Raw genomic sequence first — 72089 nt, forward strand, 5'->3', positions numbered from 1 at the left:
TTGCCTCTGTAACTTGGGAAAGTCTGTCTTTCAGATGAGAAAAGGGTGCCTTTCGTGAATATAAAAGGATAAAGACTGCCATGTGATAGCTCTCAGTTGCTACTGAACGTAACAAAAGGGCCTTATTGTAATCCTTGCTTTGACTGATGTAGTCAGCTGTTTCTTTAAGCATACTTAAGTGGTATGAACACCATAGAGGGTAATTTACCTGAAATAAGTCTATTATGTTCAGCTAAGGTTACAGACTGATCAGATTTTTTTATGTCTCTTCAGTGGCCAAATGGAGCAAAGGGAGACACAGGCAGATATTCTGACACTTCACATCCATCACATCAGGATACATTCCTTTGCAGAGCAGCTGTAGTGATTCTTCTGCTGTGCAGTGTAGTGTCACAGTTTGGAGCAATGCAAAGCATTGGATCATCACAGTTACTTCTTTTTAGACCTGCATGAGAGCCTATAGTTTAAGCTCCATCTCCATCACAGCATTCGCCTAGAGGCAGTTTATGTTATAAGATAACAGAGAGAAAACCCCAATAATGTCACAGATGGTGACAGTGGGAAGGAAAAACTCCCACGTTTCCAAATGCAGAAACAGACAGGGCCGCAGGAATCATGTGTAACAAGACTTTATTTACAAACAAAAGTGGAAATAGTACACAAGGGAAAAAGCTTGAGATGAATAATAACTAATGATTAATGATTAAATGATTAAATTTGAAGAGTGTAAAGAGATGAGTGAAGAAGAAATGCTCAGTTTATCATGGGAAGCCCCAGCAGCCTAAACAAAAACAAAACAATAAAAGGATAGAGACAAGCATAAAAAGCAGACTATGGGAAGCTACTGGAGAGCTCAAAAAGAGTGAGGTAGACCAAAGCAACAAGGTTGACCAAAGGGATTTACAAGTTAGTTACTAGAAAAAGAAGAACTAGAAAAAGAAATTAAATTAACAACAGACCACAATATACAAAACCCGGTGGGAATCAAACTGAACTTAAATTAAAAGCCAAGATAAAAATGTGAAGGACTAACAGTATCTGGGCCGATGATCTAAGTGCTCTTTTGGGGTTATATACATTGAAGAGCTTTGTCAAATAGCTGAGTGAATATTATAATCAATATGAAAATGGACAGGCAAACCTGCTAAAACTGAAGTGATGTGCCCTTCTAATACATATTAAAAGACATGCAGCATCATTTTGGATTATCTGCAAGCGATGGAGAGACAGGTGCTCAAGACCCAAATGCAAAGAATTGCTTTAGTCCCACTGTCACCAAAGTGCTTGCAACAGGGGTCATATGATTATTGGGTTTTTTTTTCTGTATATACAGAAAAAAAAACCAATAATCATATGTATTATTGTAGGGTCTAGCTTACAATATAAAACACCTTGAGGCAACTGCTGTTGTGATTTGACGCTATATAAATAAAAGTGAATTGAATTGAAATTCCATATAACTGATAAAAACTGGTGTCAGCATCTGTGGTACATCCTTCTCTAATTTAGGAGTACTATCTAAAAACACTTCATGATTTCTAACAGTGGGGGGACAATAAGAAACAAGAGGGTCAAAGATATCAGTTAACCCATCCAAAGGCATACAACTTTCAAAATGAAGGATAACAACATTTTGATTTAATGAGTATTTGATATAGTCAGCTGTTTCTTTAAGCATACTTTTCAAGACAGAAGTGAATTTGGATGTCATAAGGGGTGATCGTGGCTCAAGAGTTGGGCGTTCGCCTTGTAATCGGAAGGTTGCCGGTTCGAGCCCTGGCTCGGACAGTCCCGGTCGTTGTGTCCTTGGGCAAGACACTTCACCTACCGCCTACTGGTGTCAGCCAGAAGGGCCGATGGCGCTATATGGCAGCCTCGCTTCTGTCAGTCTGCCCCAGGGTAGCTGTGGCTACAACTGTAGCTTGCCTCCACCAGTGTGTGGATGACTGGGTGTGTAAAGCGCTTTGGGGTCCCTATAGCGGGACTAGTAAAAGCGCTATACAAATAGAGGCCATTTACCATTTTTACCATCAGCATAACCATGAAAGGGAATACTTTATTTCCTAAAAATTGGATCCATGACACTACAACAAATAGAGGCAGATGAAGTGGAGCATTCCCTGTGGCTACAGAAAAAGACCTCTTTGACAAATATAAGTTAAATAATGACAAAACTGTGCCTTTACAACCAATAACAATGTGTTTGTGTTTTGACAAAAGAATCCCGGGATTGACTATGTTAAAATGTTAAAACGTTTTTCCATTCTTTTGGACATAAAAGTTGGTTCAGATAATGGTATGTAGTTAAAAATAGATATTCTAATTAAGATGTTTCTTTTTGATAATATGTTGCACAACATAGCTAAAAACATTAAAAAGAACCCGGGGCTTGTGTCTATTCCAAGAAATCATGTTAGACAGAAAAGCAGATTTTCAGCATTAACAGTCCTCTGATATTCCGGTAACAGAGGAGATCATCTACTAATCAGAAGGTTAGTCCAAAGTATTCTTGGACAAGATACTGAACCCTGATTTGCCCCAGTTTAAATGTTTGATACAAGCCTCAGTGGGTGAATGAGGCATGTTGCATTCATTTAGTAATGGATTAATTGATTGCTGGTGTGTACAATGTTTTGGTCTCTATGGTGAAAATACTGCAGTGATCCCTTGTGCTAAGATCGGAATGACAGCTCTATAAAGTACATGGTACTGGAGTAATTGCAGGGTTTATCCCTAATGTGTATGGAACTACAGTTACTAACCATGTTTTGTGGAAAGGGTGACAATATAGGAAATGCACTGTGTTATTTCTTTGAAAACATGTTCATCTTCCCATGCCAGGCAGGTTTTGCACAGTCTCACTATCTTTACCCAGTTAGAGACAGCGCAACACTCAACCCTGCAGTTGTTGCTCCACTGCTGGAGGTGGTCCTTGACTTGGCAGCAGATAAAAAGTCATTTTTTACTTCCCCCGCAGTCTGAGATTAATTAAAATGCATGGTAGCTGCACCAGTTTCTCTTCATAATTTATCCATAACCCAAGACACTAAATAATAATAATAATCCTGCTTTAAAGAGGTGTAACTTTGAAAAATTCATGATAGATTAATGAAATGTCTGTTTGCATCTTATTTCAAAGCCCAAGGCGCTTTTGTGCACTTTGGCCGAACCCAGAATTCCCGATAATGAGAATTCATTTCAGCTTCTGCATTGGCATCAATTATGCGTTGTATGCATGTGGATTTACTAAATATGTTTGGGGGTTTTGTTCATGTGAGGTTGAGAGGGTGGGTGTCCTTGTTTGAAGTTGGGATTGACCCAACCATTAAAGCAACAAACATTCTCCATGTGGGCAATGTGATATTTAAATAAAAGAGAAGGCCACCCTCTTTAAATCTTTTTGGTCAAATAAAGGCCAACCGAGTGCTTGAGTTTAAAACAGTGAAATCAGAATCTCTCTGCACTTTTCTCCAGTCAGTTGAGATTATAGCCACTACAGGCCACAGTGCATAAACAGCTTAACTTTAATGTCTGGATAGGCTTTTGACAATAGTCCCTTTGTGTAGATAAACACAGGCTGCATATTCACAATAGTCTTTTGCCCAGGACTAATAATACAATCATATCAAGTGTCAAGGCTGCAGGTGACAGAAGCAGCAGCTGACAACAGACAAATAAAGCTTTTGGGCTTCTTTGCGTGTCAGCTCTGGTCATGAGTGGTAAGGGCAGAAAGTCTTTGCTCCAGCCACTGCAGTCTCAGCACTTTGAGTTGATGTAGCAGCGAAGAGTTGACGGGGAGGCCCACCCAAGCCCTGCTGGGCTGTTTGTTAGTGTAAGGCATCTGCTCTGTTTGTCAGAGAGATGCCCCTGGCACCGCACCCGCCTTCTCCACCAACACTATGCTGCAGCATGGCAGCAGGTCACCTCTGCTGGGCCCACAGCATCCAACTACACTGAATAAAAAGACAAGAGAACTTTACTGGCAAGGAAATATTTGCTATTACCCATTAAAGCCTATTTAATTTTCTATTTTTCAATATCTATCAGAAGAAAAAAAAATAAAAAAAATGGTAAGATGAAAATGAACAGTCCCAAAGGTCTACATGAATACAGGCAAATATATGCTCGCATGTGAAAGAAAATATTCCAGCTTAGTGACACATGTGCTTGCTGCTGTGTCACAAAATATTGTCATCTAAGATTTCACCATCAATAATTATAATTCAACTTTGTTTTATACAGAGAAAGAGTAATATAATGTAGTGAAGTAGATTCTGGGGTAGGATTTTACATGATGTCCACAAACGCACCACTGACATCCATACCTTCCCAGCCGATAATTAGCAGGCTTATAAGAAACAGCTGGGCTTCACTACCAGACGCAGGCATTTGGCAGTCTTGTCCATCCAAGGTGGCTGAGAGCATTAGGCAGCAAAGCGCTGCAGATCTCTCAAGGAAAGCTACTCAGTTTAGTATTGCCCTTTAGAGAGTGGTAAGTGGGACTCTAGTGTTCATCATAACGTGGCATATAGTAGGGTGGACTTTGACAACTGTTTCCCTCTTTTGTTGTTGGTTATTCTTTTATCATGCTGTGATTGTTTTAGGGTAGCATCGTGGTAGGGAGTCTGGTCATTTTAATCATCGTTTGTTAATAAAGTGTTTTATTTTATTATTATTTTTGTGTCCCGTTTGGATCTTTAGCCATCAGAATTGTTGTCTTAAGGCCAAGAAAGATGCCAAGCGGATTTATTTTACCAAGTGGATCATCATGGCCTTGCCATATTGGTCCATTTGATTGACCTTTTATTATAATTATGAATTTATTTTATTTTCAGTTGCTACAAACGGGACAGACATGACTGGGGGATAACACAGGGAGAAAGAATGAAAGAAAGAGAGGGAGAGAAAGAAAACCAAAGGGGAGAAGAGATGGTGAGAAGGGGGGGAAGAAAGAAGAGAGAAAAAAACCAAAAAACAAAAAACAAAAAACAAACAAAACACCTGGATCACCTGTATGGAGGAAAAAAAACAGAAGAGAAAGCAAACAACAAAGAGCAACATAATAAAAAAAAACAAAACAGCACCATCACAATAAACTAGCTAGCAGTAGATAACAGTAGATACTAAATAATAAACGATATTGTGCAGCACGCAAGATAGACAGCGCACAATGTGCTTTGAGGCAGCAACCAAGAAAGGTGAAGTTTGTGTCTGTGAACACCCGTGTGTACACCTGTGTGCATACCTGTGTGGATCAGCATGCTTGTATTCCAAAGGTTTCTCCATGTAACGATCTGCTAGGGAGTGTGGGGAGCCATAGCCCCGTCCACCAGGGTATGAAGCAGGTATGGAGGAGATCCAGGCCCCAGATATCCAGAGGCCCCAGAGTACAAGGACCCGAGGAGGACCACCAAAGGGGGGGGAACCGTGCCACCCTCCTGGGAAGAGCTGAGTAGAGCCCCAAAGGAGAGGTCACCCCACAGCTACGGAGCAGAGGCCAGAGGGGGTTGCAGTGGCGTGCCCGCGGGCTCTGCCGGCAGCCAGCTGTGCCAGAGAGGACCGAGCTTCAGGCCCAGAGGCCAGAGGCCTGAGGGCATCCCACCCCCCGGAAGGGGCCCAGCCGGGCCACAGGCACCAGGCCCTGCCAATCGGCCACCAGGAGTGAGCCGGTACATACATGAGCGCCCAGCCCCAGACGACAAGGACCACCAACACTCCGTCTGAGGGCATCAGCCACCGGCAGGGAGTGTGGTGAGGGGAGATAGGCCTCCGTACTTTAGAGGGCCTGAGATGTACCCAGAGAGGTTGAGTCTAAGACCCAAGCTGACATATAGACACAGACGAACAGGCGCACGCGGACACAAACGTGCCTTCCCACCCCATATACACAACGAAATACTCGGCACTCACCCAACGTGTAGACAGACACAAATAGACACTGCACAGACTGTCACACTCCCCAAACACACTCTATATCCCAGGTCCAGGTACCCCCGCCCCCATAGGGGCAAGCCGCACCTAGACCCAGGAGATGTAACCCTTCTCTCTGGGGTGGAGGCAAGCGGACCACCTCCTTATCTGCAGTAGAAGGGAGGCCCCGCATCCCAGACCCCAGTCTGACGGCTAGCACCTCCTCCCAGCCCCCCAGCCCTGACGGCTAACAGAACCGGGGTGAATGAAGACCTCAAACCTCCCTACGCCCACTCATATGTAGTGTTGCTGTGTGCTGTTCTAAAGTGCATTTAAAACTCAGGAGAGCATGGTACTAGCTTCCTCTCAGAGAGCAGCATGGCTCTTCCCGAAAACCCTTGGTGTCTAAATGCATTTAAAATTGAGGGTAGGGCGCCAGCGCCAGAGGTGGGTTGGAGTACACCGACCATCCTCTGGATGCTGTAAAACGTGCCCACCCCCAAGGCCCTATTGTATGTGTTATGTGAGAGTGTGAGTAATGTGGATGTCTAGGTTGCAGAATAAAATTGAGGCACAGGCGGCCAGAAGGGGACAGAGGGGGAGTGCCTCCCCTGCACCCTGGTGACATACCTGCACCCCAAGCCCTGAGTGGGTGTGGTAGAGCGGGAATAGGGAGGCAGCTGAGGATGGGGAGGGAAGAAAGGGAGGGGCAAGCGGCCCCTCCCTGGGGCCAGCTCCCCCGCTGACCCCAGTAGGCACCCCCACACTCTGGAACCCACCAGGGCAAGGGGGCCCAGGCCCATCCGGACTGGGGCCCGCAGCAGCAGCACCGCCCAGCCCCACAGAGTCCGGGGCAGCCCACCCGACTCCACCCCAGAGAAAACTGCACCCACCCCATCATCCAATCATCTCCCAAACTACACAAGACAATAGACACCGAGGTTGAGTTCATTCTCCACCTCTCCTATATCTCTCCCCCCACCAGCAGAGTGAGCTCCTGTAGTGAGGAGACCACCTGCAAAGATATAACAACCTCCCCACCAGTTAGAGAGCCCCCTAGTAGGGCCGATGCACCAGAGGTCCCCTGTACTGGGGCTGAGCCCCCCTGCACCCACCCGCCCACTGCTCCGGCGACACAACAGCCAGGACCCAAGCCCCCAAGGCCCGGCCAGCACCCCAGACCGGGGGGCGGAGCACCCCCAGACCCCCAAGCCTCCACGCCCGTCCCGGACCCTCCCAGGGGCAGCCAGGGTACCAGGCCAGTAACCAACGTCCGCCAGCACAGACCCTCCCCCATCTCCGCTGTACGCAGCGAGGAAAACAAGGAAACACCATCCAAGAGCCCCAGAGCTCCTAACCAGGTCATGGCCACATCCCCCAGGTTAGTCCCTCTAGGGAAAAGTGTTTTAATTAACTATTTTGCCGTCTCAACCCTGCTACCCTAGGTGCCTTCCTGATTTTATAGTTATATGTTTTTAGTAGTTCCTCTTAATAAATTTTGATTTGTAAACTTTCTTTGTCTCACCTCTGCCGTTAATAACGAGTCTGTGGGCTTTGGTAGCCAGTGCAATACGTACATTGGCTAGAGAAATCTTTCCTGGGGTGTAACGCCCGCCCCCAGGTGGCGTTGTCAATATCTTAGTTACCGTCCCCGGTTATTCCTCATCACAGCACCACAATCAAGAGAAGGGCTTGGAGAAGTACACCATATGACAAACACATAATTTATTGATACATTTTGCTACTGGTTCGTCTGTTCATTATTCCTTTAGTAGTCATTCACTCACAAAAACAAACACACTGCATTCGTAATGGTAGTCCAAACACCATTTGGTTAAGTTGGTGGCTTGAGAAGTACATTGACCAAATGTACAGTAATAAAACAAAAGACAACTGCTAGTTCAGGTTTAGTCATAGCTATACGCCTCTTCAGTGGATGCACCACACCTAGCAACCTTGGAAAAATTGTGTTGTTTTTTGTAACCAGTGTGGGTTGGTTTATGTACAGGCACTACCACAGTGGGGGAAAAGTCACATTTTTAAATACCAAAGAGATATACCAAGATCACTTCAAAGGACTTTTTTTTTTTTTTTTTATCTTTGAACATTTGTTTATGTTAACAGAAATCTAAAGATAATGAAAATTTTATCATCTGCATCATAATAATAATAATAATAATGGATTGCATTTATATAGCGCTAATTGTTTTTCCCCACTCGGTGACACACCTGCAGAGGGAACAAACTCTGGTGATAGGCAATTTTGTTTTGAAACATGTGAATATAGTGAAACCAGCAACCATAGTAAATTGGCTTTGAGGGGGCAGAGCAGGGGACACTGAGGGAAACCTGAAACTGCTGGCTAAGGATAAATGGAATTACCATAAAAGTATAATTCACATATGAAGAGTTGGACAACATCAGGCCACGACATGGTACACACCTACTGGCTGAAGAAGCTGACTGCATGCTATGAGGGTCTGGCAGTACAAATGAATCAGCTGCTAGTCGATGAGAGAAACCCAGAATGACTGAAGGCTGGACAGTCCTGATCCCCAAGGACCCTCAGAAGGGACTGGTCTGAGGCCAGGCATCATAGCGGCTAAGATGAACAGGCACAGGGCTAAGTACATGAGAAGGCATAGAAAGGAATTGGCAAGAATACCAGAAGAGCGAAACACCAGCTACTGGTAGACAAAGCAGTTGCCTGAGACTGCAAGACCAGGGTCACCAACCTCTGCACTGCCTGGATTGATTAAAGGAAACCCTATGACTTGATGCCCCACACCTGGATTCTGGAATGGCTAGAATTGTACAAGATAAACAGGACCCCAAGAGCCTTCATCAGAAACATAGTGGGGATGTGGCATACAACACTAGAGGCCAAATTCAAGCCCATAGCACAAGTCACCATCAGAGATGCTCTGTCCCCCCCTGCTGTTCTGCATAGGCCTGAACCCCCTCAGTGAAATCATTGACAAGACTGGCTACAGATACTGACTACGGAATGGAGCAGTTATCAGCCACCTCCTGTACATGGATGACATCAAGCTGTATCCCAAGAGTGAACGAGACATCGATTCACTGATCCACACCACCAGGATATACAGCAATGACATCGGAATGTCGTTTGGACTGGAGAAGTGTTGTCAGATGATAACAAAGAGAGGGAAGGTAGTCAGAACTTAGGGGATCAAACTACCAGAAGGGAGCATTTTAGACATCGAGAACAGCTACAACTACCTGGGGATCCCACAGGCAAATGGGAACCATGAAGAGGCTGCCAGGAAAGCTGCAACCACCAAGTACCTACAGAGTGTCAGGCAAGTCCAGAGGTGTCAGCTGAATGGTAAGAACAAGATCCGGGCTATCAACCCATGATCAGGTACCCCGCTGGGATAATAAGTTGGCCAAAGGAGGAGATAGAAGCCACTGACATCAAGACCAGGAAACTCCTGAAAATGCATGGAGGGTTTCACCCCAAGTCCAGCGCCCTGAGGCTGTATGCTAAGTGGAAGGAAGGAGGCCGGGGACTAGTGAGTAGTCGTGTCCAAATTCATGGGCTGCATCCTCCTGAGGATGCATTTGTAGACCGATTACGTCAGAGCGACGCGTCGAAGGCTGTCCAAATTCGTAGATTCCCCTGAATGCAGCCAAAAAACGCGTCCTCTTTTTCCTCGAATTTGAAGGATGGGTCGTATGTGTCCTTTGTGACCCACCGTACAAATGGTCTACAAATGTGTCCTCAGGAGGATACAGCCCATGAATATGGACATGACCAGTGTCAGCACCAAAGTCCAGGATGAGACGAACATCCAAGAATACATCAGGAAGATGGCCCCAACTGACCGCGTGCTCAGTGAATACCTCAGGCAGCAGAAACCCAAGAAAGAGGAGGAGGAAGCATCATGGAAGGACAAGCCCCTGCATGGTATGTACCACTTGCAGAGAGAGTAAGTGGCTGACATCCAGAAATCCTACCAGTGGCTGGACTGAAAGACAGCACAGAAGGACTAATCATGGCAGCACAGGAACATGCTCTGAGTACAAGATCCATAGAGGCTGGGGTCTATCACACCAGGCAAGATCCCAGGTGCAGGCTGTGCAAAGACGCCCCTGAGACATTGTCTGGCAACCGGACATAGTGGTGGTAGAAAAACAGAAGAAGACGGCCGTAGGGATCAATGTAGTGGTTCCGAATGACAGCAACATCAGGAAGAAGGAACACAAGAAACTGGACAAGTACCAAGGCTGTGGAGGGTGAATGTAACAGTGGGACCACTGGTAATCGGAGCACTAGGTGATCTCTGTCCAAAAGAGCGCAGTCCTAGGAACAGCTAAGATACTGCGCAGGACGCTCAAGCTTCCAGGTGGAGGACACAGGCTTGAAGGATAGACCATATACATACATACATACATACACACACACATATACAGTATATACAGTATATACTGTATATAAAGCTGACATTCAGTGTGTGTATTTATAGTGATTGCTCAGTGATAAATGAAAGTGACGGAATAGTATTATTTGGTCACAAGGCTCGAGCTCAGGCAATCCAGGAAGATATTGTCTCTCTCTCAGTAAATCACATCACGAGTTGATACAAGAATCCTGCACAGATGAGAATAAACAGGTAAAGCAGAAGCATGAGGGAAAACACTCCAAAGCAAAAAAGGACTGTTTCCTGATTAACAATCCAATATCAAATGAAGGTCTTCCTTCTCTTTAATTACTAGCCAGGATGATCAGAGGTGAGTTAATTATCACAGGTGTCCTGAACTGAAGTGCAGGTGAGGACTCCAGTGTTCAGATTTATCTTCTGAGAACTATGCAAATTAACTCATGTTTAGATATATGTAATTGTGTGAAAGAGAATAAGGAGAATGTTCAGCTTATTAAACTTTGTAGCAAGAGTTGTGATGTCTCAGGTGAGCTGACATCTGAGTTTTGGTTTTTGCCAAAGATGATGGTGCATGTTATGGCCAAATATAACTGTCATCTGTCCAAAGAACATTCAATTCAATTCATTTTGATTTATATAGAACCAGGTCACAACAGTAATCACCTTGAGGAGCTTTATATTGTAAGACAAAGACCTTACAATAATACAATGAAAATTTGTTCCAGAAGTTCTGTTATTTTTTCAAATGCAACTTTGCAAACCATGATACCAAAGGAGAGATTTTCTCAAGAAGCCATGTTTTTTTTTTTATTCTTTTTGCTATTGTAATATCATTAATTTAACATGGTAACAAGTAGTGTCAGAACTGTAGCTTTTGGGTTGTTGTTTTTTTTGGCCAGGATAGGAAGGGGTCCTATGGAAGGAATGTGAGTGTACTTTTTTTTCACTTGCCTTTCAAGCATATTAGACATAGTGAGTAATGTCAAGGAGATAATACACATCCCTCATGAGGCTCCAGGACTCGAGTTCAGGGAGTGTGATGTAGTGTCTTGGCCCTCAGTTCTAGCTTCCACAAAAAGCTGAAGACTAACTGATAGGTTAATGTTCATGTTTAGTTTTTTTTGAAGATGAAGTGAATTTCTGCTCTTGACAGATGGGAAAGCTATGAAAATAAAATTAATATTTGTTTATTACACCAAACTGATCCTTTAATAACTTACATGATGAGGCCAGCATTTCCTATGCCAAATACCTTAAAATTCTATATCAAGGAGTAGATGTCAGCATTACCATAACTGTAAACAGGTCACCAGGCATTTGGTGGATGTTAATATGTTTGCATTTCTTGCCTGAAGGAATTACCAATTGTCAAGGAAGCAAAGCATAACTGGCACATGGTCAGAAGACATAAAGGCTTATAATGTCAAGGTAAATGGCTGTTTAATGGTGTGGTATGATTCATTGCTAAGTCCTAGGAGGAAATGTTCCTTTCCCTTCCACAGGGGAGGTCACAGGTCAGGGTTGCCCTGGTGGGCTCCCCAGAGCAAAACAATGCTCAAAGACACATCAGTGAGGATTCTTACACTATAAATTAACAGAGCAAGCAGCATGTGCACCCACTAACTTCAGTCACACTGGTGATTGATTTGATGAAGAGCCGTGACAGGCTTTTCTACTACAGTGTAATTTAACACAAATATGCTGTCTTTTCATGTGCCGACTCTCTGCCAGGTGATGAAATGGATGAAGGGAGAAAACAGGCAGTTCAAACAAACAATAAAGAGCTGTCAGTGATGCAAATTGTTAGCAAGAGCTTCCAGACTCTTGATAAATGTGGCGTGATAAACCAAGGCTTTTAGAGTTTACGTGGTTGAGTATCCTCTTTGTAATTCTTATATTTTAAAGGTATAAATGTTTCTGGGGAAATTTCAGTGCTTAGATTTGGAAAGAAAATAACAGCCAATACATCTCAAAGCTTGAATAGGTTACATAGTTTATATATCAGACAAGCCTCAAACTGTGCTGTCATTTTGGAAAACAGTGATTTATCCTCTCTGTTGTCTCACAATAATTCTGTTTTTTTTTTTTTTTTAATTTACGGAAATATATGTTTGCATTACCTGTTTAGTCAGTGTAAAACAAAACTGGTGAGGGGCAGCCAAAGCTGATCTATATTCTCTTTGCTTGGATGAAGGGATTTAGGAGAAACATAAACATATGCTTCCCAAGTCAGAGTTTGACATGTGTAGGCAGGTACAGGGGGGACAGGCAGACAGGGAAGGGAATGGCTGAAATCACCAAGTAGCACATCAACAGTATCAGGTTTGAAACAGGAACACAACCCTGAGTGCAAACTTTCATGTTTCTTGTGGCCCAGACATGCACGTAGTTTTTCCTCTTCCAGCCACACTCAATCACAGAATGACTCTTGAGGAAGCAGACAGAAAGTCGGTGGAGCATGAACGACACTGAAGTTTTCTCAATCGACCAGCGAGAGGCTCAGGTTCAGGAAGCTTTGGTATGCCCCCCTCATACCCTGGTATGCCAGATGGACATGTGCTTTTTGACAAGCCCACCTTATTGTTCTGTCCTCAGAATATACAACCATAGTGTGGGTGAAATGCAACATTGGAGCCCTGTGGAGATCCACGTGACACACTCAGCTTATAATTACCTACTACTGACATGTACTGTCAGTATATAAAATCAGCCAGTCTGGAACTCGATCAGTCTCAGATTAGTGTTATCCTGTTGTTTGCCATTTCACAATAGCTTTTTCCTTTGCTCCTTAGCCTTTTGTGTCCAATCCATATTCAGGCTTAAAGTGGACATGAAACACTACACGTATAGCTAAAACTGACATAGATGTAACATCGTCAGTGAAAGTGCATTTAAGAAATAAGCGTTTTTAGAACATGTTTAGCGCCATCTTGTGCCAGTACACAGCGTCACAGCTAACAGCTAGAATTTCCCATTTTTGCGTAGCTAGTCCAGGGGTCAGCAACCTTTAACACCCAAAGAGCCATTTGGACCCGGTTTCCACGAAAAAGAAAACACTGGGAGCCGCAAATACTTTTTGACATCTAAAATGAAGATAACACTGTATATATTGTTTTTTTACCTTTATGCTTTTTGTGAACAACTAAGGTGTGTTGCTTATGAAATCCATGAAGTCCTACAGATAAAATAACATTTTATTTATGTAATTAACACATTTTGAACTCTTAAAGAAATATAACAAAAGGAAAGACACCCAGCTGAACTAAAATGATCCATGTAGCAACCAAAAACTGTTGTGAGCCGCCACCCTCATATTGCTTTTGGGCTTTTGGAGCCTTGACCTGACTTTTAAAAAATAACTGGAAAAAAAGCACCGTGTGTGAAAAGCGTGTTCATGCAAACATCGTCGGGTGTACCGTAGTACAATGGGACTTCTGCTCCTGAACCTCTGCGCACAGCGTCTGCAAATCAGGGCTGTATGAAGTCACTTCATCTTTACGCAGGACTGTAAGCTGTCATCTGTGAGGCGCGAGCGGTGGAAAATAGCTGCTGACATAATGTGGATCCGAAGATCCATAATTGGCCTACCTGGGGTTGAAAGTCTCGATAAATGCACGGCGTTTAGGCGGGTATACCGGCTTCCGCGAGTGTGACGCTTATTTTGAGCGATGAAAAAATAATAGAATGTAATTTTATTTCTATATTTCAATATCACAATAATCTTCCAATTTAGAACTACAAGTTGAAAAAAATAACTAACATAAATAAAATACACTTCAGCTAAATACTACTAATTTATTTTCCCAAACCACGCGGAGCCGCATTATAAGGCCTAAAGAGCCGCATGCGGCTCCGGAGCCGCAGGTTGCCGACCCCTGGGCTAGTCGAACAATGAAGAACCACTGAGTGGTTGGGAGACAGAGAGTGAAAGTGAAGAGTTTATCTTTAATTTCTTAATAGAAAACTGATTGTTGGAACCAGGGGCAGTGCATAAATCACCACCATAAACCTATTTTTAGTCTCCTTATGTTCCACTGAGTTATTAGGTCTGCTATTAGTTAGTTAGCATAAATTAATGTCAGTCTATTATTCAGTTTAAAACTCTAAATGTCTGATCATCGTATGCATATTTTTAAAAATCAACATCGCTATGTCACTATATCACTAACTACAAAATCCCAATACAACATGTTTTTCACCGAATTCAGAAAAAACTATACAAGTGTTATATGTATAGCTGTATTATGTAGGTGTATTACTATAGATATGTCTCTGTCTCCTTCATTCCCTGTATTTGTGTGTGTGTGTGTGTGTGTGTGTGTGTGTGTGTGTGTGTGTGTGTGTGTGTGTGTGCGTGCAAGTACATGCGTGAGCGCATTTGTGTGTCACCATGTGTTTACCAGGCCACCCTGGTAGCAGAGGTTTCATTATGCACATTTCATCCCAGTGATATCACAAACTCCTTGACCTTCTTGACCCTGCAATCTCCCACATAGGCTAAAAGGAAACTCTGCACAAAAATCCCACCAAGGCTGGAATAAAGTTTAAAGCAGGTTTGCTGGAGGCTAGAACATCTTATCATGTTGAATCTGTCTTTTATACCACATGTAATAACTCTGATATAAAACATGCTCTATAATACTTATTTTAATAAATGAATTAAATGAATAATATATTGCTTTTTCAGCTACTGTAATAAAATGCCCAAATATAGGAATAAATAGTAGTTACATTAATTATAATGTTTACAATTATATACTAATACAGATTTCTCATTATTCCTCTTCTTTTTCCTCCATTTCACTTCCGAGGACACAAAAACAAAGGAAAAATGCCCATCATGTGTTCTCGTCTGCAGTAAAATAGCTGTTAGTGGAAACTTATTTTCAGAATTTCACTAGTCTCAAATTCTACCCTGTGAAAAAACCTTCTCATTATATCATCCCACACATATGCTCCTCGTGCGGCGCTGTTTAAAAAATGCTTGAAAGAAAACAATCCCAGTGCAGAAAAGGCACTTTTTTGTTGTGACCAGTGTTTGATTTCAGCCCGACAGACGATCCTCCCGAGGAACGCAATTAATATTTAACTTGATAGGCTGGAGTGGCTAGCTTGGAGCAAACGGAGGACACACAACAAAAGAAGCAATTTAAACGTGCAAAACGAACCTATTGAAAACTGTGACTCATAAGTCATGTGTGAGCAATTGAAAGGGGCAGTGTGCTGCATAGCAGACCCAACATTCAATTAAAATGTGCAATTTTATCCTCGTCACAGATCCATTGCTCTTTGTGAAGCAACGCTGTTCATATTCAGTACTCATATTTAGTTCAAATAAAAGGCACATGCCTCCTCACTAGAAGGCATTCTCCAGCTGCCAGATTCAATCAGGGAACTTATACTGTTTGCAAATAAGTGTAACGTTTGTAATTCCCCTTTAATTGATTATACATCCTCCCTGACCCCTGACCTCTTCTTCCCTTTCAACTTATCTTGAGTGAAATCTAACCATCTTTTCCGAATTATTCTTGGAGGCTCTCCCCCAGAGAGTCTGACATTCTGTCCTCTCCGTGGCCAGTCATATCTACAAGCAAACAAACCAGTGAATACACAGTGCATTCCAGTCTTTAGGTTTCACCAAAGCAGAGCTGCAGAGAATGTACACAAAACAAAACCTGCCTGTCTGACCATATATATGTCTGTATATTATTGTAGGGTCTATCTTACAATATAAATACAAGTGATTTGGCATATACATATATATACACACACACACATACATATATATATATATATATATATATATATATATATATATGGAGATGCAAAAGTTTCTTCAAGTTAATCAAAACATAATAAATGAACATAAAGGTAGAGCTCATCCAGACATTTGTTTGAATTTGAAATCAAAATTAGAATTTACAATGAGCATCAGAATAGCTTTGACTTCACTATGCAGAGAAAGAATTTAACAAGGGGTGGGGGAGGTTACTGAAATGAGCAGATTAGAGGCTGTCATTGTCAATCTGAATTGTGCAACTACTTTGCAATCATTGTAACAGGTCAATATTTGCACTGGCTGATATATTCTTTTCTCCTCATCCTCTGTCTTGGTTAAACTGTCAAACGCTGACGTCTTTGTCAGGGACATTCCTGAATAGCGTCAAGCTTCTGCTTTACCAGCAGGCTGCATTAAAACCCGGCTGAGACATAATAATGGAAAACTTAAAAGTTGTCATCAGCTTCAGTTGGAATAATAATAATTAAAAAAAAATGTATTATGTTATCAACAGTGCTAAGTAGTTTTGCTTTTTTAGGCTTTCCACTGGTAGCATACATGGATGTATTTACACTACATGGAAAGTCCATTTCACCACCTTTCCAATAAATTATTCCATTCTCCAGGAGAGCTGTATATATTTTTACAATTGTTTTAAAATTCATAGGCTTTTACTGAAACACAGAAATTATGGCTCTGTGATGGATTCCTCCTTTATCTAATGTGACTCCCTAACGTGTCTGAGACCATAAACATTTTTGCAACATTTTCTTGGGCATTTCAACTGTCAGCTTCCAACCTTTCTTACTCAGGCCTCCCTGGTAGTTTTCTATTTTCGCAGCTCTAAAAATATCCTCAGGCCATCAGATTCTCAGTCATGCCGCCCCCTTGAAAGACTTGCTGGTAAGAGAGAGAGTTCCATGAAAATATGCCATCATATAGATTTGAACCAGGAGAAATCTGTGTGTGAGCGGGGATGGGATTTCGGAGACAGATATCTGACCATCAAAGAGACATTTTGAAGGGGCTGTCACCAAGAAGGAACACAATTCCACAGCAGATACTCAGGGGGTGGTATTAGTGTTAAAGGCAGCACGGGCAAGTCGTTCCTATTTGTCCTCTCAACTGGAACAACCAGGGATGAATAACACATGGGTTGGGAGTCGTTTGCACGAGTGAGGGAATGTTGCGGGGTCATGAAAGGGAATTAATGCTCCTTATCAAGAGCACGGTGACACTGTTGAAGGTTGAACTCTTTAATTCAATTTTAAATACCCACATTAGACAGGAGAATTACTCTGGCGATGGAAATAGAATAGTGTTTTTTAAAGAAAAGTCAAATTGAAACTTGGAGATGTTTCAATAGTTCTTGGACTCCGTAAACCGAACTGGAAGGTTCTGTTTTTTCTTTTTGCTCCACCTACATAAGCACAAGTTGGGTCTGGAGCTGAGGCGATCTGCATCGGGTAGCGAGGAATGTTTTGGAACACAGTGTCCCACAGATGCTCCCCAAAGAGCCGGATAAGCTCTCCTATCACAGAAGACATAAGCACCCACTTCAGTCTTCCTGTACTTGGAGCTGAGAATGCAAATGAGCGGGCTGTTCTCTGTAAATAAACAAGAGGCTGAATAAACCCTCCCAACCCAGCAATTCATTCAGGAAACTCACCTCAGCTGTCTAATGAGCTGGCTAATTTGTCTCAGATTCAGTTTTACAAGATGCAGCCGTGTTTGTGTTTATCTGATAGCACTTGTTTGGATAGGGAAGGGGGGGCTGCGGTGAGTGTAGAAGAGGTTGATCATCATTCTGCGCACCAGCTGGAGACCAGTAGGAGCTGGACAAACCTCTCTTCTATTCGTCGTCTCTTTCAGCACAGTTGCCCAACTGCAAGCCACATATCTGCCAGTTCTCTGCCGATGTGGAAGGCAGTCATTACGAGAACAAGCGATTCCTCTTTCAGCCCAGTTCATGGGTCAATTGCTCTCTCCCTTTCAATTTTGTGGCAGAGTTGGTGGGATTGAAGCTCTCCTCTAACCTGAGCTCCCCATTCCCACGCATTCTTTGAATCTATTGAATCCTCTGGAGCCTCACAGTTTGCACTTGTGCTTTTTCAGCATTGTGTTTTACTTTATTGATCCTAACGAGGCGGCGATTTGTGTCACTCGAACAGGCCGGGTGCCTGTTTGTCCAGATTTATGTGCCCTGCCCTCAGTGAAAATCCCTTCCCGGTAAAATCTTTACCACCCCTCGCTGTCATCTTATTGAATAACTGTCAACTGTCTTTTCATGACAGAGTTTCAGGCTTTACTCCTCTTTGCAGCTATAAAGGTCTCACACACAGCCTGACTACAGGCAGATATGTAAGTGTCTAAAAAGAGCAGGACTCTTTTTCTTTTCTTCATGGTGTACATGTAGTTAGTTGGACAAAGTATAACTGTGATTTAATGAGGGTGCAGGCTATTCTCTGGGTTTGTTGTCTCTCTCAGGAAAGGAAATCGCTAACAGTTTTACAGCCAGCATCTTTCAAACAACAGATGGTCCTCTCAATTCTTGTACGGTGAATTTTATGGTGTGTTATGCTCCATTTGTTTTGACAAAGACATTCTATGTAGTGTTTTTTTTCTTTTAAGACATGTCTCATGTGGTGTTTCATTAACCTCTCCACAATAATGTGTTTTTCTGGTGGTCCTTACCTATTAGAAACATTTGACAGGAATAAATGTTTACTGCTCATTTTGATAGTAGATTTTAATCCAGCTGTTGAAGTAAGCATTACACAATGCATGCAGATAAAGACTTTGTTTCTGGAAAAGATAAAAGTAAAAGCCACGGGTGGTCTTCCATTAAAAAGCTTCACAAATGTATTATTTATTTCTTACTGTTCTTCCAGTTAATGCAATAAAAGATCTGCATCCCATAACAGTGACAGACTTATTGGGAGCCATCTATCTATTTTGTTTAATGTCAGCACTTTAATGTCAGCCCCCCAGCACCATCAACATGTCGAAACTGGAGCTACTTGTAGATAAACAGGTTTTTAAACATGTGCCCAGTTTCAACAAATTAGCCATAATTGTGTTCTTTAGCTTGAGTGTATTAAAATGCCAGTTAATGGAATATGAAGATTATTAGTTATTATCTTTATTAGCTATTTAGTTAAATTTAGCTGAAGTTTTATTAAAGCTATTTGTTTAAAGTTATATTTTAAATGGAGAGAAATGGCCAAGTATATCAAATGTTATCTATTTTGAAGTTTAGTTGTTGCTTATGATGTAAACATGTATCACTGTAAAATGTAATATTGTGCTTAATTAAAAATATTAAATAGGCTGAACTCAATTTTTATCAATTTGTTATTAGAACTCGATTTAAATAAGTTACCAGTACTTTTTATGCAAAAACCGCTGGTAAACTCAATTTATTTGAGTTGTCTTAACTTAGAACAACTACATAAGCTGGAAGTTTTGCTTCTCAGTGCGGAAGGATGAAAGATGTGTTTTGAAAATGCCACTTCACTACCGTCCTCCTCCCTCTCGGATCAGTCCGCATGTTCATGGTGCCAGCATTTTTATGGAATATGTTGAGCAAACCTGGAGAAGCTTCAGCTCAATATATTATTGTCATTGCTGTGGATCGTTACCTGATACACTGACTTGGTGAGTAAATGTTTACTCATTCAAACTGATTTTGTGGCTTCTCTTAGTTTAGCACCAGGTTTATAGTCTTGCTAGCTAGTTAGTGTTAGCCTAGTGTTGCTGCTGCCGCTGGCCTCATGTTACTTAAAAATTAACACCACAGCCTTAAAAACCTTATATAATTCTGTTGATTGTTTGAAATAAAAAAAGTGAGATAAGAGCCCAGACAAAATTCTTCGGCCGGTGCAGCCGTTAAGGGTGTAGTGTGGTGTGGGGGGTATTTTCAATCCATAGCCATAACTAACTAACTATATACATCATGTTTAACCTGAGTAGCAAAAGACTGCAGGGGGATGGAAAACGATACTCCAGGAGTTAGCTGTGCTCGCGGACTCTATCAAGCCTTGACCTCCCGGTCAGCTATCCCGCTGGTGGATAGCAGAGCTCTCCGAAAACGTGGAAGCACTTTTGCAAATATGTGATATTTTGATAAATTAAGTAGATATTTGAGCATTACACAGCTACATTCTCACCTGAAAATATCTTAAAAGGTTATTTTGTGACCCAGAAAGGGTAGTCTGGGGAAAAGGAGGATCGCATTTGTCGGCAGTGGTTGTCGGAGCCTGTGTACTTGTAAGCGCGGCAATGGCGGAGGAGCGTGGCTAAAAAACTGGGTCACAAAATAAACTTTTAAGATATTTTCAGGCGAGAATGTAGCTGTGTAAAGTTCAAATATCTGTTCGATTTATCAAGACATCACATATTTGCAAAAATGCTTCGACGTTTTCGGAGACGTCCATTTTTTTCATGCTTTGTGGCAGCTTTTGAACATCTGTGGCATCTATATCTAATGTCAAGTCTAGACTTTATTTAACAACATAAGCAAACTATATGTTACAATGATTGCACCGCCATTAAGGATCAAATCAGTTTCAGTTTTTTCAGTTTTTTCTCCCTCTGCTTGCTTCTTACTGTCTTTGAGGCTCGGGACCAGCACTCCTGCTGTTGGACAGAAAGACATCAACTCAGTTGTAAGTATTTTGGTTTTCCAATATATTAGCAACTGTCAGTGACATTTATATTAATCAGGCTGAACTTTAATCATACTTTAGATCAGCCTGTTTTACTTATTGTTTTATTTGTGCTTTGGTTTGGGGAAGTTGTTTCTTTACTGATCTTTTCCTGTCTTCTGTTATTAGACTTGAGATATGACTGCACTATGCTGTTGCTGGTGACTCCAGTTAATTCTACAAGACGTGCTGTGTAAGTAAACAAACAACAACAGTTTGGTCTGCATTTCTTGAAAGATCACATCCCCCAAACTTAGTTTAGAGGGTCTACACTGTATTTAGTGAAGTCTGCAAGTTTTCTAACAGCAAAATTTGTTTTGTGCCCAAATCATTTTGCACATCATTAGAATGAAAGTTATTGGCCATGTTTGCATAGCCCTTTTTAAAATGATGCTTTCATGACATTATTGTGTGTTGGGTGGTGGTCAGGGCTATCCAGACTGACAATTGGGACATTGAATGTCACCTCTCCGGTGGGGAGGGAGCCTGAGATTGTCTAAATTGGAGTCTGTTTTATGCCAAATACAGAAAAAAATGTTTTAAGAAAGCAATTAAGTTCATGTTCCAAAAAATATGATTGTTTGCTTGCAGGACACCAGGAGAGATGAGTCGCCTGCAGGTTCAAACTCATTGCATCTCCAACCCACATCCACTGCCACTGTACTTAAGGGAAGTTAAAGACTTTCTTCTGCACTTACATTTGGATCACCTTGATCCATGATAGTCATTTAGGCAGTAATGCCTCGACTGGAAACAAGCCATCCTTAAAATAATACAACATTCCAGCTCATGTGTTGGAATGCAAAACAAATGTGTTGTTTAAATTAGAGACTGCACTTGTGACAGAACAATAAATATATTTTATTTTGATCATATAAGTTAGCGGTCCCCAACCCCCGGGCCACGGACCGGTACCGGTCCGTGAGTCAGTTGGTACCGGGCCACGAGAGTGAGATTCGGGTGTGAAATGTATGGTTTTCAGGGTTTTTATCGGTTTTTAGCGTTATTTTGTTATCGCTTTTTTTCGTTAACTCGGTTTTCCTTGGTCTTTTCACGTGTGTTATGAATAAGTCTTCTTTTTTTCGGTACCGGTACTAGTTTTATTTTGCTGTATTTATCCGCGACACCTTAAAGGCCGGTCCGTAAAAATATTGTCGGGCACAAACCGGTCCGTGGCGCAAAAAAGGTTGGGGACCGCTGATATAAGTAATGTAAGTACAAAACAAACTTGAGGTAGGCCTAAACTTATTTTCAGAATAATTACATCTGAGACTTTGTTTCATTGTAAGATTATAACAGTGATGGCAATATAATTGTTTGTTGTTCAGCAGAACAGTGTCCAGTATGTTGGTTGTTATACTTTTTTGCATTTGAAAATAAAAGTTGGGCTGATTTTAACATCATTACAAAAAGTGTTGTTAATTATTTTTAATCATATTCAGGTTACCACAAATTGTTTTTTCATTTAGTTGAACTTGAAATATTTGTCAGTAGGTAAACAATTAGTATTGTACAGTCAGAAATATCAAGTTATTCTTAATACTGCAGACTTGCAATGAATAAGTTGTCCTAACAGTCATTTTAAGTAAGCTTTACTTAGTTTTTTTGAGGCAACGAGTTTCCTTAGTTTTTTTCTAGGAACTAATGAGGTTGTGTGGTGTACTCAAAATGAATAAGTTGCCTTAACTTGGTCATCTTACATAAACTTGATCCAATTTTTTTGAGTTCTGGGAACAAATGAGCTTGTACAGACTACTCAAAATAAATAAGTTGTCCTAATTTAGTCATTTTTAGCTAAGCTTTACTCAATTTTTTTTGAGGCAATGAGTTTCCTTAGTTTTTTTGAGTTCTGGGAACTAATTACAATTTACAGTGTATTTGGGGATTTGGGGAACCTTGTACTTTAAATTAGCCTAATTATAAAAATAAGTTAAATATAATGATGTAAGTGCTTGGCATGTAACTGATCCATTACTAATATTTTGTTCCTTTTTAAAACAATTTATTTTGTTTCTGCTGTATTTAAAACAAGAGCAATTTATAAAATCTTTGTTAAAGATAAAACAGCACATATTTAAACCTAAAATTCCTGTGTTGTACCAAATGTGCCAAGTCTTTTTTTTTTTTTTTTTTTTTGATAGAATAGAATAGCATAATCCTTTAATTTTCCCACAAGGGTAAATTTGGGTGTAACAGCAGCAAGAAAGACACATATACAAACAAACAGTACACAAGACACAGAACAGAAACATACACAATTTTTACATATTTACATCAAGGACAATAGTTGGCTTAGAGCTCATGAAATCAAATCCCAGTCAATCACATTTTAAGCCTTAAGCTGTTGCTTTAATTCGGTGGTCTAATGTAACATATGCAATAACACCAGCCACAAAAATAACATTATTCATTATTCTTGTTTCACTGCTACCATTTAACTGCATGTCTTTAGTTACTCTCAGCAGCGGTGCATCAAACACTACTGCTGAGAGTAACTCATCAGTTCAGATTGGTTAAAAAAAGACTGGCAAAAATAAAATGCCTTTTAATGTTTGTTAAATCCCCCCAAAAGAACATAATATTATGTGAAAATAAAATCTTTTTTTCTACTCAAGTAAGCCCCATCTCTGGGAACTCTCTGCGTTTCTTGTTGTTAAAGAGTCCGCACACTTTGTGTGGTAGCTGCTTGTGCTAACAGACAGTGATACAGATATTAGGCTTCTTATGTACAAAGACTATCCACGAGGTCTTATTTTATTGGGACAAAGAAAACCGAAGCTGATCTCCAGAGTGCAGACGTGAATGTAGAATTTGAGCTCTGTATTGTTCAGATCTGTACGCCATTATTCATTCCACACATCGAGGTAAAGGAGATCCCAGAGGAGATGCAGACAGCTGAGTAGTACAATAATTTAGAGCATCTTTTCTCTTTTTCTTTTTCCCTCCCTGTATTTGGGAGTTAGGGTGTCAGAGCCTCTTTATTACCACATGTTGTTCCTGCTCCAGCCCCCACCTGACTCCCCTGCCCAGCACTGGCCCTCACTCCTGAAGGCATTTGTGTAAACACAGCTGCCTTGTTGACTTTAAAGCCTGCTTTGTAACAACCCCCACCCCCTTGCCACCCCTACCCCCACCCCATACACATCCACATCCACACACACTCACACTCACATACAGACACAGACCCATTCAAATCTTTGAAATATTGGATGCTGTGACCCACCTTCACCCCCACCCTCCCACACCAGTCTGTAGCACCACAAATGTAAACTCTAACAAAGCCATTAAAGTTGCATCATCTGTCTGAAAGGTAACAGGATCTCCTTGAGTCTCAGGTGCAACAGAGTCACAGTGTGATTTAGCATTAACAAACAAGCATGAGCAAACAGGTAGTTTATACACAGTGGAGAGTGGACATCCCTGAGAGCAAAGGGTTGTCGATGTTTGGTGACACTTTCACTTAACCAGGGAAGAACAAAGGCATGAAAATAAAGCTATGAAAGATACGTTTTAGCTCAAATGAAAAGGAAATGATTAAATGTTTTCATATTTCAGACCATAGGTTTAGATTTCAATTCAGTTCATTTCAGTTGTAATTATACAGCACCAAATCACATCTGCAGATCCACAGCAGCACTTTATGGTTGCAGAGCCACAATCCAGGAGGAAACACGGAGCGACTGCGAATACATGAGGAAGATGCCCACTTTTACTTACTGGTGTAAATAAATTAGCATATATTTACACCAGTAACTATTATAATATGTATTTTTAAATATGCCACTAAAGCATATAAACTACAGAAGTTATAATCTGTTTCTCATGTTTCCTCTTAAGCGGTCATTTACTTCAAATCACAAACAAATATCATCAGTAGCAAAACCACTGACCAGCAAGGCTCAGACAGCATTCCAGTATTCACACTTGCTGACCCAAAGCTAAACGGACACAGGAGTTTAAAATAACAGGCAATTTATTGTCTGTGAAGTTTGCACTTCAAAAGTACTAAAAGCCCTGAACTGCAAACAAAAAAAAGTTTATCTTTCCTCCCCTAAATGCATTTGCACACTGTAATGAATAAGCTGTAACTTGATGAGCTGTCACTAGAAAGTTTAATCACTGAACCAAAATTTTTTTCATGTACTTGCATAAACGTCTATAAAATGTTAAGTAATACATTAATTAAATTGACATATGGGGACTGGAAATAAACTCAGATTTGTGTTAATGAATTGTATTGGATTGTGATGTCTACACACTTCTATTATGAGGTGATTGGGAGAATAACTGTTGCTTGTCTTGTCTCTGAAGGCCATCGACAAAGTTATTAAAGCTATATATCGCAAAAACTTAAAACTAGCTGTTAGATAAAAACAAGCTATCCATCCTCTTTAAACACTTGTCCAATTCAGCGTTGCAAAGCTAACAGAGAGACAGACTATTGTTCAAACGTATGTTCCAACCTGCTGCCATTTTAGAGTCACCAATTAACCTAAAGGGCAGGTCCTGGGATTGTGGGACAAAACAGGAATACCCACAGAGAACCTAAATAAGATCCAAGGCCCCCACAGCCAGCCAGTGGTTCAAATCCAGAGCCTTCTTAAACTCTGCACCACTACGGCGTCCTAAAATATTCAAACTAAACTTGACAAGATAAAGAAATAACTGAGGCAATACTTATAAAACTAACCAAACTAAAATAGGAACTACAGTAGTATAGTATAGCAGGCTTATTTACAGTCATAGCCAAAGTGGTTGCGTTATGATAGATGTCCCGAACCTCTACAATAACATTCATGATAGAATTTAAAAAACAAACAAGATTAACAACCAATAAAAACTAGCCTAAAGCAAACACACCCGCTCTGGAAACTAAGTAAAGATTTGTTTAAAAAAAAAGGTAAAATAAATGCCTTCAAATGTTCATTAAATCCCCCCAAGAGAAGATAATAAAATCTGAACCTTTTTAACAAACTAACTGAAATAAATTGAGGACAAAAATTTAAATGAACTTTAAAAAAGAAACTTGTGAAAACTACAAAATGATTATGCTTCATAATGAATCTTTTTATAACCCTAATGTTGTGACATGTTTGAGTCTGTTATTTTCAGGCTTTAGCCTGTTCCAGGTACAGGTAGGGCAATGCAGACTGGACAGGCTGAAGGACATTACAGAGCCTTAAAAGCAAAGGTAGATGTTTTGTTGATATTTCTAACTTGCTAGAATGCGGAGGAATATCAGTAGGGGTTTAGTATCTTGCCCAAGGATAACTTGGCATGCAGACTGGCGCAGCCAGGGATCGAACCGCCAACCTTCCAATTAGTGGATGACCTCTACCTCCTGAGCTACAGATTTTCTTGTTTGTACACAAACTATCCAACTAATTACAAATTTCACTGCATGGACTCATTTTATTGGACTATGCTGGAGTGGAGGCAGCTCAAAGTCTGAACAATAAAAGTCAAACTATGCACGAGTCCCCCTAGAATTGACTATCTGGCAACTGTGTGAAATTACAAGGTGGTGACATCACTAAACAAATTAAAAGGCAATGCGTGGAGAAGCTGATGCAGCATGACAGAAGCATGCAAACCACCCATAGAAATCAGCTCCAATTTGATGTTTTATTAATTAATAATATCTCAGAAAGCCAAAGGCATTAAGCTGATTTTGGGAGGAAAGGCCAGGCATGCTGGATGTGATCAGAGTCTGGCTCTAGAAATGGGGACGTGTGCTTAAGTTCAAAAGATTCTGTATTCTTATACTTGGTTTGGCTGGAGCTCTGGTGATTAATATAGAAGCTAACCTGAGTAGGAGAGGCTATGTGTTGTGCTGATGGTCTCCTTCACTCCATAATCAGGTGGAAGGAATGTGTGAGATTGACTCTCCCATTGGCATCCTTTCACTGCAAGTGCATATCTATTTTTCAGTGCCCTGCTACTGTTTACAGATTACCTGGCCGGTTAAGAAATGCCTGCCGGTTTGTGTTTTTTGTTCATGTTTTCCCTTCTGGAAAGAAAGACCTCTCTGTGTGTAATATTCAAATGAAGAAAAGAAATTGCCATAGGGACACTGAAAAAATATCTATTTGATTTGGAATTGGGTCTGTAGCTGTGAATGTATGCCGCAGACAACAGTTTCTTTGCAGGCTGATATTTTATTCAGAGCCTCCGACACGCTGCAAAGACTTTTGGGAGAAATGATACATGTCTTTTTCACTGCAGTAGGCATGAATGTGCCATGTGGCTGCCTTGTAAATCATGACTCCTCTCTTGAGAGAAGTAAGCTTTCTCAATCTTATCAGGAAGTGCCATTCTCTAGCAATATTATTATTACTATTAATATGCCATGTTCACGGGCAGCATTTCTGTGTACACACATTCAAGATATACTATTTGTTTTTTCAGCTGCTATTGTATAATTGGCCCTCATCTTATATGACTGCTCCCACTTTAGTTTAAAAGAAACAGTTATGTGAAAATAAAAAGCAGTTAAAGAGAATATGAATATAGCTGTCACATGCCAGAGAACAAGATTAAAGGAGATTCTTGATAAAGTGCACAGTCTGCTTTTCAATGGTGACATTCCACAGTGTAGACCTGCAGGTAAGAGAGAAACAGGAGGGAAGAAAAAAAGAGCTTGTCACATGTAAAGCAGAACATAAGCCCGTCTGCGGTCTGTGTTCACACATGATCCATGACAGCTGCCAGAGCAGAAATTCTGTCTCAATCTGCTGCTGGAGATACTTTGTAGAATTCACACTGTTTGTGGTTCAATAAAAATAGCCTGGAGCCTTTGTGGAAAGGTGGAAGGGAACCAACAAGTCCTCAAACTCAACAGTCATATGAGTCAAAAGCCAGAGTTACGGATTCTGGCACATGAGATCCATTTTGTTTCAGTCCTCTGTTATGATGGGAATATATTTGGAAGCTGATAATTGGTGTTAACACTGGTGGACCCAGTTTACTCAATCACCATGTTGGCAGTGCTTTCACTTCGATTTCACTTGTCTTATATGTTAGCTAGCAAACAAATACCTTAGAAATGAGCAAATGGAAAGGACTTAATTATAGCAAACTATTCTATTAAGTCAAGATTCCACAGAGTTTCCATTTAAGCATTATGATGTGGAAGTTGGAAGTTTAAGGCTGATTTTATGGAACTGACTGGCATTTAAATAGACTTTTCTAGTGCTATTCACTGCTCAAAGCACTACACTACATTTGACCTTTTCATTATTTAGTTATTATATATTTTATTGCCTTTTATTCACACCTACAGTAATTTAGAACAATTGTTTAACCTAGCATGGCTGTCTTTGGCAGGCCCGAGAGGGCATTCAAACTGGTCTGAAGATCAGGAGATTCAAATCTAGACTCTTGCTGTTAAGTAAAAAGGATTCATCAAGTCTGAATTTATTTTGGATTTTCTCTACCTATACTTAGGGTCATAAGTATAGGTATGTATGTGTGGGTCATAAGCCTGTAGGCTCTTATATCACGCATGTCTATAAGACATTCTGGTAAGCAGTAGAACTGTGGATTAGTAGACAAGTTACATAAAATAGAGGAATCTAGTAGCAAGGGTCAGCAGTTTGGAACTACACCTACAGCGTTCCTTTGCATGTGGTTTTTGACTTCACAACTGCAAATCTGTGTTGAGCAATGCTTTCCCTGTCACCTTTTCTCTTCCCTGCATGCTCGCTCTCACACTTCCTCTCGTAATGTTCGCTGTAACACATGTAACATCACGTGTTGCTGTCAACTTGATTAATATTACTTCACCTCATGGAAGGTATGTGTTTGTCAGCATGAGCACTGACAGTGAGACTCAGAGCAGGGAAAGAAGAAACTACCATGAGCATTCTCACCATGAGGAATAGTAGGTTAAAATTTATTAAATGACTGCAAATAATAACCATCGATCAGCTAGTTGGTGTCAGCAAATAAATAAACATGCATGACTTTGGACTACGTGAAGACATCAGAGTTAATGGAGGAACCATACAGGCACAGGGAAAACAAATTCCGTACAGTCCAGGGCTTTTGAACTGATAAACGTCTCCCAATGAAGTGGCAGAGTTACCCACTGCATCACAGTGTTGCCTTGTAAGGTAACAGACAGTCAGTCCAATAATGACAGCCTGAAACTCATCAGCAGGAATGCCAGTGTGTAAATGTGAATTCAATTGCTGAAAAGAAAATGTTGAAAGAATGCTCAAACCACAGTGTATCTGTGAATAGATGTGCACAGCCCTGTGCAGAGAAGTTTAATGGGGCGGGTGCTCAAAGTTAAAAAGGGGCACAGAGATCCAGGCTGAATAACAACAACCCACATTCATCAAGAATCTAATATGGAATTGCATCTTTGTCATCAGGTGGGGACAATGCAAAGCAAACGTAGCTATGTTTTACCTGATGGGTACAATGTTGCTGTTGAGGGGTTACTGCTGCTCCTGCTGCTGATAGTGCTGGAGGGCAGGGCTGTGTTGATCTGAGACTGTAGACATTAAAAAGTCCACAGGATAGATGGTAGCTGATTAAACAAGTGTTATGAGATAACAATAAAATGCAAGGATTGGTGACAGTGCTTGGAACCATTAAGGCACTAGATTAAAAACACTGGAAATGAACTAGGCTCTGCCTGTGACTCACTCTTTCCTTCTCTTCCTCCTTAATCTCATCTATCACTCTCCACTGTCCATCTGAGAACAAGGCACAATTTGCTGTTGCATTAATCTATTATGTAATTATCCATACTTAAAATCACTTGCACCTAATCCATAATATTAGGTGCAATGACAGAAAATGTTTAATGAACCAAAACATTGCAATTGCGCTATATTGTGTTATACTTGAGTAATAATTAAAAATAAATCTATACACATAAAACACACACATACAGTTACATTTTATGCCAATATTTAAGTTTATTAAATATTTAAACTTTACAGAAACAATAATTTTCCTGCTGTAAAAGCAGCAATTTGTCACATTTGATTGTCTTTAAAATACAGCATGTTGTTTTTAATATCATGTTTCATAATCCATAATTATGTGGATATGCATATTAGATTGTTTGTAGTGAAATATAAGGCAGGGAAAAGTCCTGTAACTTTAGGTGAAATATGTTCCCTAAAACAGGGGACAGAGCTACAGACCCATGACACCCTTACCCAGTCAACCAGCAGTTAATGACCAAGCACCAGTGAACAAAAGGACAGGTAATGTTTGTCACTGTGGCGTACACAGCAGGCAACTTACCAACGTACACATGATAACCTAATATAGTGTACGCTGTACACCCTACTTACTGGTTTCAGTTGCATCAGTCTGCGTCTCCCAGTTAATTTGTGTGTTTCCCCTACAGCTCCGCACTGCCCAGGCAGCAAAGAATGCGTGTGCTCTTTGTGAGCTGGTTCTCAGCTCGTAACCAGTGCGCTCTGCCATCAAGGATGATCATGGTATGATAATGGTTATCATGTGACTGATGCAAGCCAGATTGATTTATTTAGCAAAATTGTGATTATAAATAAAAATACATTTAAAAAAGGGCACTTGGGGCATCCAAGAGGGAAGCGGCAGGTCAATGTTATCAGGGAACACTGTTAAATATTGTGTTAAGCTAGGAGGTGTATCCTGGGCACATATGCAGAGCACAGAATTGGCTGAGGAGAAACTTCAGCTTCTTGTAGCGAGAGTTTAATTGGCTCATCAACCTGCATGTGAGTCATTGGATTCCTAACTCAGCCCCCCCCCTCAACACACACACACACGCACACACACACACACACGCACACACACACACACACACACACACACACACACACACACTTCTGCACATGCCTGGATGTGAATATGGGATACTCTTTGTCCCTTGGAACTTTTCATCTTCACCCAAATTATACAGAAATACAGAAAATACACAAAAAACAGAAGAGATTCTAGATTTTCCATGGTGGCATCTGACTATTTAGATAAATGTAATTTGAGACAGCCAACACTAACATTTCCCCAAAACAATAGAGGAGAATGAAATTTGTATTTATTCTTTCCACAGTATGACCTGTGAGCTGTGACCTCAATGAACAAAAGCAGCCCCTCCTTAAAAATCCCAATTCAATCCCAAATGAGTTCCTCGTCCTTGTTTAATCAAATTAAATCTTGACAATTATTTTACTTAAATAAACATAAATGAGCTCCAGAGATGTCAGTAAGTGTATTTTGAAACTCAGGAAAGAGTCCCTCTCCTGTATTCCTATTTTTCATGCTTTGCCTGGCTAATGGTCCATTAATGTCATTTGGGGGGGTAAAAATAAATTATGGGAAAAAAATCCTGAGTTTATGATGTGAGAATGACTGCCATTTTTGTGTGTCTGTTTTTAACTCATCAAAGCTATTGTGATGAACACTGTTTACATGTGTGAAACTGATAATTACAGTCACTCGGATATGACAGATCTGTGTATAATGAAGAAACTCAACTGATTTAACCTTCTCATCTCAGTTTTGGAAACAAAACAATCAAGTGTGTTTCTTCTTTTTTTTTGTCAACTAGCTTTGGAAGGATTTAGAGTACTTTTTTAGCAGTAATAAAGTAGAAAAGTAGTCTCACTTTATGATGAAATAATAACATTTTGAAACCTCTATCTACATAAAAACCTCAACATCAACTGTTAAGATTTAAAAGCGTATGTATTACTGAAAGGTTATTGGATGAACAAGCTTGAGATATATGATATATCATTTCAAAGACAGGGGTTAATCTTTTGCAGAACTAGATTTATGGTGTACTTGTTGAATCATCTAAGTTGTAATATATAGTGTGACAAAAAACATTCCAAGTCCCTTTTTTCAATAAAAATTAAGATGCCTTTATTCTCATGTCTAAGCTAAAAAAAAGAAAAGGCAAACATCTGGGCTACGAATGAAATATTCCGCCAGTGATGCACTACCTACAGGAATCTTCAAAATCTGGAGCAAGTATGAGAGATCAAAGGGACGTCAGCCCACAACATTTTTCAAATTCATATCAAAAGCAATGCTCCACCAGTGATGGCATGCTTTTGTATCACTACTGCATCTATCATTTCCTGTTTCTGTTGTTATGCACAGTGGTATTTTTCTGTAGGTTAATCTGTGTAGTTTGATTAACTTTTCAAACTTTTATGTAACGTATTTCATAGAGTATGCTTCACATGCTGTGTTACAAGCACACTTTCTGTGGATCAACGGCATATTATATTCATAATATTAACAGACGGTGTCTGTGGAGATTTGCTAGCTTAGCATAGCCAGTAGCCTAGCTCTTAACAGCATGGCTTCTTCATCTGCCCCATTTCAATGTCTCAAATGTTTAATTAGTCCTTGGCCTCGTTTAGCAATAATGATACTTTTCAGAAATGTAGCATGTTTGAAATGTTTGGAAGTCAAGCTTAATAAATTAGAGACTTGACTTCACAATGTTAAATTTGTGTCCTTGATGCAACACAGCTGATTTAACCCTTTCATGCATGAATTATGAAAACCTCGATCAGGATTTTTTTCTTAAGTATTTTTATTCATCTTCAGGCATGGAAAAAAAAATTAACTTCATTTTTTATAACATGTACATTTCAAAGAGTTTTTTGCATGCCCACTTAGGTAGACAACCAATTAGGTGGACAACTGATGAGTATGGAGTGAAACATCAGTGCCCAATGTAGTGGTTTATGTGCCCACTATACCATCAACACTGACACAAATGCAAGAAAACAGCCTTTGAATAGCTGTCCACTGTAGTGACCACTATGTGTGAAAGGGTTAAATGGCTAAATAACCTCCTCAACATGTCTTGAAGTTCTCCAGAGGCCTGGCAATAAACTAATCATTTGATTCAGGTGTGTTGACCATGGATGATATCTAAAACCTGCAGGACACCAGCCCCTGAGGCCTGGATTTCCCCACCCCTGGCCCAGACTAATTCTAAAACAAAGTGTTTGTTAATTCACAGAAAATGTCCTTTTTTGTGTGTGTGGATCCATTTTCCTAACCCATCCAGTGGGCTGGATTGGATTGTCTTTGGGCTGATTCTGGGGGGTTGATAGATACTGAATACCCCTCTCTTTCTCTCTGTCTCCTGCTCTCGCATTCCTCCTCTGTCGGTTTGCGTGTATATGTGTGGCAGTTCTGCTTTGTCTTTCAGAGGCGGAGTTCTCTGCCCCGGTGAACTATAAAGCCTGAGTTAGGAATCCAATGACTCACATGCAGGTTGATGAGCCAATTAAACTCTCGCTACAAGAAGCTGAAGTTTCTCCTCAGCCAATTCTGTGCTCTGCATATGTGCCCAGGATACACCTCCTAGCTTAACATAATATTTAACAGTGTTCCCTGATGACATTCTATTGCTTGATCATTTCTTAAAAACATTTAAATATTAAATAACAGATTACAGAGCAGTGAGGAATAAATGTCATTTCAGTAGATGTCTTTCTGAAAGTGCTTTAACCTAGTTTAAGGATGTGATTTCACCACTGTTATCTTCTTCAATGACATGTGCCAATGGAATGCAGCTACCTAAACTCAACTCACACACTGATTACATTGTTAATACTGTTACATCCTCACTGTGTACAACCTTGGATACTGTAACTCCACTGAAAAGGAAAGTCTCAAATCAGAAATGCTTGACTCCCTGGTATATCTCACAATTATGCGCCTGAAAGGACAGAACCCGTTAAGTTGCAGAGGCAGCAGCATCTCACAAATTTAGAAGATCTTTGTTTAGCATGGAAAAAAATGTTTGTTGCTCTATAAAAACAGGTAGGTAGAAGATCTAACTCTTCACTATTTGAAAAAAAGATGAGAAAAGCTTCAGTTTTTTTTTTTTTTTTTTTGGTATTGTAGCTGACCTGTTCTAGTGGGGATGACAAAGAGTATGTTGAGCCAAGCAGTCCCTTAAACTTAAGTTGTAATAAATTCATAAATTTCTTCACAAATGAAGTATACATGTAACCATTAGAGAAAAAATATTCATAACCAAGTTTCAGAACTACTGTTAATTATTTAGACTGTCTCTCAGATTGACCATTCAGAGTTAACTTCAGTAATTACTTCCTCCAAACCAATAACATGCCTATTAGACCTTATTCCTACAAGACTGCTCAAATAGGGCCTACTATTATTTAATTCTTCAATCTTAATGTACAGGTTTTCAGGTAATTAAACTTAAAAAGCCATTACTTGGCCCAGCTGTCTTAGGCAATTACTGGTCAATGTCTAAACTTCCTTCAATTTCTAAAATTCTTGAAAGACTAGATATTAACTGATCATAAGCACTGGGGTGAGAATTCATCACAATACAGAATTAGCACTAGTGAAGTTTACGGCTGATCCTCTAATGGTTTCTGATGGTGGATTCATCTCAGTGCTTGTCCTCCTAGACTTTAGTGCCGGGTTTGCTATTGTTGATCATGATATTTTACTACAGAGATTCCAACACACCATAGCTATTAAAAGTATTGTGCTTCAATGGTTTGAATCATATCTATCTAATAGATTCAATATTTTTCAAATAAAGAGGAAGTCCTCTTCACACACTAAGATTAATTATGGAGTTGCACAGAGTTCAGTGCTGGACCCAATTTTATTTGTGTTATGAGGAATCCTGGAGTCATTTTTGAGCAGGATATGTCCTTCAATGCACACATTAAACAAATATGTAGAACTGTTTTTTTGTATTTGCACAATAATCTCTAAAATTAGAAAAAGTACTTCATGCATTTATTACATTTAGGCTGGACAGTACGATAAAAATCAAAAAGAACTGGTTCTAATCTTATGGTTTTTATGTCCTGTTTCAAGTTGTTTCAAGTACTCATTTTTTGCCCTTTCACTTCCAACATGTAATTTGTGAATGCACAGGGCTGCACTCTTGTGAAAGGGTTTGTTTTAACCCTAACCAAAAAAATGTTTGATTTCCAAAACCAAAGAATGACAGAGGACATAACTGCATTAAAGTGGTGACGATGTTAGCCTACATCTACCAGCAATTTGTAAGTGAAAATGTCATGATGTCTGTGAACTGAATCTTAAGAGAATATTAATAATACAGAAAGGTAAAGTTACTGGGAAATGTTTACTGGCAAAGAATGAAAATAACAGAAAAGGATTTGTTTTACAGCAGCCAAACAAAGAGAAATATTGTGTAAGGACCTGAAGCAAGCAGTTCAGGTGAGAAAAGCCATGAACATGCCTGCTCATGAGATCATCACAGAGGGGCCTCTCCTGTCTCATTGCCACAGCATCTATGAAGGAGAGCTGATGAGGCAGCCCAAGATGACCAAACATAGCACTGATTGGACATCTTGCATTCATTAATGTTCAGATGATGTTCTTGTCCTTAAGCCCAAGGAGATCCAATAACAAAGCTGAACTGTACAGGGTAAGGTAATCCCATTAATGACCATGGCTGCAGGCCACTGCTTCCATTCCCTGAGAAACACCTCTTTATTCCAGAGACATGTTATATAAAGGGCTCTGAGAGAGCTCGAGTAGAGTAGAAAAGCATTAAATAAGAACCAGCTAACCTACCATTGTACTGCCATGACAGTGGAGCTACTGAAAGGAACAAAGTTTTGCATGAGGACGTAGACATTGGCAGAAAGAGAGTTGTCTGTTTGAGGCTGTGTGAGTTTTTAATTATAACATAATGTTGTGAATGTGCCATCAGTGGATGAATAAAGTCTCATTTTACTTTTTCTTATTTTATCTCATCCATTCTTTTTCCTCTTGAATCTGTTTCTTTGCTCATGAATGCCATTTCCTTTTGTCTACTCTGTTTTTTTCTCATTTGATTTTCATTTCTTATCTTTTTATTAGTCTTTTCTGTTCCTTTTTATACCCTCGTCACTTGTATTTTCTTTACTTTTCTCCTCAGCTCGTTTCTTTTTTAATATTGCTTCTTTTTTCATCTCAACCTGTTCTTTGGTACTTTTCTTACCTTTCATATCTTTTCTGCCATTTTAATTGAACTGTTATCTTATCACGTGTTCTTTCCGATAACATCTCATTGAAAAAATATAGTTTTATTCTTTTCCAGTCCCTTTTTTCTTTGTATTATATTATGTTTTCATTGTTTTAATTTCAGTAATTGAGAGTTTCTTGAAAAGATTATTTGCTTAATTTCATTCTTTCTTCCCCTTTGTCCATATTTGCCACCAAAATTATATTTCAAAATCAAATACTACTCATTCATATTTTTGTGTATATATATATATATATATATATATATATATATATATTCTAAAACTTTTCTCTCTAAGTTTTTACTACACTGACTTTGTTCATAGATCAGTTTTGGCTTTTCTATTTTGTCTTTGTTAATCAAGTTCATCACAACAGTCCAGGGTTGCGAAAGCAGTTTGAGCAAATATACCACGGACCAAATAATAACTAAAACACTAAGGCAGCCTGATGATATAAAGTATGATCAAATAAATGAAAGTCTTAATTACTGAACATAGTTCTGAAACAAAGTTGTAAATTATTTTCTCTAAAACACTTTGTGTTTTCATTAGTTTGTCTCTACATAATAATATGAATACAGTTACACTGTTATAAATAAAACATGCTGGGTGCATCTGCAGGGTTAAAACCTTCTTAACTGTGAATTTAAAGATTCCCCTGCAGGCATGCTTAAAGATGTATAATGATAACTCTATGCTTCCTCCATCACTGACAAGTCTACATATAAATATGCAAACAGTTTTTTTTTCAATTCAAAGGTCATACAAGAGTCTTCTACTGTCAGTCTAAAATGACATCATCATATCTCAAAACAGTATGTGGAGTTCTTCACAACATTCACAACATTATATGATGTGTGCACATTAGAGTATTTTAGCACAAAGGTCATCCATACAATGACCAAGTACTCAAGTACTTGAATATGTGGTTTTAACCATGTCTGTGTTCATGATGTAGAATGCTACTTCTCTTCAATGTTGGACATATGACACACAGTCATCACATGCAGAAGAAATGCAGAAAACTGAGGAGATGGTTGGATAAAATCGGTTTATGTTTTGCTTCTACAGTACATTATACAAGCGTGATGTAAATTTGAGTTTTTCTGTTTACTGCAGTTTACTGAATTATACATAAAGTATACATAAATAGTATTGTGTGAACTTAGCAGCAAATGTGCTGCTTTGCTTCATAACAGCAGTCAGTTATCCTCAGCTAGAGTTTCATTTACAAGTGCAATGTTATGGTTATGGTACAGCACTATATTTATGTTTTGGCAACAATATGATAACCTGGCAACAATAAAATACTAATACCTCTGCATAAGGAACTTTATATGCTGACTTGTGGTAATAAACTCATAATAATATAGTAATACTGCATGATATTGCATGTCAGTGCATTAAAATGCTGACATTAATCTTAGCTTATGTCCTCAGAATTCATCATTGTGTGAATGCAGCAGTATAAATATTATGCTTATGTTGTATTACCTGAGCATGTGTGACAGTTTTTATAATAATTAGGATTTGCAACATGCAAAACTGCCTGTTTCTATTTAATTCCATGTTAACAACAAATTAAAGCAAACTCGAAATGTGATAATTACCTGGAAATACATACAGTAGTTTATTTGTATAATTTTCATGATACTGTCCTGAGCTATAGGCAATATGGAAAGTATGACTTGAAGTCTGCTATGTGTGGGTAACACATGCAACAAGCTCAGGGACTGAAAAATTAAGCCAACACAAAGGGGCTGGCTCAAAAAGAGAGTAATTTCCCATATAATACCCAGACAGACCACATATTACTTCACAGCCTATAAAAACATGTTTACAGTCTGATACACAACAAAGATCCCCTCATTGATTGATCTCTGTTTCCAATTTTTATTTTGTTCTTCTCCCTCTTCTTCTTTCCTGTAATTTTCTAAGTGCTTGAACACAAACACTGAGTTCACTATTTGAAATTTCTGCTTGTAACAATGCATTTACCAAGCGCACCAAACTGTACGTTCTGTGCTTTACAATCTGTCTGTAATTTTATGATGCGCTGTTCCTGAAAAATCTAAACACAAATTAGTGCTTAACACTCTCTTTGACATTTTATAATATTCTCCAAGTAAAACTAAACAATGTTCTCAGTATTTCCCCACTGCCTTTCCAAACTGACACATGTGAAAACACTTTTCAAGAATGAGTTTACTCACCAGTCAGAGCTTGAGAGCAATGAATATTGTAATATTAGACAAAAAGACAGGCTAGGACAAGGAGAAGGTGAACTAAGACTGCAGAGCGAAAAAGAGGAGTGAGAAACAGAGTGATTGATAAATCGGGGCAACTGTGATTGTCAGTAATGCATTCTCATCCTACCATGTAATACAGTCCCATTTTGTTAGCGTCCTCCTGCATCGCTTTAATATTGACAAAGTGAACCAGAGGCTTCAATATCGGTTAGTGACAGACAACTGGCAATAGCTTTGAGGAGGATTAATACATAAATGGTTCAACCAAATCTGAACTGCCATGCTGTTGCAGGTATGAGCTGGATATTTTGAAATGAGGAACTAGTAACTGTAACTGGAGTGCAGTTTAGTTTACCAATTCAGAACAATAGTCACCACAAAGAGCTTAATGTAGAAATATTAAAGCGCAAACCCCAACAATTGGACAATCCTTCAACAGAACTGGCTCAGAGAGTACTCTTATGGTCAGAGCTGCAAAGATTTTGATCCTGATTCAGTTGTTTCTGTTATTTTGTGTTCTACTGCACACTGCAGTTGTGTCATCCATGTAAGTATGTACATACTTTACACATTTGGGGGCCTCAGCATAGGTGTATTCACACGTATGACAAAATTGTATTGGCCACAAGCAGAGGTGGGTAGCAACAAAGTACATATACCAATTTGAGCCTGAAGAGTAACACATGAAATGCAGTCCTGTGAATGTATTAATCATCAGAGGACGTGATACCAAAAAAAAAAAGACATGAAAGAGACAAGCTGTGTCATAGTCAGGCCTTGAAGTGGGCCTTTGTCTTTATTTTATTTGTTTATTTTTTGGGGAGAACACTGGAACGACTGCAGGTGTCCATACGTTTCCAAAGCAATACTTTAGCATTTAGCTGTAGCTCTACAGAAGACGAGTGAGGATAAAGGGAGTAACATGATGTGGCAGGTCATTTCATATAATTACTATATAAATAATTGAATTGAACTGAATTGAAATGTTCTCCAAACAGCTACTTTTAACTTTCTTACTTTGAGTACCTTTCAGCGCCTTAAGTTAAAAAAAAAAAAAAAAAGGCTTGAGTAAAGAAGTTGTACTTCAACTTTTACTAGAGTATTTTTAACACTAGTGTCTGTAACTTTGCCACCTATTGCCACAACTGACTTTCATATGTCAGTTAAATCTTTAAAAGTATGCACCTTCACCATGCTGATCAAATTGCCGCTACCTATAGTGGGAGAGAGCCTTCATTCTTTGCCTGAGCGTTGAAATAACCACAATCCTAGAAAAACAGTAATATTCCGGCAGCTGGGGCGCCAAAATAATACCATGAAATAACAGAAAATAACTTTCCCATAAAAATACGGTTATTTTCAGTAATGACAATACAGTTTGTTGCCGTAATTTTACATGGGATTTTGCCTTTTTCAAGGGCTTTTAAACATTGAATTAGGAACATTTTTATGTGATCAAACAATGAAATTACCTGTAAACAAGGTCAATGAATGTGGCAATATGAATAATAATACTTAAATGTACAGAAATATACAGTTAACAGTTGGTTTAAATAATAATGGATTGCATGCCCTGGGACAGACTGACAGAGGCGAGGCTGCCATATCGCACCATCGGCCCCTCTGACCATCACCAGTAGGTCACAGGACACAACGACCGAGAGTGTCCGAGCCGGGGCGCGAACCGGCAACCTTCTGATCACAAGGTGAACTGCCAACTCTTGAGCCACGATCGCCCTAAATAGCAATAATAGTAATAATTATTTGATGTAAACAGAATTTATAGGAATCATGTTATATATTTCTCCATAGCATTACATTTTAATTTAGCAGTTCAATCCTTCACATAACGGACAAATATTTGTGCAATCATGATACATTTGTGGATGTATTTTAACAATCTAAATATGCATATGTACAGACAGATACATTTAAAAAACAAGGAAATTATGTTTTATTACATTACAGTGATTTTACATTAATTTTCATTTGAAAGGTGAAATCACAGTCTATTTATGTAATGATATTCTAGAAGAACAGAACAAAACTGTAAAATACACAGTAAAATACTTTTATATTAGGACTTTTTCTTACAGTACATGTTAGTGAGACCAGCTCTAATTAGTAAGTCTGTTGCCTGTCTACCTCGCAGATTACTTAGCTTTCATCTCTTCTGTGCAGAAGCTGCATCATTTCCCTAGTGAGAGCAATCTATGTACGACAGCATGATGGAGGAGATTCTGTTCCTGTTCGTGTGGTATTGGAGCACAGAACTCAATAATGGACTTTTACTCCAAAGGACCTTGTAAATAGAGACTGGATTTGTTCCTTCATCAATATTTTGTAAATAGTTACTTTTCACAAGCACTGTAAATAAGCTGAATCGGATCGCAAGTATTGTGGTTTAGTCTGGCCTGACTCATTGGTTATGACAGCATGAGGTTAGTTCTTCAAACATCTAACTTCTAAATTAACTTTTAGCATTTTGTGTTTTGTTGGTACTAAATGGACCTTGAGAGAGAGAGAATGATGAGCTTGATCATTTGGTATACATCGGTTCACATATTGCCCAGTTTAACAATTCTGTGTCTTGTGTTGAGCAACCAGCATATGTGCATATACCATATGTGCATCTGCATAAGATCTCAGACAAGTTTCAATTTCAGTGACCTTGACCTCAAATTCAATGTCAGAGGTCAAGTCCTTTGAATATCTTGTGAATGCAATAACTTGAGAACGAGGCCATGTAGCATGTCCAAATTCATACTGTAGGTGCTTCTAGTAAAAGTCTCAGATGAGTTCCATTCTCAGATACTTTGACCTCAAGGGCAGAGGTCAAGTATTCTAAAAATCTTTAGAATGAGTTGAGGTAGGATTTTGAAATACATCCCATAGGTGAAAGTACTAAAAATCTCAGATGAGTTTAAATCTCAATGACCAGAGGTTAAATTTTCTGAAAATCTTGAGAATTCTTTAAATTTATATCATAGATGCATTTACTAGGAGTCTGAGAAGTGTTATTGGCTAGTAATTGTTTATGGCTGGAATCAGCTGGTATTCTTTTCTACCTAGCAGTAGTTTGGTTTATATATAGTATATTGATATTGTTTGTCACTCAGTAATATCATATCTATCAACTACATCAGCATGATTAACTATGAGGAAAAACTTTTCAGGGCGCCTGTTTTGTAGTGCATGGGAAAGACAAATGGCAGCAATAAAGTTTCCAAGTAGTTAAGGGAAAAAGGAGAGACATACATACATCTGGCCATTAATTATGTGCCCTAGAGCAGCAGATTTAATTTGAGGGGAACAAAAGGTGTATTTCGAAGAGATCTGTCTTTGCAGCTCTTTGCAAAGACATCCTATTGAGAAAGATTTTCCTGATTTTTGAATGAATAATCCACTACTGTGGATACTTGGCATTTGAGAGGAAAGGGGATTTTTGTTTTTAAAGCAGTAGTTGTGGACTGGTTGAGGTGGCCTGCCTTGGCATTCATGTTGTTGCTGAAGTGTTTGTGGTGCTGCAGTCCTATCCAATCCCGCCCCTTCTGCCCCTCACACTCCTCGTCCAGGACCCCCAGCCTCCCTCTCTTCACAGCCCCCTCTCACACCCTCAATCTTTCTCCAGGCTGAATGAAAGAGAAAATAAGGAGATCTAAATGTCAGCGGGAAGCTGAGTGCATTCCTCTCGCCATGTCCTGAGACCGGTCACCCAGAATAACTTGTGATCCTGGGACAAAGCTGACAACAGCAGGTGGCCATATAAAGAAATTTTCCTCCCCGAATTAGATCTTATCCCAGAGAAGTGCCATTGAGTCATAGATAATACAACCCCGACCCCCCATCCTGCTGGGTCCAGAAGGATTTTCATTTCAATTTCTTTACACAACGATGCTTTTCATCTTGACCAGGGTGAAATGACAGTGCTGCAACTATGAAATAAATAGGAAGCAGCTGAAAGGAAGAATTATCCCCCAGACCTGCAAAACTGCCTGGAACGCCCTACTGTTTCCATTCATGTGTGATGCGTCTCAGATGCAACCCAAATTCCCTTACGTTGTACAAATACATCACATACAAATTTACTCAGCTATAGTCAGACAAGAGTGATACCTATCCATATCGGCACACTAAAACAGAAGCTTTAATCCAAACAGGGTATTTTACAGTTTCACCCCCCCTTCTCCTTTTTCATCGTCCTTTTTTTCTGCAGGGCATATAAATGATGCATGAGGACAAAAATGTCAACCCTAAAATAAAGAGAAAGCAATTTTGTTGCACAGGACACTGAATTTTTTTTTGTTTTTTTTTGTTTTTTTCTTCATAGGTCTGCTTGTAAAATGCCAGCTCTCACTAAAAGTTAAATGTGTTTGTTGAATGTAGGACATTATTCACATGCTGTGTTCTCCATGAGAGAGATAACACTATAAGCCCATTTAATAGGTCACAGTTGTAGACAGGGGTGGGACAAAATATCCATATGGTAATATATCATATCTTTGTTTCTTGTGATATATAGAGAAATATCTTATTGCAATCACATTAGAATTGTCTGCAACACCTAATTTAGTACTATATTCTGTAACACAATCACACTAAATATAAATAGAAAAATCATAATATTTTTTGATGAACATATTGTTAATATGAGTTAACTTCAGTTTATGTGGATATGGGAGAAAAACAATACAGTAGTCTACAATACTTTCTAGGAGTGTAAATATAATGATTACTGTGCTTTCATTTTCATTGCACAAAAGGAAGAAAGTACCTCTAATAAATGCTCATAATATGACATCAACAGTATACAAAGACAAATTGCTAACACTAGCAGCTAGAAGTTTTTTATCACTCAAATCAACGTATAAGTACTTTTAATCCTTTAACCCAAGTGAACAGTGACAGAAAAGGTGAACAAGCCCCACACACTTGCCTTTTGGTTTTGAGTCATGTGATTGTATCATCTGACAACCCGCCTGTGATGTTCTTTTTATACTCATTTTATTATTTAACCACATTAGCTCTGACATGCTGGCATGTTGTTTTAGTGCCTGGAGTGTGGTATAGCACATCATCCTGCTGTGTGGGGAAACTGCGTTTGGAAAACAACATAAAAGTAAAATCGACATAAATGCCAGGATCCAAAGTTTGCAAAGATTACGTGTTTATAGAAGAATCATACTCCTCCAGAGGATCATCTCCATTATTTTTCATAGTGTTCAACATACAAGACCTTCCTGCTTTTTTCACATTGCTTGGACACCCCTTGATTCTGCTGTGCAGCTGTTTTTATTTTATTTTTTTTAATCCTTGCCCATTTTCCACTCTGATGTCCGAATTTACACAACATGGAGACAACTAGTGACTTCACCCTGCAGACCAAAGTGAATATTTGAAAAGCTCAAACCCTGGTTTCATTTTTCTGAAGGGTAGCTTTGCTGACAACTATAAACTGTGGTTCTGAATCCCTTTATGTGATGAAAGCAAAGATCCAATTCTCAACATCAGAAAAGTCATAAACTAAAAGGATGTATAAGTATAAACGCTTCAAATGAAGGCCATAGTATTTACAAACAGGACTGTGCAGTTTGGTTTTTCAACCAGACTTTAGGTCAATAAAGATCCAAGAACTTATATGTGTCCAAGATTTTGTTTGTTTTAAGTAATATTAGTTATCAGTTATTATGAACTGTTGAAGGAAGTGGCTAGGGAGAGGGAGGACTGTGCTTCTCTGCTTAGGCTGCTGCCCCCAAAATATGATGAAGGTATTGAGAAAAGAAAAATGAGGATAATACCCTAAATGCTATTTTTAAATACTAACCAGACAAGGGACAACAAACATTAACTTGTTATACAGACAAATTTTGTATTTGTTGAAGAAAAGAATTATGCATTTAAATTACAAGCAGAAAGAAAGTGAACACAGTTTTAATAATGTTTAAAATTAGGTTTTTAAGACTAATACAGTTTTTTTTAATGCGCTAACCTCACATTTATTTAGTGACTAGGTTGTTTCAGGTTACATTATATAGCTATACTTAGCTTGTTTATGCTGGAGACCTTCTATGTAGAGTTTGGATGGTTTCCCTCTGCCTTCGTGGGTTCTTCCTAGGTACTCTGGCTGTCTCCCTCAGTCCAAAGACATGCATGTTAGATTAATTGGTAATTCTTAAACAGCCACAGGTGTGTGTGTGTGTGTGTGTGTGTGTGTGTGTGTGAGCTTGAGTTGTTATCTGTTTCTCCGTCTTAAGGGTAATTTATGGTCCTGCAAATGTGTATCACTGCATATCCATTTTGTATCCATTCGGTTCAGTTGGGAGGGGTTACCCACCGGAGACACATTCCCCTCCAGTCCTCCTAGATCCTAAAAGTGTGTTGTTGGAACTGGATGACGTATACATCTGCTGAATGCTGACTGCTTGACAGCAGATTTCACCGGGAATGAGAGAAGCACAAAAAAAAGACTTAAAAGATCCTAAACCATGATATGAAAATCACAGACAGTGGCTGCAGTCCACACCTTTCAATGTTTTTAACACTTTGCATGTCATAACTTTGCTCTTCTGCCCACTTGTCTTGAAAGAGTTTTACACTTAGCCTGTCTTTCATCTCTCATTACAAGTTGAAAATTTATGTTATTTAGACTTAACTCGTTAGATAATAAAACTACATACATTATTTGTTGGAAGTGGGCTTTGGTCATATTGAGCCATCTACTAACACCTACACCATCACAAACAAAACCATCAAATGTCCTGTCTTTATTATTTCAGCCTTTGCTGTTCAAATAAAAGACGTGAATCACATGGCATCCTGCTGAGGTCATTTCAGTTGTATATTAACAGCAATATTTTGCATTTTCTGCATTAAATAAATGGATGATTGAAAATAACTAAAGCAACACTGATAGTTTCCCAGAATAAATCTGGTAAGCACAATATTGGGATTTTTAAATGGACCATTGAGAAAGCGTATAGAGTGTGTACAAAGAACAGTGCATCACGCATGGTTACCCTCCTCTCCCCAGACCAAGGCAACCAATATGCTATCCCAGCCTCACCTTTCCTGGATCATTTGCTGGCTAACACCTGATACTTTCATGTCACTAACTCGCCGGCTGCCCACAATTGACTTGCCAAATGGCCTGAGACCACCTATTCTGCAGGTCCCCATTGTGGATCAGTTGAACCTCATCCAGAAGCAAACTCTGCCTAATTGACTCCATATGTTCTCTCAGAGTTCAGATCCACCCGCTGGCAATATCTGTGAAATCACTTAAATGCAGACTTGCTCAGTGATCAAAGACATAACGATGGTATTGATCAAAATGCAACAAGTCCAGCAAAAAAGGCCGGCTTGTTTTTATGAGCAACGGAGACATTTTTCAAGAATGAACTGAAATGCTGTTCTGTATAAAAATAACACTCCACACATGAAAGTAACAAGCCTTTCAAAATATGAAAAAGCAGGAAATAATTTTTGTGACATTTTAATGTGTGTAGTGTTTATCTTTTCATTTCAGCGTATCCCACAGCCAGTCCTGCATTCAAAGGCTGTAGTCACAAGAGGCCTTAAAAAGATGTGTCTGCCAGAGAGAGGGGACAAACAGCAGTTGGCAGGACTGTTGGGAGTCAGCCGCTACTGGCAGCTGCACAGTGCAGAGAAGCTGCTGCTCTGTGTAGCCTTCATTTCCAATTGTAGGTTGTTAAGGGAATTTGTAGCAACAATCTGGGACATTTGCTAATAAACACATTCCAATTTTACTGCTCTTTGTGAAACATAAAACACAATTTAACCAATTCATGAAAGCTTTATAGTTGCAGCTCAAAGCGCCTCATAATGTTGGCTTTTACAGGGAAAGGGGGGAAAATGACTTTCCACACACAGCATATCGCGTGTTTATCACTATAAAAAAAATATTTAAAAAAAATTCTTCAAAGGTCTGCTTCATTTCTAGTGCTGAACCTTGAAAACCAAATTTTCTTAAAACAACAGAGACAAAAAAAAATCTGTTAGAGAGTTTTACACAACTTTCACTGTTTTTAGTTTCTGTGAAACAAGTTGTATGTTTCTCTCGTCCTTTCACAAAGCCCTTATGCAGACATGCCTCCTCATTTTGTCTTCTGAAAATGCATTGAAAACTGAAAGAGAATAAGCTGCCTTTGGTAGCAGAAGTGTTGACCTTTTTATACTTTGAAATATACTTTCTTCTTCTTTTTGCTGATCTCTTTCTGGATTGCCACAGCAGGTCATCTGCCTCCATCTCTCTTAACATCCTGGAGGAGGTTGGCATTACTGGTTGGTTTGCACATGTCACGGATTTTTCTCTTTTAATGGGAGCAAATAACCCCTAAATACCCATATAAAAACAGAACAAAGTTAGGACAAACCAGTGTGACTTATGCTCAAAATGGACTAATTTGAGAGTTTTGTAGTACAATAATCATGAAGTGCTTCTATCTGTGTATGACTTGGGTATTCTGGCTGAAGTCTTTGGCTACCTTGGACGCACCTCCACCCACCAGTCTGTCAAGCTAATCAAGTTTGCAGATGACACCACTGTTATTGGACTCATCTCGGAAGGGGATGAGTCTGCCTAGTTGAACGTCTGGTGTCCTGGTGCAGCCACAACAACCTGGTGCTGAATGCCCAGAAGACAGTGGAGATTATTGTGGACTTCAGGAAGCACACAGCCCCACTCCCCCCCATCATCCTGACTGACACCCTCATCACCACTGTGGACTCATTCCGCTTCCTGGGTACCACCATCACCCAGGACCTGAAGTGGGAGCCCACCATCACCTCCGTCATTAAGAAAGCCCAGCAGAGGATGTACTTTCTGAGGCAGCTGAAGAAATTCAACCTGCCAACACGGGCGATGATGCAATTCTACACTGCAATCATCGAGTCCATCCTCACCTCCTCCATCACCGTGTGGTACGCTGGAGCCACTATCAGGGACAAACAGAGACTGCAGCGTGTTGTGCGCTCTGCTGAGAAGGTGATTGGCTGCAGACTCCCATCTCTGCAGGACCTGTACACCACCAGGACACTGGGGCGTGCAGCGCAGATCTCAGCTGACCCTTCTCACCCTGGACACAGTCTGTTTGACCTGCTCCCCTCAGGCAGGAGGCTCCGGTCCATTCGCACCAGAACCTCTCGCCATAAGAACAGTTTCTTCCCCTCTGCTGTTGGACACATGAACAATAACCGTATGACTGTTCCCACCACTAACACATGACCCTACGCTGTGTTCACTGCATCATTCCATGTTTGGCATTGATCACCACCTGCACTCATGTATATATCTATCTACTTAGCACTTTTAATTCTTATTCTTATTTTTATTTTTATATCTATTTAAGCGTTTATGACAGTATGTTTGCACTAAGCACCGCAGCAATTTCCTAATGTTGTAAACCTGCTCAACATTTGGCAATAAAACCCTTTCTGATTCTGATTCTGATTCTTGACACATTGCTCACTGATGGATTCAGCTATTTTGTCATTAACTACATCTCAACCAGTAAAGTCCAACCAATATGACTGTATTTAATTAAGAGGACTGCATTTCCTGCATATCAACACTCACAGCATTCTGTCCAAACTTCACATCATATAGCAAAGTCTTTAAATGCAATATTCATTGCAGTGTCAGAGACTTGATGAGTGTAATGCAGACTCTCAATCCACAGTTCAGTGTATTTATACTGTTCATTTTGTTGGAGTTAATGACTTCTGTAGATGAACATGGTTAAATATTTCAGTGATGGTGGATTACATATTTGGAAATCGAATGTGTAATGTTCACAACAAAATTGCTCCATCATATTTCAAGGATTTTTTTTTCAGTTTCTCTAGGTAATAATACTTGTATATGTTAGTTGTCATGTCACTCTAAAAAATAGAGTTTTGTGCTATAAAACTTTAGAATTAACTATCTTTCAGTATATGGTGATTAGCATTGTTGCCTCACACTCCTGAGTTTGATCCCGCTACCTGGCTGGAGCCTTTCTTCGTGGAATTTGCATGTTCTCCCTGTGTTTGCATGGGTTCTCTCCAGGTATTCTGGCTCCCTCCCACAGTGAAAACACATGGAGTTAGTGGGGTTAGGTTAACTGGTCATTCTAAATTGCCCATAGCTTTGAATGTGATTGCAAACGGTCTGTGACAGACTGGCGACCTGTCCAGGGTGTACGCTGCCTGTCGTCCTAAGGTAGCTGGGATAGGTCCAGCCCTCCACGACTTTGACAAGGATAAGCAGAAGAGAATGGATAGATAGATGGATTTGTACTTGTTACTGAAAAAACTGTTAGGAGTACACTCTTCCATTCCTCAGGCACTGTTTTACTCTCGAAGAGTGTGTTAAACAATCTGGCTAAAATGTCCATTGTCCTCTCTCCTAGACATCTCCATACCCTCAAAGTTATGGCTTTCCACTCTGCATGCTCTTCTCAGCTACCATTACTTCCTCCTTACTAATCCTCTGCAATTCCTGATTCACTAACTGTATTCCACCCATCCTCCTCTTGCTGTCATTTTCTTCATTCTTGAGCTGCTCAAACTACTCCTATCATCTCAAAACATTCTCTTCATTAGTTAGTACATTTCTACCTCTATCCTTAATCACCCTAACCTGCTGCAATCAACTCAATCTTACCTAGCTAATCGATAGAATTCCTTTTCTCCTTCCTTGGTATCCAGCCTCACATGCAGGTCACTATAAGCTTTTTACTTAGTGTTTGACACCACTGTCTTTGTTTTAAGCCTACCCTCCTGGTATTCCTGTCTCCAGTTCATCCAGTTTACTTTAGAATTACTTTATATCGTCTTACTGGCATCCAATCTTTGAGGCATACACAATAATAACATTCAACATCACCTCTTCGATTTCCAGTTTCTTTCTTCACCTCCACAACACTGTTCACAAATGCTTCTTTCAAGATTACCCCAACTCCATCTCTCTTTTTATATACACCATGGTAGACCACCTTGAATCTTCCTCCCATGTTCCTCGCCTGCATCCCTTCCACCTGACACATAATATATCTACCTTCCTTCTCTCCATCATATCAGATACCTCTCTTCTTTTACCAATTACAGTCTCAACATTTAGTTCCTACTCTCACCTTCATTGTCCTGCTTTTCCTTCTCTCCCACTGCCTCCTGACATGCTTTCCCCGTTTCCTCTCCCTTTCCTCTCTTGGACAACAGTAGCACAGTTTCCACTGGCACCCTGCTGATCAACAGAGGCAGTTGTTGATAGCATGGGGCCAAAGTGATCTGACATGGAAATCTCAGTCATTCATGATCTGAACATTTGAATTGGAAAAGAATTTAGGCTGGATGTCCTTCCTGATGCAACCCTCATTTTATCTGGGCTTGGGACAGGCATTATCTAAAGTTCAGCAAATGTTAAAACATAAAGAGCAATTTGCTGAACGTTTTGAATTAGAAAAAAAAGGAAATTGAAATTAGTTTCCTATATTAGCAGGTTTTTTCCAAAATTTGAATTTTTTGGAAAAAAGCTGTGTTATATCCTTGTTGTAGGATATATCACAAAATGTGGATAGAAAATTAATAACAGTTATTATTATTATTTTTTCCTGACAGTGTGCAAGTTGAAATGACATTTACAGCTTCATGTTCTGAAGAAGGTTTACTGAAAGTGCAATGGAATTACCTTCTAATTTTTTTTTCTCATAATAACATATCTGAAGTTATCAGTGGATCTTTGTATTTCTATAACCCTGGCTTCATATCTGCACTCAAAAGTTCAAATGGCCTCCACAGGCACCACATCCACTAAAATGTCTTGGGAAGTTGTAGGATTCACATCAGCTGACAAATTCTCAGTAACTCTGTGATACTATCATGTCAATATGGATCAAAATCTCTGAGGACCTCATTAAATCGATGTGACCAGGAATTAAGGCAGTTCTGAAACAAACTGGGTCCAATCCAGTCCTAGGAAGATCTGCCCACTGAAGTAGCATTCACTGGACACACACGGTCCTAGTGTGTACAACATGTTAATGTAGACATTTCCTAAATGTTTTAAAGCTCTAAATCTCTATTACAGTGCTTAGATAAGAGCTTTTTCCTCTACTTCACTGTCTGGATATTCTGTCTTTGTACAACAGAAGGGAGCTTTGGATAAAAACACAGTGCTATTAATGGGAGTCATTTGGATTTTTTTCATTGGGATTTGGTAACAAAGAGAAGACTGTGAAATAGTTTTATTCTTTGTTATGTTCTGTGGTTCCAGCTCTGTTGTACATGAAACAAAAAATGATGGCTTGAGCAGGGAGTGTAATAGTGCCAGAAAACCCTACTCACCAAACCACCCAAATCAATTATAATGATATCAGCCTTTTATGTGTTTGAATGTGACCCTAAAAAGAGAGAGAGAGAGAGAGAGAGAGAGAGAGAGGGGGAGTGTGTGTGTGTGTGTGTGTGTGTGTGTGTGTGTGTGTGTGTGTGTGTGTGTGTGTGCGTGTGTGTGTGTGTGTGTGCATGGGTGCATAGGAATCAGAACTTCAAAAAGGACCCGTGAGTGCATGCAAACATCTCAGCCTCTGTGGACAAACCTCCCATAGTGCCTGAGGAAAGCACTGAGTTTGCAAAACAGCTGTCTTGAACTGCTCTTCCATAAACACAGACAATGTGGAATAACTTGTCATCAAACTCTTGGTGAAAATTTTGAGAGCTGCCTATGAAAATATTAGCAGCTATAGGAGAACTGACAGACAGATAGATGCCTTATTTATCATCAAGGGGAAGTTCAAATATCTATAGAATAGCTCCATTTAAAAAAAACAAGCATCCCTCCGGACATAATTGTAAATATATAGACAAATTCAATAATATTACAAAAGGAGTTAAAAATGCAATAAAAACAGGACTAACAACATAAAATATTGTAGCTGGAAGCAAAATGTGAATGAGTGTGAGATGATAATTTGAGGTAATTTCAATAGTTGCAGTAAAAACTGAAAGTTGTCAAAGAGCAAGGAGTCATTGAATCACACTTGATAATTAGTGTCAATTTAGTTTATTAAGATACAGGAGATGAGGTTTTGTTCATCTGATTTATTGTTTTCATTATGACACAGCAGAAGGCATACAAATATTTATCATGGTAGTTTTCTGCTTTATTTACCTTATTAAAATGGTCTGTCACTTATAATACAGAAAGTGTAAAGTGAATGTAATAGCTTCCTTTTGGGACACAGAAATACGTGGGAGGATATTTGTTGGCTGTTACTGACTGCCACATGACAATCATGAAAATGGGTTCAATAGCTGTATCCATCAAATCTAATGTTGTTCCAGCAGCCCTGAGCAACATTGCGTGCTGAGATATAATTGCGTTACAACATCCCACACAAGTAATTCTCCGAAAATGTCTCCCAAATGAGTTGCAAGATGAAGCTCTGCGTGTTTCTAACAATTAGGGAGGAGATTAGAGGACAGGTGTTACCCAAGTGGGTTCTAAAGAAATTACAACACAAAAAATACACTGGGACTTGTGAAGGATTCGGAAATATGCCTCCAACCTTTGAGACTTGATTTACTCATTGAGAATGGAAGTAACAAGTTTGTTTAAATCGCACATGTAGCAGTTATTGTGTTGCTCCTGATGGTCTGCTGGCTTATTATGTTCTGCCAGTCCAAGAGTAACTGGTTGCCTTGCATTTCCCCCACAAAAACCCTACAGGGCCTGCCTTAATGCAATGGAAAAGACAACAGGCAGGGATCAGAACATTAAGGCTTCTAACTGCTGCCATATCCACAAAGCACTGACTTGGTGGGCCCTTTGTGTCTTGTTAGAAGATACATGTGAGATTTTCTCACAAACAGAAGAGGTTGTATATCTCAGGGTCTCATTGATGAGTGGAAGGAGAATGGAGTAGATGGGTAAATGGATGGATGTAGTAACATTTTGGCCACTTAACAGATTTTAACAGGTGCTATCTTGGGCTGTCATTTCCTCTTACCAAACAGTCATGGTGGCTTGTCATGGAGCATAACGCCCTGATCTTAACCATGGATTTACAGTTGTGGCCTAGTTGTGATCAAGTTATATTTGTGCTGCCAACTGCTAACTAAACCAACCAAGATCTATTACAGAAAACTACCAAATTTCTCGGTGACAGAAGTTTTTTTTAAGAAGCTTCCAGAATGTGCACATCTTATATGGTCTAGCAGCTAGGATTCGGGTTCGACTCCCGGTATAGGAACATACTTTTCTTTCAGCTCCCTGCTGCAAAAAATCATTGGCTGCGCTCTGCCACCTCTGTAGGCCATCACCAGATCCTCCCATCTTAAGAAAACTAGGACCATCACAGGAGACCCCTTGCACCTCACCCTCCACCTGTTTGACCTGCTGGCCTCTGGTAAGCACCTCATACAGGTCATACACCCAGACTCACTAACAACTTCACACTTCAACCTTAACCTGATATGCTAACTACACCTATACTACATCCAATGAAACCAATCCATACAAGGACACAGATTTACATCTTGTCTATTAAATTAAAGACAATTATTTTTCTCCTTGTTTGTTATTTCCTGTTGTTTTCATTAAACCTGTGCTGTATGAGTCATACAGGCTTTAACAGCTCAATAGTACAACAGATGGATGGAGGATTCACTTCTTTCTCGGTGCAGTGCATTCAAACAGTGAGCAGTTCTGTCCCACTGACAGAACTTGATGAAGGGGCCTTTAAGCTGACTGACCGGGGCACACGATGGATGGGACAGCATAGTGTCTTTGGCGGGGCACCTGTCACTCCCCTCCTGTGATGTTTCCCAGTCACTTAGCAATCAGTCTTCTTCACATTGTAAAATCTTTCTAAAGGTTTTTTTCAATACAGCTGACCAAATGAATATCGTCTCTGCAAGTATCCCTATTCTTATCTTTAAAGTTTACATTAGGTAAACTGAGCAAAAGCATGCTCGACTAAAAGTGAAGAAAATGCTTCTGCACACAGGAGGGAGTTTGAATAACGTAATTAAGAGGAGCTTGAGTTAGCATGAGAAAGCATGTCTTTGCACCTTTTAGAAACAGTGCTTTGTGTTCAGTCTTGTGCTTCACTACCCCCAAACGCTATCCATCTGGATTTGCCTAAAATTTCTACCTGCACCCTAGTACAATGACTTTTAATAGTAATTTGGTTTTGTGGCTGATAGCATAGAAATGTTTTTTTTAAAACCCCTGAAACCTGATTTCAAATGTTGTATTTCTCTTCAATAAAAATTCACAACTAAGTGTTCTGATCCAATACACATTTCCATCACTTTGCATGCAAAGTCTGCGTTTGTGTTTTAAAGACCAGAAAGGAAATCACAAAAATGCAAAAATATTGAGAAAAACTTTGCCACGCTTGGTTGAGTTAGAAAAGCTGGCACAACTTAAAATTAATCTAAAGGTTACAGAAATAGACATCACCATATAAACTTATATGTAAACTTATATGTATAAACTATATAAACTTCTTTAAACACTCCAAAAAAGATTAGCCAAAGCAGAATGTAACAAAGTGCAAAGTCCTGTGATATTATCTTTGTTTCTCCCAGGATTTATAAAAGACGTGGAAATCAATTACGATTTTCCTAACTGGCACTGATTAGTGTCATGTGATCATGTTTGCACAGGGCTCAATGCATCTATACATGTTTAGTCTTTTGAACATTCTAACTGAGGCCTGTGGAGTCTGACATGCAGGATTTGGGCTCCCTGCAATTTCTCTGAGCACTGAACAGTCTGACCTTGGGGTGAGTTTGCTTGGACATCCAATCCTGGGGAAAACGGCATTATACTGAGTTGTAATTGTAAAAACACTAATGTTAAGTGTTCTTCACTTGGCTGAATATTATCAAGTGGGATTTCCCTATGACCATCCATCCCTGTTGGCTTCTGTGGGTATTTTTCTTTGCTTAGCTCACCGTGAGTTCTTTTTTCCCTCAGTCTACCAAATCTTTGCTTTGGTCACTAATGTTTTCACTCTTCGTTTGTTTTGGAAGACTAAGGTTGACTCATGCCTAAAATGAGTCAGTTGTAGTTTCAGCCCCAGAAAAAGAAACTCTATATAACAATACATGCACTTTCTTGGGGTATTTTTTTCTAGGAACCGGCATTTAGTTTCATCTTAATTGCTTCATTTTAAATCCATTGTTTGCTTTTTTATGCCCTGTTTTTGTGTTTTCATAAAATTGCCAGTTTTCCTGTTGATCTCTGCTCAATAATTAGAATAAATGTTTAGAATCAAAAAATTGAACTTTTTTACAAAAGCATTCAGACTCTTTGATGGTTTGCACACTTTATTAAGCTTTAATTTGAGTGTAAGAATAGCATCTGCCTTGAGCAGCAGGTAAATAAATCGATGTTTACTTTCTTCATCTGACATCCACAAAGTTATAAAGGGATGCAAGCTTAAGCTGATGTTTATAAAACATTTCTACAACACTTATGCTTTGTACTGAAGTGTACTCCTGAAAGCAATACTTATTTGTTTCCCTTTTGGTTTTTACCCAACAGAGACCAGGCTGAGATTGGGTAAAAATTTAGACCTAATACAACGATCAAAAGACAGAAAGAAACAAAAGCCTTTTGAAATGATGCATACCCATGATGAAATACCCATATTATTGTATCTAGTATCAGCAATTAACTTAATGTACAGGGTGGGCCATTTATATGGATACACCGTAATGACATGGGAACAGTTGGTGATATTAAAGTCCTGTTTGTGGCACATTAGTATATGTGAGGGGGCAAACTCCTCAAGATGGGTGGTGACCATGGTGGCCATTTAGAAGTCGGCCATCTTGGATACAACTTTTGTTTTTTCAATAGGAAGAAACAAGAGCCCCTACGCTGTGGGCTCTTGCTGAATGAAGCTAGGACAGCCACTGATGTTTCTTCATCAGTGACAGTTTTCTTGCGTCCACATTTTGGCAAATCCAACACTGAACCAGTTTCACGAAACTTAGTAAGCAGTTTGCTAACTGTAGCATGGGAGATGGGTGGTCTCGTAGGGTGTCTTGCATTGAAATCTGCTGCAATGACCCGGCTACTGTGTTCACCAGATATCAACACAAATTCTATCCGCTCCTCACGTGTTAACCTCTTCGACATGTCAATGGCTGTGAACAAAGAGAAACTTGTAAATAACTCATGAAAGAATAAAGTTACGTTGAAACCAAGCACACCATTGTTTTTCTTGTGACATTACCAATAAGTTTGATGTGTCACATGGCCCTCTTCCTATTGAAAAAACAAAAGTTGTATCCAAGATGGCCGACTTCTAAATGGCCACCATGGTCACCACCCATCTTGAGGAGTTTGCCCCCTCACATATACTAATGTGCCACAAACAGGACTTTAATATCACCAACCATTCCCATGTTATTACAGTGCATCCATATAAATGGCCCACCCTGTACATGGCTGTGAACTGTGGGGGGGAGTTAGACCAAAAAACCCCACCAGGATCATGCTAAGAAGATTTTAACCCAGAACCTTCTTCCTGTGAAAACACACTGTTTTCTTCTTACCAGTGTGCAAAATACCGGACAAGTAGTACTGAATCCTTTGCATTTAACTTGAAGAAATAATGAAATGATAAAACCTTAAAATCTAGAGTAAACTTACTATTCTTCTTTCTTTTTCTTGCACAAACAAACAAATGAATGGCAGGTATGTGGGAGGAAAAACTCTGGAACTGGTCTTAATGGAACTTAGTCTGGCTAAAAATTTACATATATGTGAATTTAGCTTGTGGATGAAATTGTACATTTGTCCATCAATCTGTCATTAATTACTAATGAAAATATAGTTAAAATACATTTTCAGAAAAGAAAAAACAGTCTAATCTAATAATCCAATTTACAAAAGCATTCAGATTGTATTGAAAATGTTCCTTATTGCACACTGCTTTTATTTTAGAGAGTTGTTAAGAGTTGTATCTGTCTCGTAATTCAATAACAACATAAACATTGAATTTCTCCATTTTTCTTTCTCATTGTTATAAAGGGTAGTAAACTCACTGTATATTAAACTTACTTTTGGTGCTAAACATCTCCACATGCATCTTTATCTTGGACATAGTTACCTTAAGGTCCAATAATAAGAGGCCAGATTATTCCCATCCATTTGTACAGACTGTACTTGCACGAAAAGAAATGGGCTTTTTGACTGTACCCCTGTTGATGATATAGATCAAATCACCATAAATGCAACAATTATACAGTCCAGCTGGACAGATGAAGAACAGAATAAATGTTATACTCTATTTTGTGCAACTACCAGGGAGACTACCAGCTGTCAGCATCTGGACAATTTCCAGGAACATGCAGCCTTTTAAACTGTCAGTTCTGAACTGAATTGTCAGTGAATATTTCTCTTAAAGAGCTCCTAACTCGTGGCACGTGACTGGCAAAGCCACTGTAATGCCTTGTCAATTCCTCATAGGTTACTATTATTTTAATCAGTATTGAAACAATAAGTAAACAAACACTTCATCTGCTTAGTTAGAAACAGCAGCTGCGGCTGCTCAGAATTTAAATCTGTGAAATGGTAATCTCTTTTCATGGTCCAGGTCCCCTTGCTTTTGTCCTCAATGGGACTCCCACTGAGATTCGTGACTTGATTTGAATATAAGACATGGAGTTGGCACCTTGCTATATAGGGAGGACTATGGAGACAGAGTTGAACTGATAGATAAGAAAAGACCTGGTGATTTTTTCATTTCAGCAGCAGTTGTTCTCTTTCTGGAAACATTCTTTTTGCACGATATTTTCTTCAGAGGTATTTTAAGGGGTTCATCCATGAAAATCATCACATTTCTACATAGACTCAATAAAACAATTCTGGCAAAAATAAACAGTAAAAAAATTAAACATCTATAGAGGATTCTTTTCTGAATAGAGGGTTCACTCACTGATGTTCAGGGGACCCCCACTGTGTCATGTCCTGTTGCAGTCTGCTTACAATATCTGAACATACATCCAAACAGATGTAAAAATAATACTACATTACCAAGATTACCAACAAGCCATAGACGAACCAATAAAGTGAAGCAGTAATAAGTGTCTAAAGTTAGCTACTTTAAGTAAGTGTGAAAATGCAATCACATTATACATAAATCAATAAATTTATCTGTTATAAAGTTGACTAATGTTTTAGCAAACTGGTTTTCCAACACAAGTCTGCAATTTAATGACAGACACTTTGGTTTTAAGTTTTATGCTTTCACGTTGCTTTAAACAAAATCTTATGCCAGGTTTAAACACTCTCCTTCATGGAAATATAAAGATGTTTAGACTTTTCCCACATTTCACCACCAATACTGGTCCATCACAGAGTGAGCACAAGAGATAGTTTACACGTGTTGCATAGACAAAAACTGTCAGAGGTTATGAATGAAATTCATGTGTCCAGCCCAGCTTTGAAGACATGAAACATGAGTTGAAGTTGTTGTTTTATGAAATATTTGCAGTTTCATAGGCTCCAGATTTGTGTCATTAATTACATAGAGGGCACAGCAACTATCAGTAATGATCATTAAATCACAAACTTTGTGCCACGTCAAACAGGTAGGCTTTCAAAGTCTTACTGTTAAATCATTTGGTATACAGCAGCCATCCTCAAGTTGATTCCTGAACTATGAAGGATAGTTAATATTTCTTATTAGTTGATCTTAGAAAAGAAACAAAACTGTCTGACAATAGTAAATACAAAACAAAAAGAATCCTCCCACAGAGCCAGGGCTTCATCCAAACCCCTTTTCAAGACTTGCATAAAAATATGAATTGTAGAATTGTGAGCTATTGTGGGATATTGATTAAAACTGTGTTGTCAGTCTCTCTAATATCTGTGTGTTCATGGCACACTCCAAGAGGAAGACAACTGTTACTGTCTCTCCAAGCCAGCTGTCAGCCAGCCTTATTGATGCCCATGCCACCACCAGCTCACTGACTGACTGCTGGATGAACATCTCCCTGACTGATGTGACAGACGATTGGCTTGATGTTCCTGCTCCCCTTCAACCCCAACTCTTTCACACAGCAGAGTTCAGGCAAAACAATGAGTATTCACCAGCGCTCCCCACCCCAAGAGATTGGCTTCAAACCTTTTAGGGTTTATCCAGCAGGGCAGCTGGCATCACTAACGGATTGAAGCATTTGGTCCAGAGATGAAAAGTGACTCTTTTGCCCCAGAAGACACTTTTTTGATGAAATCAAACACTTCATGGTCCATGCCTGCTGGTGCACTTGAACTCTTACCAAATGACAAGATTTTGTCAGGGCTAACACAGTTAAGGGGACATCAAAGTCCTTTGTGTCAGTGGGCTGTTGAATAGTCAAAGAGAATGTGCATTATTTCTTATTCAGGTGTTTCTGTATAATTCCCTGCTGGAACTGTTGCTTGCTTGTCACATTCATGTTGCTATGTCAACTTCTTTCATTAAGGGTGTCAGGGACTTCCACAATCAACTATTAAAGTTGTGTTATCTCATGGAAACGGGCCATGGATATGACAGTTTTCACAGCCTCCTCAGTCAGGCAGAAAGGGAGATGGCCTGCTGTTGCCACCAAGGAGGAAGACATCAGGACAAAAGGCTTCCCCAATTTCCAGGTTCTGCACAGCTTGTACTGTTGAATTTTGCATCACAGGAAACCTAAAAACTCTCATTGATGTGTTTGCTGTTTTTCTTGTAACAGGATTTCAACTTGACAGTTTCTCAAATATTGGGCCTTTGTGGTATTGGATGACATTGGGCAGCTGCGGAATTGCCATTAATCAGAACATACAACTGTGCTAGTACAGTGCTATGAAGAAAAAGTAATTGCATTTTAAAAACTAATTACCCTGTAAATCTAATAACTTGCGCCACCGACTTGGCAGCAAAAACTGCAATCAAGTGTTTGTGATAACAGAGTCTGCCTGTGAGTGAGTCTTTCATTGGACTTTGACTAGGCCACTCCAAACCCTCTTTTGTTTTTGAGTCGTTCAGAGTTAGACTTGCAGTTGGGTTTTGGATTATTGTCCTGCTGCATAATCTAAGTGCTCAACCGATGACCGGAGATTCTCCTGCTGGATCCAAGTCATTCAGTTCATGAAGCAGCAAACCAGCTTGAGACCAACACACTACCATGTTTGATTTTTGGTGTAATGCATTTTTGTGAAATGCTGTGTTAGTTTAATGCCAAATAAAACAGGACACAAACTATGGGAGATAGACCTTTTCTTTTTGGTCAGCAGTGGTTTTCACTGTGTAATTTTCCCATTTATGTCCTTTTTGCCTAGCCTCTTTCTTATTGTTGAATGATGAACACTGACCTTAACTGAGGCAAGTGAGGCCTGCAGTTCTTAACATGTTGCCCAGGATTCTTTTGTGACTGTGTGGATGAGATGTTAATGTGCTCTTTGAGTGATGATGGTAGGCCATTCATATGGTGGTTCACCACTGTTGTATATTTTTTCTCCAGTTGTGGATAAGGGCTGTCAATTTGGTTGACTTTAATTCCAAAGATGATACATGAGGAACACTCAGTTAACTAACAGCTGATTTTTAAGTTATTGCTTGATTTAATAATTTAATTAATAATTCTGGAAGTAATCAAGCATGGGTGTGGCCAGTAAAATTGAACTCAGAGGCCAAATGCAGTTCATTATGGATTCAGGATCAGATCATTCAGGATTTAATTAAGTGTGTGTGTGTGTGTGTGTGTGTGTGTGTGTGTGTGTGTGTGTGTGTGTGTGTGTGTGTGTTTGTGCTGTGTGCGCGTGTTGGGGGATGATATAATGTAAGTACTATATCTTTGAGAGGACTGTTATGAAACTGCTTACACTTTATGACCACCTGGTTGCTCTGAAACATACAGTGGGGCAAAAAAGTATTTAGTCAGCCACCGATTGTGCAAGTTCCCCCACTTAAAATGATGACAGAGGTCAGTAATTTGCACCAGAGGTACACTTCAACTGTGAGAGACAGAATGTGAAAAAAAAATCCATGAATTCACATGGTAGGATTTGTAAAGAATTTATTCGTAAATTAGGGTGGAAAATAAGTATTTGGTCACCTCAAACAAGGAAAATCTCTGGCTCTCACAGACCTGTAACGTCTTCTGTAAGAAGCTTTTCTGTCCCCCACTCGTTACCTGTATGAATGGCACCTGTTTGAACTCATCATCTGTATAAAAGACACCTGTCCACAGCCTCAAACAGTCAGACTCCAAACTCCGCCATGGCCAAGACCAAAGAGCTTTCGAAGGACACCAGGAAAAGTATTGTAGACCTGCACCAGACTGGGAAGAGTGAATCTACAATAGGCAAGCAGCTTGGTGTGAAAAGATCAACTGTGGGAGCAATCATCAGAAAATGGAAGACATACAAGACCACTGATAATCTCCCTCGATCTGGGGCTCCACGCAAGATCTCATCCCGTGGGGTCAAAATGATCATGAGAACGGTGAGCAAAGATCCCAGAACCACACGGGGGGACCTGGTGAATGACCTGCAGAGAGCTGGGACCAAAGTAACAAAGGTCACCATCAGTAACACACTACAACGGCAGGGAATCAAATCCCGCAGTGCCAGACTGTGTTCCGCTGCTGAAGCCAGTGCATGTCCAGGCCCGTCTGAAGTTTGCCAGAGAGCACATGGATGATACAGCAGAGGATTGGGAGAATGTCATGTGGTCAGATGAAACCAAAGTAGAACTTTTTGGTATAAACTCAACTCGTCGTGTTTGGAGGAAGAAGAATACTGAGTTGCATCCCAAGAACACCATACCTACTGTGAAGCATGGGGGTGGAAACATCATGCTATGGGGCTGTTTTTTTGCCAAGGGGACAGGACGACTGATCCGTGTTAAGGACAGAATGAATGGGGCCATGTATCGTGAGATTTTGAGCCAAAACCTCCTTCCATCAGTGAGAACTTTGAAGATGAAACGAGGCTGGGTCTTCCAACATGACAATGATCCAAAACACACCGCCCGGGCAACAAAAGAGTGGCTCCGTAAGAAGCATTTGAAAGTCCTGGAGTGGCCTAGCCAAGTCTCCAGACCTCAACCCCATAGAAAATCTGTGGCGGGAGTTGAAAGTCCGTGTTGCTCGGCGACAGCCCCAAAACATCACTGCTCTCGAGAAGATCTGCATGGAGGAATGGGCCAAAATACCAGCTACTGTGTGTGCAAACCTGGTAAAGACCTATAGTAAACGTTTGACCTCTGTTATTGCCAACAAAGGTTATGTTACAAAGTATTGAGTTGTATTTTTGTTATTGACCAAATACTTATTTTCCACCCTGATTTACGAATAAATTCTTTACAAATCCTACCATGTGGATTCATGGATTTTTTTTTTCACATTCGGTCTCTCACAGTTGAAGTGTACCTCTGGTGCAAATTACTGACCTCTGTCATCATTTTAGGTGGGGGAACTTGCACAATCGGTGGCTGACTAAATACTTTTTTGCCCCACTGTAAGACACTAGGTCTTGCATTTGGACATTTCTTATTGCTACAGGCCAACAACAGCTGGTTGGTAATCAGACCAAAAGCAGATTTCTTTGCTCACTTTTGTGCAGATGGAGGCTTGGGATTCAACCCAACTACACAATTAACATCTTACTCCATAACTTGCCCATACATTAATATCAGAAATTCAAAGCTATTAAATATAAAAGAGGATGTCTGTTGGCTCTGACATAAGAGAGAGAGACTCATTTGCTTGATTCAGTGAGTGTAAGTTCTCTAACACTCAATATATCTGCTGTTTGATTGCTGCCACTCTATGGCAGGCATCTACAGTAACTCTGGAGAAGCAGTTTCAATGTGTGTCTTCATTTGGTGCTGTTTACAGTCCTGTTAAAAAAAAACTAATGTTTCTAAAATACTAGTTAAAGAAACTAAAGAGCAGCAAGTCATTTTAGTTAGTGAACGTTTAACTCCACCAGTGAAAATAATTTATTCACTGTTCAAGTGATAGAAAAGTGATCAGAGAGGTATGTTGCCTTGGGCTTGAAGCCAGTTTCTGCATTCTAATAGAATTAGTTAAAGAGGGGGTCTGTTAGGTAATAAATATATAATCTTAAATGCTTATATGCTGATTATATTGGTTTATATAAGAGAGGCCCAGACTTCAGTGTAAAACTAGGTTGCAGGCTGACAGGAAATTACATGCTTTTGCGGAGCGTGCTTTTGCAGCTAGAAACTGAAACCAACTAGGCTGTTTGATCGAAACTTAAAGTGTGTTGTGACGTAGAGGGCAAGTATATAAATAACTAGGCTTCTGTTTGTGCTTCAGACCTGGGGTTGTGTGTTTTGTCTTCAGGTCTTTATATCCGGATATGTAAAATAAAGATAATTTTTAAAGTAAAAGGACCACTTTGAGCCCTGTGTCTTTCTTGGCCGTAAAGAATACTAAAGAACCGGAATTTAATACAAACCAGCAGTGAACAGTCTGAAAGTCACAGATAAAGAGGGTCAAATGACCTGTCCAGTTGCATTATGGGAGGGTGTAAGATCTAGTGTTCTGTTTCAGTCTTTCTAGCTTCTATTTTGACCATTTTGACCATCTGTCTCCTGCTGTTTTTTCAGCCTTCCTGATGTGGAATTATAGATCCCTAGACTTTTTGTCAGTAAGCTGACAGAATAGCACCTAATCTATTGGTGTCCTCTTTTATATTGGAACGTTTAAGCTCTGGTAGCCTATTTTGTTATAAACCTACAGAGGAACACCTGAAGATTACAAAGATGAGCTGCATGGGTTATGGTGCAATCGAATCAATCAAAAAGGCAAAGAAAATCCATGAATGACACACCATGAATACTGCTTTTGTTTCATCAAGTAGGAATTGGTATTGATGTACAATAATAATGGTTGTCGAAGATTCCCAGTCACAGACGAAGACAGCCATCCACAGAATTCATGAAAGATGATTCAATGTCCCTGAGGAAATTAGTCTCGGTGTAATGTTTTATTTTCTCCTTAACACCCCCCCCCCCCCCCCCCCCCACCCCACACACACACACACACACACACACACACACAAGGAAAATAGTTCAAAAACAGAATCAGATGTACGCCATGAATAGAGAAGCGCTTAATCAAAGAGCTGATTTCATTTGTGTAAGTAGCAATCGTAATTGTTAATATTGTATTTGAACACAAGCAGATTTTGACAATTACTGTCATTTTAATATGTGTTATATCTTTATCTGTCTTTACAAAACGCCCATATGTTTTAACAGGAGTTGTACAAATCTCCTCTTTTCCATCAAAAGCAGACTTTTGGTTACATAATGCAATGAAGGGAACCGCGGGCTGTCCTCTGACACCAGCCTTATCCTGCTTTTCAAAGACAGTTTTACCCTTCCTGATGAGAGGCCTTGTTTCTCCCAGTCAGGAGAAACAAGCAATAGAGATCACCAAAAAAACCTCTGTACCAATTCATCAGCAGTGGCTTTGCAATGGTGCTCACTAGTTTTATCAGCAAACAGCCAATGAATATGCTGTTAAACAAACAAGCATCCAAACAGGACCACCGTGCCTAAAGTCATTATGCTCGTGTCCTCGGCTTGTCGATGGGAAGAAAGCACCAGCCCCGTCTCAGGAACCCTTATGGGGATTTAACCACACCAGAATTCTGATCTGACTTGGACTGCATCCCAGAAAGCAGCAGAGTTAATAGCCTTTCTCTCTATTGAATAATGCCTTGAATTTGTAATGTGGTGCATACACGGGAGTGCAGTTTAGTGTTCCTCTGAGAGAACCTGATTTCCTCTGCTACACATTGGTGAAAAAGTTGGGTTATTTTTTCAAATTAAGGGAAGATGTGGTTGAAGAAAATGCCTACTTTCTAGACAGTAATCCGTCTCCAAACATCATCATGACTGCCTCTGCACTGCTCAGCATTACAATCCAGAGAATTAAGTGTTTTAGCTTGTGTTTCCTCATTTCTGCTCCTTTGCATAAAAGGAGGAACGGACAAACACAGTGTTCTTGTACAGAAGGTGTAAAAATGCCTCAGGAAATGTCCCCATGTGGCTATTTTGCAATCAATAAAATACATTCCTGAATCTCACATGGGAATGAAGGAACGAATAAATGAATTGGGAAAAGGGCGCCAAGTGAGAAGAAAACAACAGTTTGAACTTTTGAAATGTCCAAAGACATGCAATTCACATGCACACACATAAAAACTACTGCTATACAGAAGGTCGAGATGGTACACAGAATTTCCAGACGAACCTACACATGGCCTAAAATGAGTCTTTGGTGCATTTTTTTGACAAAGACCTATGCATTTCTTTGTTATTTGTGACTGTCACTCAATTGATATACAGAAATCCTGGCTGAGCTGTGCTCCATCTTTAGCAATGATAAAGATATATATGTAAATTAGTGTTGTCAATAGATTAAAAAAGATTAACTAATTAATCTCACAATTTTCTGTAATTAATTGCGATTAATTGCAATTACTTGATCAATAGCCCGGTTGCAATTAAATTTTTTCAACTTTATATTTAAGCTTGTAACTGACATTTATGCAATATAATGAAGTAAATGCAGAATAAACACAAAGAATGTATGCTTGATTGATTGATTGAATCTTTATTTTGAACATGTTGAAAAAGCACAACAAAATAGAATTAAAAGAGACAAATGAACAAAGCAAAACAAAAGGAAAACGAGCAACCCCAACTCCAAATAACTTTCATGTTCAAAAAGGAGCAGGAAGAAGCATAAGCTTATTTAATCCCACCCCTTTTCCACTATCTAGTATCAATAGACTACAGAAATACCTCCTTGCAATTACATTATATGTCATGTGTATTTTTTTTTTATATACACATATATGTTTCTATCTATCCATACATACGTATATACACATACGCACATATACACATTTTCAATAATGCTTAAATTCAAAGAGAATTTGAATAGATTTTGTCAATCTTTTAGCACAGGTTCCTGCGAAATACAACTTTTTAAAAAAACCTATAAGTATGTATGTATATATATATATATATATATATATTAGGGGTGCAACGATACTCGTATTGATATTGAAGAATACAGTGCTTTCGGTTCGGTACGCATATGTATCGAACAATACAAAATTTTTAATTTATTTTATCAACTTTCCTTCTGACGATGCTGTCTGTGTTGAGAGCTCAGTGGATCTGCGCTCGACAGTGCAGCCTAGGCGGAGTAGTCGAACGCAGATTCACTGAGCGCAGGGCAAGCTAGCGAGACAGAAGTTACAGTTTTTTCTGATTGCTTAAGCACATTTTTTGTAACTATTGGCTATTTTTGCAAAACTCTACACACAAATAAGAAAACCTGTCACCCAATTATCAAAACATTGTAGTTCTCTTGCAAAAGTGAACACAGCTAGATTAACTCTTCACACCTTTGTAAAAATGGTGTTTTTGTATCAAACAGTACACACAAGCCATCATCTACTAAGCAAACAATGCGCCAACTGCACACTGATGGTATGAATACAAAACACATCTGGCTTTTGCTTTCTCTGTGTACAGATGTCAATTTGAGGTCACACTTTTGTCATAGTGTCATGTAAACATACAAGGATCCAAACTTCAAGTATTGGTGTTTATTCACACTCATCAAAACCAAGACAAAGTCAGAACACAGAATAGGAATTTCACAAAAAAAAAGGGGAAAAAAAAAGACAATCAGCCTACATTCATGTCGTCTTTCTGGGTCCGGCCACAAAATTTCGTCCACATCGCATGCGATATCCTCCAGTCCAAGGCACCGGGGAAAATATCTCCTTGAATGCCGTATCCAGGCCTGACATGATGCCTAGTCAATATCTCCACATGCCTCCTCCATTGCCTGTAAAAGGGCTACCTGTTGATGAGGATGACGGTCGTACACTTTCCAGCGCCAGGCAGAGAAGGTCAAGGTCAAGGTAACTTTATTTATACCCAAAGGCAAGGTAAATTTGCTTTACAGAAAAATGACAGCATTTGGCATCCCTTTAAAAACACAAGAACTCCTCGATGGGATTTAAGAATGGAGAGTATGGAGGGAGGTTGAGTGCCATGAAGGATGGGTGGTCTGTAAACCAGTTGCGGACCGAAGCAGCCCTATGGAAACTAACATTGTCCCATATGATGACATATCGGGTCTGCTCTGGTCTCTGAACAGTGAGCATGTCATGCAAGGTGTCCAGGAATGCAATAATGTGTGCAGTGTTGTATGGACCTATGGTTGCACGATGGTGAACAACACCATTTTGGCTTATAGCTGCACACATGGTTATGTTACCACCACGTTGTCCTGGGACATTGATGATGGCACGGTATCCAATAATGTTCCTGCCACGTCTCCTGGTTTTACTGAGGTTAAAACCGGCCTCATCTACAAAAAGTAGCTCATGTCCCATTGCATCTGCTTCTAGTTCCATCACTCTCTGGACAAGACAAAACAAATGCAACACATCAGGCCCATGCACAGCACTACAGTATGCACTTCCAAATTCAGAACCAATGACACTAGCTTACCTGCACATAGTCATATCGCAGTTGCTTTACACGTTCTGTGTTTCTCTCGAAAGGAACTCTGTAAATTTGCTTCATTTTTATTCTGTGGCGCGCAAGTACATGACTTAGTGCAGAAATGCTTGCACTGTGTATATTTTGAAAGATGGTGTCATTATCAATTATGCGCTGCTTTATTTCGCGCAGTCTTATTGCATTATTGGCAGTCACCATGTTCACTATATGGGTCTCTTGCTCTGGAGTGAACATTCTGCCTCTGCCCCCAACATCTGGACGTCTAGCAACTCTGTAAAGTAACAATTTCAGTATTTTTGCATGTATGGTACTGTTGTGTTTCTCAGTAGAGTATGGCAGTGCTACAAAGTACTTACCGATTCTCATTTCGAAATGTCCTAATGATGCTTGCCACAGTGTAGCGGCTCAGTTTAGGCTGAACCCGTTGGCCAGCTTCCCTCAGGGTCATCCCATGGTTGATGACATGGTCCACTATTGTAGCTCTGATGTCATCAGTTATTCTGTTTCTTACTCTTCTTACCCTTCCTCTTTCCCCTCCTCGTCCTCTTCTTGCTCCTCCTTGTCCTCTTCCTCTAACTTCCTCTAACCCTCTTGCTTTTTCACCTCCACGTCCTCTTCCTCCAACTTCTTCACCTCCACGTCCTCTTCCACCAACTTCTTCACCTCCACGTCCTCTTCCTCCAACTTCTTCACCTCCACGTCCTCTCCCTCGGCCTCCTCTGATTCTCACTCTTCTCACTCTTACTGCTCCTTCCATTGTACTCCACATAGACAGCTTACCTGTGGCCTGTTTATAGTACTTAGGCTGATTGCAAAGTGGACTAATTATCTAAAGCAGTTTTCACATGTGAAAGTGTGCCAGACAGTTGGCAAAATAGTGTTAATGATAGCCATACATGTGTATAATTTTGCTAGGAGTGTGTTGGAAATTTGGTAATTGAGTGTAAGCAGTGAGTTGTGTTTAAAGTTCTGCAAAAAGAGTGTTGTGCAGTGAATTGTGCCTACAGTTTTGCAAAGTGTGTGTTACAAAATTGCAAACTGAGTGCAAAGCAGTGTTTGTGCTTTTAGTTTTGCAAACTCAGTGAGTGGTTTTGCTATAAGTATCAATAGTTTTAGGAATTGTGCTATAAGAATCACAGTTAGGGTTAAAGCCATCAGAAAAAACTGTAAGCTCTCCTTGCAACATGGCAAATTGAACCTCCCCCACCCTCATTCAGATGTGGCGTTTGGAACTATTTTGGTTTTCATGTGACGTATGACCCTGAAGGTAAGCGCGTCATGGACTAAAGTAAAACAGTATGTTGGATGTGCCATGCAATGCTCAATTACATGGGTAGGAACTAGTGTGTTAGCGCAGTTAGCTCGTTAACGTGTTGGCCGTCCAGCCCCACGCACGGGGCGATCCGCGGTAGCTCGTTAACGAAGACTTGCCGTGTTGTGGCGTTAACGTCATTTCAACGAGATTAACGCTGACAGCACTAGTGGGAACACAACGAATATGACTGCACATTTACTCCGACAGCATCCTAGTGCAAAGACAAGTGGAAGCAGACAAAAATAACAAGCACGCATGCTACAAACTTTACCCGAGTCATTTAGACAGCCGTTAGCACATGATTCTCCTTATGGGGACCTGATATGTTTAATATGCTCCTGAGAATATAGCCCAGAAGAAGCGTATAGTATAACTTTTATTTTGGAAAGAGACATTTCTCTGTAATAAACTCTCTTTTCCAAAGATGAGTGATTCCTCAGTCAGATACAGGGCTCGCAAAATCGCTAGCCCGACATCCTGGGGCTAGTGATTTTTCCAGTCGGGCTACCAAAATCTATCTCTGCCCTGCCCGTTGGGCTATCGTAGGAAGGAAAAATATATGTCAGTGCTTTTGCATTCTTTCGGAAATGTAGCTGGGTAATTATGTCATTGGCATCGGTGAGCCACTGTCAATATGTGACATATTGAAATCGCGTTTGAATTTGCGCTTGTTTTTTGCTTTCACTTTGCAATTGCGCGAACTGTGTATAGAGAGCGACAGTACTGATTGGTGAGTGACGATAATTTGCGCACCAATTCCTCTGACATCGTCTTATCAATCGTTAGCTTACTATGCAAACATGACAAGTGAAATCTCCCGCAGCAAGCTTAAACATATGAGAGGTTGATCGCGCAGAGAATCGCTGAGCGTTATGTGAGTGCGTGTGTAAAAGCAGCAGGATATATATTTTAGTTCTGCTGAGCCAAATAAGACAGGTCAGGGTGAAGAAGTGACAGCCAAAGAAAAGCTTACCACAAAATGGAAAAGTTATGACAAATCAGACTATAAGGCAAAAAGAAAGTGTAGCTTTATCGTTTCATGGACAAAAGAATGACAAGCTATATAACCAGGGGTGCACATAAGTGGTCCGCAGGTGCGCATTCGCTGTCAAAATAAAAAACGCACACAAGATAAGAAGTTGCAACGCGTGTTTGCGTACATAAGATTTTCAGGAGGACAGACATTTGTTTAGAACTCTTAAAGACGTTGAAGAAGCTCCTTTAAGCAATTACTTTGGTGTTCCTCCACCTCCAAAGAAATGTCAGAAGGAGTCCGAACCGCAAAAGAAGCGTGTATTCTCGGAAAAGTGGTTGCAGGAGGTGAGCTGGCTTCAAACAAATGATGAACGCACAGAGATGTGGTGCAGAATGTGCCGTGAAAATCCCACTCTAGCGGACAAAAACACTGCCTTTTATATGGACGCAAACGCGCGTTGCAACTTCTTATCTGGTGCGCGTCTTTTATTTTGACAGCGAATGCGCACATGCGGACCACTTATATGCACCCGTGTAAATGTTCTGCCGGGTGTGTTGTTGGTTTTCTCTCGATTTCTGAGTCGACAAGCGCCTTTGTTACTGGGACCAGTCATTTTAAGAAAGGCCCCCATTAGAACCCATGAGAAATGAAAGAAATGCACTATTGCTCAGTCTGCAATATCTTTCCCAGAACAAACACCAATTGCAAATAACATACTAAAAATAAACCTGAAAATCAGTTTAAAACAGCTTACTATGTTGCAAAGAGTGAACTACCATTGGCAAAATTTAGCAGTCTTTGCAAACTTCAAAAAGCAAATGGCCTCGATCTTGGTTCCACTTGCCTCTTACCTGTGACTTCAGTGGAAATTTCAAATTCAGGATCTGACACAGACTGATTCATGTCCTAGAGCTTTCTTACAAGTTCTTACAAGTTCATAGAAATTTCTGTTCAATTAGAACCAAGTATTTGAGTTGATGATTGTAATTTTTATACAATGTTGTAATTTGTGTTTCAACAATTTTTTGATTAATGTTTTGTTTCCTTTACAATATTATACATTAAAGTATAATATTGTAAAGGAAACAAAACAGGAAACAAAACATCAATCAAAAAATTGCTCTTTTTTTTTATTCGGGCTACTTAAATTTATTTTGGGCTACCAAAAACTGAAGAGTCCCTGCCCGAAGGGCTACCAGGGATTTTGAAATTTTGCGAGCCCTGAGATATATATATATATTTTTTATTACTTTTTTGTTTCAGCAACATTAAATTTAAAAACTGTACTTTTGAGTTAAAATATATATTTATAATTTTAATAAATGACAAATTAAAAAGGCATGAGCATTTTTTTTGTATCAAAAAAATATCGAACCGTGACACCAAAGTATCGAACCGAACCGTGAATTTTGTGTATCGTTGCACCCCTGATGTATCTATATATACAGGGAGTGCAGAATTATTAGGCAAATGAGTATTTTGTCCACATCATCCTCTTCATGCATGTTGTCTTACTCCAAGCTGTATAGGCTCGAAAGCCTACTACCAATTAAGCATATTAGGTGATGTGCATCTCTGTAATGAGAAGGGGTGTGGTCTAATGACATCAACACCCTATATCAGGTGTGCATAATTATTAGGCAACGTCCTTTCCTTTGGCAAAATGGGTCAAAAGAAGGACTTGACAGGCTCAGAAAAGTCAAAAATAGTGAGATATCTTGCAGAGGGATGCAGCAGTCTCAAAATTGCAAAGCTTCTGAAGCGTGATCATCGAACAATCAAGCGTTTCATTCAAAATAGTCAACAGGGTCGCAAGAAGCGTGTGGAAAAACCAAGGCGCAAAATAACTGCCCATGAACTGAGAAAAGTCAAGCGTGCAGCTGCCAAGATGCCACTTGCCACCAGTTTGGCCATATTTCAGAGCTGCAACATCACTGGAGTGCCCAAAAGCACAAGGTGTGCAATACTCAGAGACATGGCCAAGGTAAGAAAGGCTGAAAGACACACAAGCTGAAACGTCAAGACTGGGCCAAGAAATATCTCAAGACTGATTTTTCTAAGGTTTTATGGACTGATGAAATGAGAGTGAGTCTTGATGGGCCAGATGGATGGGCCCGTGGCTGGATTGGTAAAGGGCAGAGAGCTCCAGGCCGACTCAGATGCCAGCAAGGTGGAGGTGGAGTACTGGTTTGGGCTGGTATAATCAAAGATGAGCTTGTGGGGCCTTTTTGGGTTGAGGATGGAGTCAAGCTCAACTCCCAGTCCTGCTGCCAGTTTCTGGAAGACACCTTCTTCGAGCAGTGGTACAGGAAGAAGTCTGCATCCTTCAAGAAAAACATGATTTTCATGCAGGACAATGCTCCATCACACGCGTCCAAGTACTCCACAGCGTGGCTGGCAAGAAAGGGTATAAAAGAAGTAAAACTAATGACATGGCCACCTTGTTCACCTGAACCCCATTGAGAACCTGTGGTCCATCATCAAATGTGAGATTTACAAGGAGGGAAAACAGTACACCTCTCTGAACAGTGTCTGGGAGGCTGTGGTTGCTGCTGCACGCAATGTTGATGGTGAACAGATCAAAACACTGACAGGATCCATGAACGGCAGGCTTTTGAGTGTCCTTGCAAAGAAAGGTGGCTATATTGGTCGCTGATTTGTTTTTGTTTTGTTTTTGAATGTCAGAAATGTATATTTGTGAATGTGGAGATGTTATATTGGTTTCACTGGTAAAAATAAATAATTGAAATGGGTATATATTTGTTTTTTGTTAAGTTGCCTAATAATTATGCACAGTAATAGTCACCTGCACACACAGATATCCCCCTAAAATAGCTAAAACTAAAAACAAACTAAAAACTACTTCCAAAAACATTCAGCTTTGATATTAATGAGTTTTTTGGGTTCATTGAGAACATGGTTGTTGTTCAATAATAAAATTATTCCTCAAAAATACAACTTGCCTAATAATTCTGCACTCCCTATATCTATCTATCTATCTATCTATCTATCTATCTATCTATCTATCTATCTATCTATATATCTATATATATATATATATATATATATATATATATATATATATATATATATATATATATATATTAGTGTATATAAGCATCCACTAATATGTAATATGTATTTGTGCTGTCAAACAATTAAAATGTTTAAT

General features: G+C 39.6%; 2 long non-coding RNA genes across 2 annotated transcripts; one reads left to right on the top strand and one right to left on the bottom strand.

Annotated features, from left to right (window-relative positions):
• Window positions 1–17431: 17431 nt before the first annotated feature.
• Window positions 17432–32580, bottom strand: LOC120730962. The gene is made up of 3 exons (XR_005695251.1): window positions 32451–32580; window positions 30644–30647; window positions 17432–17442 (listed from the first exon to the last, which is right to left on the bottom strand). It is a non-coding gene; the product is annotated as an uncharacterized LOC120730962 (long non-coding RNA).
• Window positions 19687–21641, top strand: LOC120730960. Its single transcript, XR_005695250.1, has 3 exons — window positions 19687–20762; window positions 20931–20994; window positions 21393–21641. It is a non-coding gene; the product is annotated as an uncharacterized LOC120730960 (long non-coding RNA).
• Window positions 32581–72089: the final 39509 nt, after the last annotated feature.

This window comes from Simochromis diagramma, unplaced genomic scaffold, assembly GCF_900408965.1.
Source record: "Simochromis diagramma unplaced genomic scaffold, fSimDia1.1 OVJJ01000746.1, whole genome shotgun sequence".
Lineage (NCBI taxonomy): Eukaryota > Metazoa > Chordata > Actinopteri > Cichliformes > Cichlidae > Simochromis > Simochromis diagramma.